The sequence below is a fragment of the Pocillopora damicornis genome, chromosome 8, assembly GCF_964200805.1.
Source record: "Pocillopora damicornis chromosome 8, jaPocDami1.2, whole genome shotgun sequence".
NCBI classification, from domain to species: Eukaryota; Metazoa; Cnidaria; class Anthozoa; order Scleractinia; family Pocilloporidae; genus Pocillopora; species Pocillopora damicornis.
This window is the reverse complement of record NC_142677.1, coordinates 4,565,526-4,635,852: the sequence shown is the minus strand read 5'-3', so window position 1 is coordinate 4,635,852 and position 70,327 is coordinate 4,565,526. Positions and strand designations below refer to the sequence as shown.

The window sequence follows — 70,327 nt, the reverse complement described above, 5'->3', positions numbered from 1 at the left end:
TGTCGGGCTGATTATAGCAAACCCCTCAAGCATAAATCAAAATCCTTTAAAATCTTGGTGCGGTTTTTCCTTTCCGTGTACATAACAAAAGCTACGCTGATCAGGTAAACGAAAACAATGAACTTGGTGTTACTCAAACATTTATATGGACTTGAAATTATTTCCGGTTCAAAGCAAGAACGTGCTCTGAACCTATTGGAAAAAAATATATCATTAACAAGGCAGGCTATCTTACAGTGAACTTCAGACGCGGTCTTAAGCACGCCACCTATATCCTGTGTTTTTCTGTGGTGCAAAGCAGAATACTTGTATAAACAGAATGTTTTCGCAGGTAAAATGTCTCGTTAATATTTGATGTTTGGCACAAACATCATGTGAGGGAAAGTAATTATTCATCGACTTTGTTCTATTTTTCCAATACCTCAATTTCGTTTGTTCTTTGTTCATAATTACCGGTCGCTCATCGATATTAATTTGATATTTGTTTCATATTGCCCGAGCTCTTCACTTGAACTAATATCTACAACCGAAATTAATTTGCTGTATTTCACCAAAAATTCAATCACGTATACTAACTTTTTCAAAAATGTTTCAATTTCAAATTACGTGTTACAAATCTTCTTCGTTTCGGAGAAAATGATCCTTGGTACCATTATAAATTTGGCCGTTCCAAAGTGCCGTCCAGAAAAACTAGTAATGGATAAAGATAATTCGAGAACTAATTATCCCGGCCGGTGGTATAATTAAAGTATTGTTAAAATTGCCTGTAAGTATTGCAAAGTATCAAAGAAGACCGACATAAAGTGAATCGTAAAGTTTTTTTGTTGTAAGAAACACAAGGATTCAATTTTACACTCTATAGAGCTGTCTTTGTAACAAGATGGCAATGTGTTCTTAAATTTTAAAATACGAAACGACTAGTTTTAAGTTGCAATTCTAATCTGGTCTAAATTCATCTAGAAGGTGAGCAGAACCCCACTAGAGGTTAGCCGAGGGAAGTTCGGTCATTACTTTTCAGTATTGCGCGACTTCATGCATTCACTGATATTTGTTTCACTTGAGGATGTAGCATGCATTTTATTTATTTGTATACACATACTTTTATATCACCAAAACATTAGCCGTATTGCATGAAGTGTTAAGTGACGCATTTCTACGGTTCTAAATTTGGTAGAATTTGCCATATTTAGACACCATTACATTGGCAAACATGCAACTGACACTCCTTTTCGAATCAATGGCGGACGAGTAAACAATTCTTACAATTTCTAAGCGACTTTGGACTATACAGATACCTAATATGTAATTACAAAGGAACATTCTCGCCTCCTAAACTTTGTTTCTTCTGCCTCCAAAATATCGCAAAAATAATTCTTTTGATATCAAAATGAAGAGTTATGAGTGACGCAAACGTCGATCGGTTCTCTTTTCGAAATATAGGATGCATGTCTTGATTTAGGTCTTCTGCGCAGCGCTCAACTGAAATACTTATTTTTCTACGTCGCAACGAAGTGAATTTACGTTATTTGTATCAGATGCTCTTGAGAGATGTCTGCGATATGAGTAATGCACTTAAGAATGCCGCAAAATCTTCAAACGAAACTGATAGCAACACGAAAACTGATTGAAAACATTCGCCTATAAATGTTCCAAAAAGAAAAAAAAGAAGAGAAATCAGAAACATCTTGACACAGGGTGGTTTCCGAAAACACTGATCCTGATGACTCGTTGATGACTTGAGTGGGTTTTCTGGGGCCAGCGATGATTGCGTTACCGAAAGGACAGAATAAATCTTATTCATAGGAATCTGAAGAAGTTGCTCAGTTGTTGCTTCATCGGAAACTCATCCTGATGGCAAAAAATTTAAAACTTCCTCCGGAGACGAAATTAAATGAGTTCTTTCTAACTACTTCCATGTATAGTTGAAGCAGAGGCTCTGTTTTATTTCTGGAATTTATGCGCTCTTAGGTTAGTCCAGCAAGAGCCAAATGTTCCAAAAAGGTTATGCCATCTCCTATGTCCTGTGTATTTCGTATTGATCTTAACGGCGTAATATCTGGCCACGATTTTTTTGTTTGTGTTTTGCACCGAACAAAACGATCGCTAATCGGATAGAAATGAATTAAAAAAACATGGCATGCTGTAATAAAAGAGGTGATAATCAAATAATTGAGGAAGGAGGAGATTCAAACACAACAGCTAACTTGAGAAATTTGCGCTCGTAATCTGAGAATTTCCTCAGAGTCAGATGGACAAATGTTGGCGTGGTAACTTTACAAGACGATTTTCAACTGCTAAATTTCTGTTCTTGTTACAAATCATGTTTTTTGCAGTTGTTTCTATAATTACTACTATGTCGCAATGTTTTTATGGAGTGTTAGGCAACGAAGGAAAACGATATTGCTACGATCTCGGAGTTAACGATGTGTGAATCCTTTCTATTGTCGGTGGAAATTTCCGATAATCGGTTGGTTTAAAACAATTTTTATTTTGTTTACTGTTGTTAATGCTATAGCAACTGACTCGTGGGTCGCATTCCACATGCAAAATATCAGAGACGGCGTTCCAAAAAAAACTGACTTGAAAGTTTTTTCTAGAGGACGAAAAAGACACGAAATTGCTTTTAAACTGTGTAGAATCGTTGATTATCTAGGTAAAATTTTATTTTCGTGTTTCACGAGCGAGTTGTAACACGCTCATTGAGGTAAAAGAGTTGTATTGTGTTAACGACATCGGCAATTGATGAGCTTATATTGTACACTTCGGGAGTTTGTCATGAAACAAAATTCGCCGGCTTGGGCGTTCCGAATATCTTGTTTGCACCCTTGAAATTACAAACAAATTAACAGATTTTTCCCTGCTCCCGTAGTACAATCAGAAACGGGGATGCTGTATCGTTTGTAAAGTTCGACATAAAGCTATAAGCTATCTTATATTAAAAGGAATCCTTTGAGTAGAACAGCTGTGAACCCGTGCGATATCTTCCGGAAAAGAAAATTGGGAAAAGAGTTTGATATTTCTCACAGAGGCTCAGGAAAGGGAAAAAAAGAAGGAAATTGCATAATCCTCACAATTTTTACATACCATTGAGGTTATATCTAAATCGTCCACCGCTAGAAAAAAAGGTGCATTGAGTGCGACTGATGATTCTGTAAATCTCTTTTAGAAAGAACCCAACAAAATTTTACTTTCATCACCGAAAACAATGCCCAATTTCCTAAATTAACAATCTTTTTGTTGCCTTAAATAATAATTCCATTTGCAGTTACATCTTCTTGACAACTAGGCCCTGAAAATTCTTTGCACTCTCATTGTTGAAATCACCCCCAATTTAGTGGATACCCTTACCAATGTTAAGAAAATTGATTGAAATCACTCAACTGAACTCCGCCAAAGTAATTTGCTAGGGAAGAATTTTACACCGACTCAAAACACGCAGACACGCCGGGTAACCAAGCGTCATGAAGTGGTTCAAATTGACAGTTTTACAGAATAAAACACCAGCAAAACAAACCTCTCGAAAGAAAGGAGGCTGACAGATGATTCAGCTAGAGTTTTTGTCCGGTATCTACGCTTAGACAAGATCATTGGCTGATAGCCGTGGGAAAGTTTGGATGTTTAACCGCGAATGAACAAGATTGTAAGTTCGGTTTAATAACTTTAGGAAACGGCTTCAGTCAAGGGGAAACTTAAATGAGGTGGGTGCTATTAATATCGCGCCATTTAGCACGGTTGAACACTTGCGCAAGAGATAATTTTACCACCCGTGACAAAAAAAAAATAAGACATTTGGTTGAGAACAAGAGGGAAAATTATTAACAATACAGTAAAACTATATATCTCGTTAAAAACCAACCCAACACTGCCAGGGCAATTGAAATAGGGATGATTGTAAAGCTCAGGGTTTATATCGTTCCATGATTTTAGTAACAGTGTATAGGTACTTCTGCTTACATTAAAATACTCCGCAATTAACTGCAATTGTCAAACGTGGCCTTGGCCTTGACGCAGCACGCTCAAAAATTTCTCGGCGAAGATTTACTTAGCTTAGTTTGGCGCAACGTTTACGAGCAAAATTCATGAAATGGGAATGGAAGATTTAACATATATACAGTAATGTGCATCTTTAATGACAGTTACTTTTTGGACTATAACACGATAAAGAGGGTACTGAATATCAACTGAGTAAATCAGAATCAATAAATCAAAATACCTATGTACATGCTATATTAAATTTTTTCTCTAACTCATCAAAATCCTGGAATAGTAAACATTGAATACACATAAAGGTGAATATACAAAGAGGTGCAATAATTAATGTAATTTTTATCATTTCGATTTTTTTGACGAGTACATACAAAACTCAGTGAACTTTATGAGAAACAAGTTATGAGAAAAATCAACCTTTGATATAAATGGCTGAAAAAGAGTAAAGTGGAATCGCGGAGGACTGTGCACTGATCAGCGATTTGCATTAAAACCAGAGCCTCTGGAATTTTCATGGGAGTGTGGGAGAGCCCTATTAACTGGGTGGGTGGGGGTGGTGGAGATAAAAGGGGCAAGTCTAATGCAACTGGGTCGTCTTGGTACGATTTGGAATATATGTTGACGTAAAAAAAAAAGCATCAGTAAACAAGATTAACAGTTTTTCAAAAAAATAATGTCAACTTTTTTCAAGTCTTCCGCGATCGCAGTTGGTCCAGATGCAATGTTATACTTCACAATTTGTTCCAGCGCCGCAGCACATTGCTCTCGATCTAAGTTTCGCCGCTCGACTTGAGAATACGTCTGCGAGAAGTAAAAATTAGTGCTTCTTTGCACCGAAGCTGGGAGCAGACAATCAAAACACTCTTGCACATCCTTCTTCAGTAACCAATCGGACGAAGAATTAATATCAATCCAGACTTAGTCACCCGAGTTTTCTAGCGCTTCAAACAGTTTGCTTGTATTTACTATGAATTCTCGTGAACCCCTCGAGATAATCAACTTCACCAAGTGACCTTATGATAACGTTAGATTTGGTCGAAGGCAGTCATCTGTAAAGACCTCCTAACCTCCTAGCATCTAATATTTCCTTTCGACATCACCTCCGAATCACACGTTAAGATCACGAGAACAAAAGTGATGATCACCAACTGAAAAAGTAAAAAAAAAAATTCTCTTTGTAACCCTCTTAAGAAATGGGTGTAATGGGTGAACTGTCACAATGACTTGGTCAGGAGTCGAACCCAGACTCTTCGCTCTCGAGTCAGGCGCGCCAACCACTATGCTTTCGATCGAAATTAAACCAACAAACGACACCTCACTCTGGCATGGATCATTTAATGATCAGGTGTTATTCAAATTCACCTACAGAGACTACAGACTGTCCTATGTGGACAATTAAATAAAACAACTTGGATCATTGTCAGTATCTGAGCAATTACACACCTACCCCTCCCCTAACCCAACATTAACCCTCACTTATTATCAGTTGACTCTTGTTGTTCGGGGAGGGGTAGGCGCGTAGTTGCTCAGATACTGACATTGATCTCAGTAATTGACAGCGACTGTGATATCACATCAATACAGATTAAATACTGTTAAATATACCCAAAGTACGATAAGGCCTTTCTCTCTTAAGAGACATGATAAAAAAATTAAAAAAAAGAACACTCAAGGTTTAAATAACAGGGGCTTTTCAAATCTTTCAATCCCAAGTGACTAGAAGGGAATTTCTCCCAACAATATTCGTTCATTTCACACTGAAAGGTATTGATAAAAAAAATAATATAAACTAGTGTTTCTTGTTTGATCTGACACCAGACTCTCTATACTAAAACAATAAAGTGTGACAAACAGTGTAGAGAATTGATATGTCGAGCTTAGAAATGAAGGGGTTGAAAAAAATCACCGATGAGGGAACATTTTCAAGAATAGAACACTAGGTAAATACATTAAATCGTATAAAACTAAACAAATCTTACTAAAAAAATTATCAATTTCTTGATTAGAAGCGTTTGAATGCCGTATTATTTGAATACCCGTATATTCTCCAGTAAGTGTTCCTTTGGAACGAATGAATAAGTTTGAATTATTGCAAGGTCTACAGCCCTCGAAAAATAGGCGAATGGGAAAGTTCTTTCACCACAAGTTGCCCCACCATACCCTGGACATAAGGAATGAAACAATCTTCATTTGTGCCTCTCCATGGAGGGGGAAGGCAATTAATACATAAAGGGGGGGGGGGAGGAGAGGAAAGGATGACGAAAGTTTTTGAGGAATTTTTGGGATGGAGTCATTTTCAATTTAGTGTCGAAAGTAAATCGATATTACTTTGGTTTTCCTTTACTTCATTCTGTGATTGGTCCACAAAACTCGCACCACTCTCCCAACCAATCAGATGCAAAACTAAAAACAATCGCGACTTTGTCATTCGCGTTTTCGCGCGCTTCAGGCAGTTTGCTTGTTTCAACTTGGAGTCCTCATTGGCTACTGATGACGTCAATCTTTTTTCTGATTAATAGCTGTGATAACTTTTGTTTTGGTTTTAAAACATTCAATTAAAACTGTTCTAATAACGGAATCGTATTTTGGATAACTCCATTTCTTCAGGTTTGGAGGATATCAAGTATTCGCCTCGAAAAGACTGTTGGAGCTGTATCCGTGTTCGTCTTAAACCCCCCTTCTTGGAATCATCATTACGGTGAGAAATTGTACATCTGAGATTTCTTCCAGAGTCCAGAAAAGTCTGCACGTTGCGAAAAACGACTTAAAAAAATAAAGTTGTAAACATATGAAATTGTGCGGTCACGGATACAGGTGCAAAGGAACTTTTACAGGCAGAACCGATGTGTGAAAAGCCGACTTTAGATTGTTACAGTACAATGAAAGAAAGGATCGACATTTCTCATGTCCTAAAGTCAAAAGCCAAGTGATCGCTATTCTCGAAAACATGCGTGACAAAACTTCTTTGCAGACAGGAAATGGTTCGTCACGCAATACTTCCCAAGAGAGTGGTTGAGTGACGTGGCTAGTCACACGAATGAAGACATCACAATATGAATGCAGTAAGCTCAACTTACAAATGAAATTTACGCCTCAAAGAGGCAATAACGCCCCAAAAATTATCACTTTTTCACGGCGTACGCCATATACCTCGAACGGAATTTTTAAAAACCAATCTACTTGATAAATTATATCAAAATCATGTTCAAATCACTGTGTAGACTTGATATGAGCAATTACGTAAATAAATATTCGCGTCTATCGCACTCACCACAAAATATCTATACCCAAACAATGTGCAATTCTTAAAAAAATAACGCAAAAATACACCTTGTAAACAAGTTATTCCCACACCGACTAGAAAAAGCCCATATTACGCGTACATGCGTATCACTATGCTACTCATCACGTGATAAAAGCAAAGACATACGATTGGCCAAACTGACCACTCTCAATACCACGTGACAACTAAAAAATTAAATATCTCACTCACTTTTCGCAACTTTGAGAGGCAACATTTTGACGAAAAGATTTCAGCGTTCGGCCACGGTTGGTGGAAGGGGAGTACATTGAACAGATTTTTTTCATAAATTAAAACCACTCTCACTTGAATAAATATTTCCATAAATTGGAAATCGCCAGAGAAAAGGGCTAACTTCTCCACCGAGATTACAAATTAATTAATAAATTATTAATGTATGAATAGCTACTCTGTTAAAACACGAACTGGTCAAGAAGGTTATTGTTGATCTCACTGCTTTCCACCAATGACATTCCGCTCTTTTAAACACTTCCAGGGAACTGCAAACCGGATCCCAGCTATTCCAGTATTACTCACTTTCAAAGAAAAAGAAATTGTTACATCTGGCTATGCGTGTTATCTTTGGATCTGCAAACGAGGGAAAAACTTTCTAAGGAATTATGGTAAATGTACAGGGAAGGTAAAATGATGATAATCTCACACCAAAGGAAACAGAAAAGTTACAAACAGATTATAAACTCTCAAATGTAAGTACGATTTTTTTTGACAACTTACGTCAACGCTAGCAATAGATAAATAAATAGACAAACAAACAGACAGACTGTCACGTTGGTTGACACGTAGGCAATTAAAGACACAAACAAGACAAAAAAGACAGACAGACTAATGGTCTGGTGGGCTGGAAAGAGGAGAGCCAAGTAAGCACGCGGAAAGCAAACACACAGACAGACAGACAGACAAACGGAAGACTAACTGACAGACAGACTAACAGACGAAAGGACCACCTGACAGACTGACAGCCAGCCAGACGGCTGGACAGACAGACCAACGGAAAAACAGACCACCGAAAGACAGACCAATTGACAGACAGACCAATTGACAGACAGACCAACTAACAGACGAAAGGACGAGCCAACAGGTTGTAGCCAAACAGCCAGACAGATGGAAAGACGATCGAGCAAACAGAAAGATATCGATACAAAGGAACTTAACAACGTCACACAGATCTCCAGTCGAAAGATCAACTAATAAAAACAGCATCATTACCTGTTGGATACTTTTTGCATGTAGCGAGCCTCTTGTCGTTTGTTTATTCTCTCTTCTCGTCGCCTCTGTGACGAACGTCTTCTTTCCCGATAACTTCTGAAAGTATTCTGTATAATGGCGGCTGCCAGTCGACTCTTCTTGAACCTTTCGTGTTCACGGTATGTACGGTACTGGCTCTGAATTATCCGAGCTGCGCGGGTCATTTTTTTGAACGCGATAAACTATTTTGCAAAAGGATAAAAGAGTGCGCTTAGTTGTCAACTGTGAACTAAGTTCACAATATCAGCGTATTTCATTGTTGTATTGTGGTTTCTTTGGGAGGCTCAACGTCTTACCCAGCAAAATTAGAGGGATCGAAAAGGGTCAGATCGTCCGACGCAAGTTGATTTCCCAGTCGATCAAAATAGTTCTCTTGCTACGCTTACGCACTGGTAAAGCACCAGAGGAACCACAATCCAATCCTAGGTAAACTGGTTTTCAGAATTTTCCTAGCTCTCCAGAAATCGCCATGACTTGGCTGCTAAAATTATTTTTTCCCACGCTTCTCAGCAGATAATTGTTTTGCTTTGCGTTTCTTGGGCTAACAAGGTTTTCCCGCGCTTGAGTGGTCAGTGGGTGCTGCCGGCTAGATCAGGTCAGTAAGTTTCATTTTTCTCCCGCCCTTGAAACCAGTTATGTAATCACCCTTCAACTACTCCCCCTTCGTCACAATTGACAAGGCAAGAGCACAGTCAAGCGCTTAATACGAAGAAGCCGTGCGCACTTAGGCCGAGAGTCAGCGGTTGGCGAATTTTTGACAAAAGTTGGGTAGCTTACCTCTTTATATCTACGATAATGGTGCTGAATCAGTATGGCAGCTTCTATTTCCTGCTCCTGTTGGTGGCGCCTTGTCTACAAAAAATCGACGTAAAAATCAGAGCTGTAAGGTTAATATGGAAAGCTAAGAGAACTAACCCAACCTTGTAATTTCTGTAGGCATTCTGGATGATCTTGGCTGCTTCGTAGAGTTCCCACTGCTCACGATCTGAAAGGACAATTGAAATTCACATTGCGAAATTACTTTCATCGACAAAACTCGAAATTAACTTTATTTAACCAATAGGAGACTCAACCATCATAGGGCATGAACGAACAATTGAATTTCAAGCGCCACAATTTTCTAAAATTTATTCAAGTGAGGGTGTGATTTGCTGACGACTTTTCTTTTTCTTTGACGCGACGAAACCCAACAGATTTCCTACCTGTTAATGTGAGATCCGAAAAATCTCTTTCCAACAGCTTACGAGAACTTGAAATGAACTCCTGAAATTCAGTCGTGTCTGGTCCAGAAGGAGAGGAATGGGGCGAGTTAAGAAAGACGGGAGAACCTGGGGAGAGGGAAGACTTGGAAGAGCATGGCGTCAAAGGGGAAGATTGGGAAGAGGCCGAGCTGAAGGTGCGCAGCCTGGCTGCCGGTCCCCAAGTCCCGGATGTAATGAGTTCTGAGTTTTCGTGTAACGGAGATAAATGAGCGGATATCCGGTGATTTAGCTCTGCCTCCTGTTCTGCCTCGTTTATCATCGAACGTATATGCACCAATGTTTTTGCCAGAGTCTTAGCTGGTTTTCTACTTAATTGAGGCTCCAATTTGTTTTCATCAACGACCATTGGCGAGTTTGCTCGGTCAACCATGTCAGCATCCACAGGAACTGGTAACAACGAGCAAGAATTAGGGGCCGGGACAGGAGTCAGTAGAGAGTCACACGATGAGGCCATTGGCGATGGGGTTCCGTCAGAATCACGGTCCATTCCGTGAACTGAACGACTGTAACGGAAAGGGATAAAAAATACAAGATTAGCCCAAAGAAAGAAATAAAGAAAGAAATAAAAAAGTGAACCATTTTGAAAAGCAGGAAAGACCAGCAAACTGAGCTCATCTAAACAGAAGGAAAAAAGATATTACAGCCAGTAAACCCACCTGAATGGAGAGGACATCAGATAGTCTTCAATCAGATCAACCACGTCTAAGAAGCCTCTATCCCTAGCTAGCTGCAAAGGCATACGACCTCGCGCATCGGGCTCTAATAAAGCCTTCGGTTCGGCCTCTAACAGCGGGTGGGCAGTGTCTGTCTGACCAAGAGCGCATGCCCAAGTCAGCGGAGTGCAAGCAAATTCGTCCTTCCTGAGCGGGTTCATTTCCTCTCTGACAAGCTGGCTTTCACTCTCACGCCATAACTTCAACAGTGTGCATATCAGCCGGTTAAAACCCAGCGCAGCGGATAAGTGTAGAAGAGTCATTCCTCTGAATGGCTTATCCCCTTTTGTTGGGGCGTTTATAGCAGAGCTTATGGTTCGGTGGAAAAATTCACAAGCGACGATGAGTCGATCTTCAAAAGTCGCGCATTGTTTTCCGTGTTGTGTGTCGTTTGCGGAATTGCTCGTCTGGTTCGAGTGGAATCTGGATTCTAATTTCTCAAGGCGGTCAAGTATAGCCAGCTTAAACCGGTCATTATCAGTGGCGAGCCACTCGTGACAGCTAGCTCCCACCACGGGTGAGTCACGCGCACGATACTCAAACACACAAGCGTTGCTGACGATAAAACCATTGCAAGCGACTTGCAAGGTGACCAGGCCTGGGTCGTGAGGAGGACAGAAGCATCGCAAAACACCAGACTGGTATAAAATCGCGGGCACGCTACAACCATCGAACAAGCAAGTGTACGAACCTTGCTCCATCCTCCACTCGCCAGTGATAAGTACTTTAGCCCCACCCTCGGGGTAAGACCATTCGGGGGAGAAATCGGTAATTCGCGCCGAGACTGGAACGACCCGATTCCCTACAGGCGTGGAGAAATTGTCAGCTGTGTTACCCGCGGGGAGTGCGCGCGAGGAATTATTATTTAAGTCACTTGTGGCCGGAGTGCTAGTTTGCTGGGCAAAACCATGAACAGGAGAAGGAATCAGGCAAACCTCATTTGCCGTTGGTTGAGCAACAGTACGATTAATGGAATCATCTGCCATGTTTACTTCACTACAAACTTGAATGCCATTGTGAGAGGTCTGAGTGCTTCCTTCACTTACAACTGCCCCGGATGATGATTCAAGCGTGTTCTCATTGACGTTAACGAAACATGACGTCACCACCGTGGATCGCACTGGACTAACAGGCTTCACAAATACATAAGACGTAGTAGATGACAGACCGGAAGTTGTCATTTGAGAGAAACAAGAGGTTTGTTCTTGGCTAGCGGAAGAGTATGGACTGGAAGAGAGCTGCGATGTAGTACAAGTACTAGAGGCATAACTCGACTTCGGGCTCCCAATGGAAGCTGTCAGACCATCACTACTTTGCTTGGGTGACGACGCGCTCATGCAGTCCGGAAAACAATCTGGAATCACATTGCTAAGATCACAGTCAAACATGTCGTCGAACGCAAGTGATTCCAAAGGCGACAAATTTGTCATGTCCACGGATACATCATTTCCACCAGATTGTGGCCCCCCCGGAAACGGTTCCTGGCCCTGTGGGGGTGCCCCTTCGTCACTTTTTGCTGAATCAGTCAAATGCTGTCGGGACTCTCGTTCCACAGGGAGTGGAACACGAAAAGGGCCGTCGAACAGCACATGCCCGGAATCTTGAATATTTTGCCCTGGAAGACCAGCACTCATGGAATCTGACCCAGAGAAACTGAGCCGGGCGCCAGCATCAGACATATAGCTGCCATAGTCGCTAGAGGGACTTGAACCTAACTCTGCAACGCGAGGATTCAAAACGATCGAATTCCACTGGATGCCAGCGCTGTGATTCGTCTCTCCTGAGAGCGGACTGATAGGGATCGCATTCGACATGTGATTTTCTGGAAGAAATTGGCAAGTTGATGTGGTCGGAACATTCGTTGCCCCACATCCTTTGTCTCCAAGAGAGTTTTGTACCTGGTACGATAATGTGGACATCGAAGGATGCGTTACCATAGGCACTACCGAAAGTATAGAAATGTCTCTTAAAGGCTGGTGCTGCGAAAAGCTTGAAGGACTGGTGACGAACACGTGACCATTACTTGGGGTGACGGCTGCCTGGCACGTAACGTCATCAACTGTGCCCGAATCATTCCCTTCATGGGACGTATTCTCTTCCAAAGATGGCGAACCCTCTCTGTGTCCTGTCACGGTCAAACGACCTTGGTTATTCTTAGTCACTTTGATCACTTTTATGTTCAGTTTTTCAGCCCGAGCTTTGGCTTGAAAACTCTTGTTTGGAGAAAAGGAGATTTTGTAAATCGCCTTGTTCCGTTTCCGCTGTCGTTTGCCTTTGGAAGACGAGTTCTCGCCTTCTTCTGAAGATGACGGTGATCCGGGGGGACTTTCCTCTGTTACCTAAAATCCAAAAGAAATTTAGAATATTTTGAATTATAACTGATTCAAGTCTTAGGAGAGTTTCACCAGTAGAAAAAAAATGTTGCGCTTTCATCCAAGCCAAGTGGCCAATCCCCCAACCTGAGCTTAACTACAGCTGTTCAGTAAGAGTATTGCTACCCCACTCCCCTCCTGGACGGGATTTTAATTCATGGCACTCCAACCCTCAGTATTTTGAAAAATTTTCCAGACAGTTCTCTAATACCTGTTGTCTATTGGTATAGTTCCTGGGAGGGGAGCAACTGTAAATTAAGACACTTTGCACAAGCATTCAATACAGAAACCTAGCCATGTCTCGAATCAGGACCTCTCGACCGCAAGTCCAGCACACTAAAACTTAGGCCACCGCCGCTTCCATAAATTTTAATCAATGTGTCGCGCTGAAAACCGTTTTCCTTTACTGACCGTAACCTCAGGCTTTACATCCGACGAAACTCCCGAATCTGGAAGACAACAAAGAAATTGTCATGTTAAGCATGTTTTGGCCGTGAACTCAAAACAATAATCCTTGTTGCTTTAGAATACTGGAGCGGACAAAGAGATGCTCTTTTTTTTGACCAGTATGCTTCCCAAGAAGATAGAAGTGTGTATGAATACATGTCATAAAATCTTTTTAAAAGTTTCATGGAGGTTATAAACATGGCATTCAGCAGAATCCCCATTTATTTCGCAGTGTTTTTGCTTGTTACATCAATTCAAGATGTAGCGAGGATGACATACACTGGATGTAAATTTTGGAATGCAAAACCGTCTTCCCAACATTACACCTTCTAACCCTTCACTCCTAACATCAGGATGCAAATTCTCCACACCGTTCTCTATACATTTCTTAAGGTGCTGACATGGAGAATTTGTCTAATAATAAAGAGCTTCTTCAGTTGGTGATCATTTCCTTTATTCTCATGACCTTGATGTGTGATTCTGGGGTGATATTGTACGGAGAAATTAGATGCTCGTCACTCTTAGGGGTCAAAGGGTTCAGGAACACCCTCACTACTTACAGATGGCTTCCAGCTGTTGTGAGATGTCATCACGGCTGTCAGGCGATGAGTACACAGAAACTGTGATGGGTTTGTTGCATTCTTCCACCAAATTCAAGTAATGAACCAGTACTATTTTTGGATTCTGAATAATACAAATCAAATATGATATTTAATTGAATTTTAGCAGTGATACATAAACCACTCCTTTGCCTGAATCTAAAACCTAAATCCCCTCTCTAATTTCCATCTACTTTCAAACATAATAGCTAAGAAAATATGTCAGACATAGTTTGATGCTACTCTGGTTTACAGATTTAATGAATGTAACCGAAGAAGTTACAATTCATAGACCCAACGCAACAAGAAGTCCTTTTATATGATCACTAATTAGCGGCCTTTTTTTTCCTATTTTTCTGACGAGGTGTCAATAGGCGTCAGGAAGCAAACCGCCATCGTCACGATTTAAAGGAGCGTGGGCGGAGTTAATATGCCAAGCCTCCAAACAAAGGCGCTGGTGGTAACGCCGATTAGTGGTGATAATTTTAGAATTATCCCACCCAATTGTATGGTTAGTTAGGCAAGTGTTTCGAAACGTTGGGTCTATGAATTGTAACTTCTTCAGTTACATTCATTAAATCTGTAAACCAGAGTAGCATCAAACTATGTCTGATTGTCTACCTGGTTGCCATGTGAACTTTAATATATAGGAAAATATGTTTTTAATATATAGGAAAATATGTTTTCAATACATTGCGGGTCTCTTACGACAAGAAAAACACTTAAAATAATCACTAGTTGGATAAGAATACTCCCATAAGGTTCTGTGTTAACTTTAGTTTCTTTAAATGTTATTTTTGAAAACCATGATGGTGCTGTTGTGATAGGCTTTACCCTCCCTTCCTTCCCCCACCACTCAGGTTGTATTCTTTACCTGACACCTTACAGCTGTAATTGTGATTGAGGCAGAAAACAGAGGATAAGAAACATGATAAAGAGCCTCATTGTCAGGGTTGGAAAAATATATGTAACCCTTCCAACCCAAAGGCATGGCACATAGGATGAAATTAGTGGCTTAGTATGGTAAGGAATGAAAATAGAAAGTAATTTCCTAGAAATCAAGATAGAAAAATTACGTAGCAACTGGAGAGTACCTGCAGCATCCAGTAGCAGCGACGATGAAATGTTGGTACCAAGGCAGAATGGGTGTATAGTACACTCAAACACTGTGAGGTAAAATACGCAAATTGATTAAATACTCCACCTTTTATTGCTAAACAACAAGTTAAAGGTTGCAGTTAAGGTCTTTCCTGTGTAATGGTCCAGTACAAGTGAAGTTTACCACAGAGTGCAAGGTACAAAGAGAGGATATTACATGTATTTATAACAAGTAAACCTCAGTTATTTCTGGAAACTTCCCTAAAAGTTGGTTGTAACAAATTTTACTTCTTGCTTGAGAGAGAAACTGTCGAGTAGCATGTCTAGCTCAAGAACATAACACACTGACCTTTCAATGACTTAACCAATGACTCCTCAATCTAAAGCAAATTAGCCACGTAACTACCATCTCTCTTGCCAAAAAGGGGGTTTTAGAGCAATTTTTGACCAAACAGTAAAAGTGATCTTGGATTTCTTTATTTCTGCTTTAGTTTGCAATGTCATTGGTCCAGAGGATTTGAGCCATCCTCTCAGCCAATCAGATGCAAAACTTGCGAGAGATTTTTGGCGTGTTTTACTGTATGTACATTTTTTGGTTAGTGCATATCTAAGCAGTACTGGAAAACCCAATGTGTGTTGGTCACCCAAGTTTTCCAGCATTATGGGTTCTTGTTGGCTCTTAAAAATATTTCCTCTCACTCACACTGGCCATTGTGATTTGTTTGGTTTTGGTTTCTCAACTCTCAGTTCAGAAGCACCTAAGTACATTCTTTCAACCCTTTACACCCTTACATCAGTATACATTTTCTCCGTTCTGTTCTCTGCTGATCATTTCCTTTTCTTCTCATGACCTCAATGTTTATTTTAGGGTTGATACTTAAAGGAGAAAATAGTTAATAATCATTCTTAGGGGTTTAGGGGTTAACCTCACTACAATGAATACCATTCATTTAAGGCGACAAAGTTACCTCAATTCCGTCGACCTTTAGTTTTGTGTGATCCTCCCTTATTGTATTTCCTGATCTTCTCTTTTTCCATGTATAACCATCCTTGCGATAATTCTTCACCTAGACAATACATCAAAAGATTAGTGACCAAGAAAAAAAACATCAGGCAGAGGAATCATAACAACATTCAGCTTTGTGCTGTTAGAAACCTTTGTTACAAGCATCTTGGTAAAACTCATTCACCATTCTGACCTTTACCTACACCTGAGTCTATTAAGATCAAAAATACAGAAAATAAAAAGTTGGACAACCCTATCAGTAAGAGCCAGTGGCCAAAAAATAAAAATAAAGCAAAAACAGCTAACTAGTCAACCATTTTTAGGCCAATACTTTCCCTTTATTTCACTCTAAGGGCTGTTAGAAAATAGAAAAAAATTACTGGTATTCAAAAGGCATTTAGGAGAAATTGGTACAGTAGCCATTTCCCAGTTTTCAGTGGAACTAAGAGCATAATTTATCTGGAAGAGATCAAGATAGGTGAAATGATTCCCCATTCAGAATATGCTTTAACGGACAACTCCAGGTTTCCCATCTTCTGTTCATTTTCTTATTTTTATTGTCTCTTGTGACAAAGAGATTGAGCTACAGCCAGTGCCACACAATGGTAAGGTTAAATTTGGTGCAGAAAAAAATTTTAATCTTTAATAATGGTATATTTTAAGGTAAGCGCGTATTTAATTTAACTACAAATGAAAATGTGCTCTGCTTTACCTTGCTTCGATCAAAGAGAAACATGGATCCATTTTCAGGCCTGTTAGGAAAAAAATATTATTTTCCCTTAATTATTCGAGTAAAATTTAAAACACTGCATTAAACATTTATACTCAATAATTTCCCTTAGGTGCAAAAATACATGTGGATAGTTTTCTTCAGACACAATGGATAGTCCCAGAAGCTCATAGTTTTCCTAAAGTAAAGCCTGTGAAAACTGTACACTTGGATGAACAGATAACATCAAAGCAAACATTGACCAGTCATCCACTAGGCAGAAAAAAATGTTTTCCTTCAGGGCCTGCCAGATGAATCATGCTGTTTAGACCCATATCTTTTGGTGTGCAATTAAATCATGTGTACATATGAAAATTAATTGCTTGTACAAAGTGGTCTAAAAACCAGTGTTTAGTTCCATACAATATTAATATGGATATCTCAATAACCTCATAACTCCCATGAGTGACCAAGACAGAATGTCTCCTTACAATATCAATACAATATTAACCAGATAAGTGATGAGAATAAAGAAAAATATCAACTTGGGAATAATTATTTGATCCGCTAAATTCTCTGAACTAGCATTATAAGAATTGTATGGTTGACAGTAAGGAGAATTACATATTTGATCTGGGAGTTAAAGGGTTAAACATCCAAACAGTCCAACAAAACAACAAACAGTTCCTGAGTAGGTCAGAAAAGATATGTTCTAACAGGTGACCTCAGTCTATGGAGTTGACCCATGCAAATAGAGATTATTTCATGGACAGGGCCAATGAAAAAAATTTTCATGCACAAGTTGTGATGCATAACAGAAATAAACAAGTGAGCACAGCAAATGAGTGAGAATTTTCCATGCATTGCATCAAGAGAATAAACTTTGTTCAAGTAGTTTCCATGGTATGATGTTTTTATTCCATACACACTGAAATTTTGTCTCACTGACCAACACTTTCAAAGATTGGAAGCCATTTCTTGCCCTCACCTACAAAGAACTATCATTCGTGTCTCTGATTGGATGAACAATTTACTTTCACAGTTGTTCATTCAGTATGTAAGAAATAAATATGGTTCTGAGGACAAGACTGAATGAAGAGTGACTCAGCCAGACTTCTTCAGTGACTATGCCTCTCAGAACTGCTCAGCTACAATATATCTATCCTTTTAAACTCCAACTGATTCACTTTACCTGTCAGGAACTGTTCTTGTCACCCAGGTTTCATGGTTGCTAAGGCTTGTTAACAAAGACAAAACCTCCTAAAATAGAAAACAAAAAATACGAGTAATTTCCTTGATGATAGTTAACAGTCCTAAAATACTGGTTTTTGTTTGTTGTGTTTACTTTCAAAATCCAAGCACAGATAGTTTGAATTTCAAACAATAAAATACCAGGAAACAAACCAGAGTGGATTGGTTTTTTAGCAAAGACCAGATACACAGTAAAGTTGATACTAAATTTTAACCCTTTAACTCATATGAGTGATTAGCATCTCATTTCTTCCCACCATATCACCCCTGAATCACACATTAGGAAATGTATATGAGTATACGAACAGAATGGAGAATATGCATACTGATGTTAGGGTGTAAAGGGTTAACATAAGGCTTCTGGTTGGTAGAGTGATTGGGACTTTCCAGAAACACATCCAAGGTGCCAGAACAGAATGTCGAAAATGTGAAAAAGCTGTACCATGCTTCCTTATTAAATCACAGTTTATCCACTTGATTTAATGGTTCTTTAAAACTCCCACTCACAACTCTTGGTTTATTCAAAAGAAGCACTCACTAAATGTCTCGTAGTAAGCATGTGGAACAGTACCATATATAGGTCGATAAAACATGTGCTACATACATGTTTGTTTGGTTATGTAGAGATTTATTCAAACAAATTCACTTATTAATGTCAATCAAGTTAAGAATAGCTAAAATATCAGACAGTTTCCAACAAGAACTCAAATTTAGGGAGATCTTAAAAAAAAGGATTGTCTATTGGTAAACATAAGTTTAAAATGAAAAAAAAAAAATAATAATCAAAGCCGCCGTTGAATACAGATTAAGATGTCTAGAAAGCTATATCTGCCAACTATTTATGATAGCAAGACCTAAAGTAGACAATTATAAGCAATAAACAAATGCTAAATATGCAGAATTGAAAAGGAAATTTTTGCATGACAAAGATCTAACTTAATTTACCGTGTTGTAAGAAGACTACAGAACAGTGCTAAATATAACTTTTCATTTCCTGTCTGCACACTGAAAGTTTCAATCAGATATTTTAAAACCCTAAGAGTCTTAGTTCAAAATATTGTTGCTGTGTAGAAGAAGTTTTGCTTTGTTAATTACAAACTCAAGAATTTGATGCATATAATACACATGATGCCACGATCAGAGTTCCACTAATAACACAGGTGTAGTTCAATATGGATAATGCAGGCACCTTTAGTACTCCCACAAGACAATAAGCCAATTAGAAAACCAAAAACAATAATAATACAAAAAAGATGCTTGCCAAGGTATTACCATTTATCTAAATGCTGTCTTGGCTTGGTCATTAGCTAATGTAACAACTCTAAAATCCATCTTTTTAAACAATCATAAATTTAAAACATGCCACATAGAACTTACAAAATAAGCTGATAAGACTAAAATTTGGAAATCTATTTAAGACTTTCATGAATAATAAATGTATGGTCTGGAAGGAAAACTTAATGAATTAAAATGCAAAAAGAATGTTGTCCAGCTTTGAGGCTTAAAACCACCAACACATCAGCTTAATTCCTTAGAAGAAAATAGGAAATCCATTTCTTGCCAGAAGATTTATTCTCACCAATAATAAATAACAATTCCACAAAGTTATTTTCAGGTTTGGCAAATTATTTTGCTCAAGTGGGTGGGTTAATGGATAAGAAAATGAGTGAGAGACGAGCAATAAAATATTCATTTCGCAAAAATTTTTGAATAGGAAAGGCCTACAGGCAATTCTTGCAACATTTTTCCTAGAAACGGTTGGAGACCACACTGCTGATTTTCCTAACAAACACAATTTGAAATTCGCTAAGGTGGAACGCAAAATAAACCGAAGTTGAGATTTTAAGCAGTCAATCATCAAACAAAATGTTTGTGTAGGTCGCCAGATAAAAACAAGTAGTTTTTCTAACGTACCACCACTGTGTACACCACCAAATTTTTATCTTGATATAAACGTTTCATGAGCTTTCCGAGCAATGTAGTACTAGATGGTTTATGAAAAAGACCAAGATCAGAGCCGATGAACCGCGAAAATGTTTGTTTAACTATCGTCTGAACGCGTGTTCGTTGAGGAAAGATACAGCTTAACTCAACATCTGGAGAAAATTGTTATCATCTCTGTAGGCAGGAAAAAGCGAACCAAATTTCAGAGCTCATTATTATTCTACACATTCTCATCTGTGTAAAACTATTACCTTAAGAATTAAACTATTGGAGAAGAGTAAATATTCGACGTGAAGCTACAGGGTTAACTGTCAAATGTCACGTATGGGCACTCGAGCTTTGAAATTATCCAATTCATAAAATAAGGGATAGTTTTATCGAAGTTTTTAGATCAAACACACTGATGGTAAATCGAAAGCGAAACACCATAAAAGCCCTGTTTCTAAAGATGTACAAAAAAAACTTTCAAGTCTCGTTGACATTGATTAAAGACCAGAGATGACATTTTAGTGAGATTGAATCGAACGAAGGCCTCAACTGAACGGAAACTAAGAGAATGAACGTCAAGCTACCTCGTTACTGTTCCATTTGTACTTGACCGCCGCGAAGTCATCAGCTTTCTTGATTTTCGCTAATTTGTCAGGAAGAGCGATTTCCGAGGTGTTTGACTGCTCTCTAAAGTCCTGTTCGGCTGTCATTCCAAGATTTCCAAGGAGATTTCACCGCCAAATTTATCGCCCGGCAAGAGAGCGCAACGATGTCATCGCTTCGCACACTGCAATCCAGTGGCCAATTTGTGCTCATGCTAGTTGATGGCCCTTCGAAATTAATCTGGCCAAGATTATTGGATGATAACTAAGAGTCATGGAGGAAATCACTTCTTCACTTTGCGGCGAATAACACACCTGCCTGCCGCCATCTCTGTTCCCCACTACAATGCAAGTGACGCTAGGTTGAGCCTGCGAGCAAAATTTCCCAAGGCTGCTCTTGACTAAAGAGTAGTTCAAATATCGCATTTCAAGTGTACTAAACTGTCCCACCCTTGCCACTCCTCCATTCATTAATAAATCCTATTTGCCCCCCTCCACCCCCCAAACCCCACGATCTAGGCATCAATTCTAGACCATTTCTATTTTTTTACTTCAGCTCTGATGGTAAAGTTTCCGCACAGCCCCATACTATTGTAAAACAAATCTGTTTTCCCAGAGGAAATGTATTGTTTTTGTCATTGTTTTCTCTGTTCAAGAACTGAATGCATAATGTAGGATGGGGCTGTGCGGAAATTTTACCGAAATGTTTTGAAATTGTAACGAAAAAATTCCTTCTTTGGTCACAACTGAGAAATTTTTCACCGGTTACGTGATGCTCCAAGTGGAGAATGAGATGAACGATTATAATATCAGTGGCGGATGTAGAGGAGGGGCCTGGGAGGCCCGGCCTGGACGCTTTATTTTGGATAAAAAATTAAAAAAAAAAAGAATTAGAGAAGGAAGAAAAGCCGGCAGTGCAGTCGACGAAAAACCGGCCTCCCCCCCCCCCCCTTAGCTCAAGGTCTGGATCTGCCACCAAATATGTTCCTAAATTGGTCCTCATCAGCAAAAAGACAGAGACTATCCCACAAAGTTCTTAAATTTTCCAATCTTGTTATCCTCCTCTTGTTATTATAAACAAAGTTATTCCTAGAATACTTAGTTTCAAAAATTATTCACCAAACATGGCCTTCAGGGTTTTAATCTCTCGATGGAAAGTAGGTTGAAACTTAAAGACAATCTTTTTTTTGGAAGCGGCAAGAAAACAGCAATTTGTTTGAGTGAAAATGGCAGATGTCAGATTTACATTCCCTGAACCTGTGCTGGAATGAATAAATATTTTCTAGGGCATTTATCAACAATTGTTGATAATTTTCTCTTACTGTCTTGAATTTTGTGACAACCACGTTATAAAAACAATGTAAAATCAAGCTCATAATTTCCTTTCTCCCTAAACATAAATGCACAAGGGGGTGGGGATAGTCAGTTCTATGGATTCGGTTGTTAAAGAGTAGCAGAAAAGTGAGCAAAAGAAGAGAAAAACTATGGGGGACTGGGAAGAGTGAAGGAAGGACTCTTTTCCATTGATGACATTCTGGCACATTAGACACAAATCACTGAGCAACAAAGAGCAGTTTCCTTCACAACAGCAGCAATATTGTGCACCTCTCAAGAGGTCAGAACCATGCAAAAATTTCAGTTAACCCATTACATCCTTAACATCACCATAAGACTTCTCGATACTGTCCTTTATACATTTCTTACAATACTTACAAGGAGAATTTGTCTAACAATCAAGAGCTTCTTGAGTTTGTGATCACTTCCTTTATCTTTATGATCTTAATGTTTGATCAAAGGGTAATGCTGTTGCGAGAATTTGGATGCTTATCACTCTTTGTGGAGAAAAGGGTTAAATTCAATTTTTAAGAATATGTTTAATGGGAGGGGAGTGTGTAAAAGAGTAATTTAAATTCACGGTGTAGACAGTCAATATGTTACTTTGTAGAACAAACGACAGTTTAGGTTGATCATCTCTCCCAATCTTATCCTTGTTATCTCTGGGAGCAAAAAAAAAAAAAAAACAAAAATACAAAGCAAAGACACAAATAAACAAAAAGTCATTACATAGTTTAAAAAAGTGTTTTATTTCAGAGATGTAAGGAAGGGAAAATCAATGCCACTAACCTGGTTGTACATTTACTATAATCTAAAACATTAAATTCTTGGAGGGTGTAAAATTATGAATGACGTGTCTGGGGACTTTCTGGAGTACATGGATGAAGCTTACAGTAAAGCAAATTTTTATTCATGTTCTATTTCTGCAAAATACCTGCAGAAATTTGAAATTACAACCACTGTAGTTAATTACTTAAATTTTAGGTCCAAGGTTTACTAGATGCTTTTTTTACTAGATATTCAAGGTTTAGTTAATTTATGATTTTCTTTGTTGCACTGTCACAATAACTACATTACTGGGTTAAATATGACAAAAATAAGGTACTGAAAAGTAAAGTCAGTTTTACGCAAAGGCTGCAATAATCATTACAGTACTTTTCTAGACTTAAAGAATTCCATGAGAGACATTTATAGGTCTGACATAATCCTGAAGGAGACCTGGGTAAAAAGTAATCCACTCCATGCACAAGAAAAACTTTCAAAAAAGCTACCATTTTGGTTGGGGAACTAGTCAAGGCCATTTTTTAATTTTTATTGAATAGAAGGGCTATAATCTGTGGAAACTGTGCAAAACAATTATATCACCCTACACAGACCAAAAGCAAAGATCAAAAAAGACCAAGCCTATAAGCATTATTACACAATACAGAGGTTCCCTTAAACAATTTTCTCTGTGATCCCACAGTGGGAGAACAAGTTTCATAGCTGTGAGTACAATTGCAATTTCAAATCAGTCATTCTTACATATTACCTTCCCCCTCCTCCCTCCCCCTTGCATGTATCTACCCTTCCCTCAGTATACTTCCTTCATCAAATTATGTCTTGACACTTTCCCTCCAAGGATGTCATTATTTATTCTCCTTTCTGTCTGCTATGTCATGTTTGTTCAAAGAATTTGTTGATGAATTAACTAATCATGCCTTCAATGATATTTTTCTTCATTCTCATTGTCTGCTTGATATTGTATTGATATCGTAGGGAGAAATTCTGTCTTGGTCACTTGTGGGAATTAAAAGGTTAACAAGTTTTGACCTAGAAGTTGTTCATCATTCAAGTCTCAGGCAAGATCAAAGTAACAAGTACTTTCTCCTTACAGTTTCAAGACAATGCCAAGCAAACAGCTGGATGTTGCCTCAATATCATGTGAAACTCTTTTCACTAATTTACAGGGTAATGCTCATCACCAAAAAGGGAGAATTTCCCATTGGATCTCTGGAGTTAAAGGTTGACCTTAGCATTACTCCAAACTACAATCACTTTTATTTCATTTTAAAACAGTTGGATGTAATTTTCAAACAGGATATATCTTAACTACTGGTCATTATGACATATGTACAGCAACTACTTAATAATGCTTTTATTAATTAAGGTAAAAAAAAAAAAGAACCTTGATCCTTAAGTCAGTAGTAAGAATAGTTTATATCAAATATGAGTTAAGGTTTTTTAGTAGGAGCACTAGTAGGGTTGCTTTTACCAGGATTGTTTGCTACCACCCAAACTGAAAAAAACAAAAGAAGTCAGAAAATAAAAAATATCATCATCAACTACCTTAAAAACTAATGCACCAATCCATTACAAGCTTAAGATTAAAGTAATTAGTTCCCTTATGTGAGCAGATGGCTTGGAAGAAAAGGTTCACAGGGTCTAGGTTTTAAAAGCTTGGTCAATGTGTAGAAATACATGTTGCTGATTTTGCCTGTGTTTCCCTGGCAATTCATTGGTATGTGTTGTACAACATACTTTGTGAACAGAGGCATGGATGACTTTACAACATCATGAATGAAGGTAACTTGTTCCCTAAGTACCCAAGATATGGCTCTTAAACTATTACTACAAACAGCACCTGGGATTTTTGTAAAACATCGTATATATTTTTTAAAAAATCTTTTAGGCTTTTAAGCAGTCATTGTATCGGAACCCAACAAAAATCATACAAATGACATTGGAATAATATACATTTAACCACCATAATGAAGAAACAAGGATGAAATCTTGATTGACTTACTGACAATGGCTGCAATGATTACAGCAATCACCACAATAAGAATTATCCACATCTGAAAGAATGAAATAAAAACAACACACTTAGCTATGGAAATCAGAAATGCATTCTATAACTTTGTCAAGCCTGATGTTTCCAATTGGTATCCACACTTTCTGGAAATTATCCAGCAAAAAGAGCATTAATACAAAAGCGACTTTTCAGTGCCTATCTTGTCATGTAATGATAATTGTAACCACAAAAATCTCAATGATATAGAGTACTTCACTACAGAGTGAAAGTGTCTTAGAGTGCCTCTACCCTTACTAAAGTAATTTAGACAAAATTAAGCTGTCAAATCATGGGAAGTGAATTGTGATTCCTGCTAGATTCCATTGGGCCAATTTGTGCAAAGGACCAAAGTAAGCAAAGATGACAAAGAATTCAAATGAAGGTCAAAGTATATTTGACAGATTTGTAAATTAAAGTGACTTTAGTAACAGTAGTCCCACTGTAAAGGTAGCTTCTGTATGATTGCTATGATCATGATCATTTGTGTCATTGGGGTGGGTTCTGAACTTCAATGAAGAAAAAAAAAAACTTCAGTATCAAAAGTACAATTGTATGACAACCCTTTCACTTCAAAGATCACATAGGTAATTCTCCTTGCTGTCTGCCATACACTTCTTATGATATTAGTATGGAGAATTTGATATTTGATCAACTAATAATCTCCTAATTAATATTTTTCTTTATTCCCATTACTTACAGTATCTTCTAGGTATTGTATTGATATTGTAAGGAGAAATTCTTTATTAATCACTTGTGGGAGTTCAATTGTTTACTTTACCTTGCAGTTCTGCCACCACATTTTTCGCTTCAACCTTGCTGCACTATGTTCAAATTGTGATGCTCCAGCTTGCAATTGATCTGATTAATATAAAAAAGTAAAACTGTCGAGCAGATATTTTTTAATTAATAAACATACCTGTAAGCCTTTTCCAAATTATAATTAGTACCAGATAAAAGACATGTACACTGTAATTGTTTGATGACCACTTTAAAAGATATCGTATGTGCACAAAAGGGATTCCCATTTCAACAAAATGTTCCACTTCAAATTCCTCAAATGTTTTGGCAGGTGCTCAATCACCCTAGGTAGCTCTGTTTATTCTTTAGAAAGGTGACTGATGAGCTTATCGAAGTACATTTTCAAACAATTTCAACTCCAAAAACCAAATTATGAAGGAAACTGTCAAAGAGATGAAGGATTTCAACCGACTCTTAAAGTCCCTTGTCTTTCAAAAACTGGTGTCAACAACCTTTCAAAGAGGCTTCAAGTTTTTTTTTTTTTTTTAACAGTAACATCCTACAGAACCCAAAGGGTAACTTGCATTCCTGCAAAAATTTGCAATACACTTGATTAAAAAAAATACATATATGCAACTGTGCCTGTTCTGAGAAATATTCATAAAGGGATCTACCTAATATTACAAATCACAAGAATGGTAAAGATGTGTTTTATTTCCTGTTTACTGAAGGAAGTATTTCCAATGCTATCACCAATTCTCAGCTGTCCTAAACTGACTAAAAGTAGAATGCTCTATAATTACCATATTGAGTACGAATTTGTGTAAAAATTACAAACATTTTTCGGTACTTGACAATGTAAAAACGGCACGTTAAGTTCTGGTATGTTAATTCTCATTTGTAAAGGAAAGAACACGAAACTTGTTTTCATGCCTTGACCAAGTAATTGATCAAGTATATTAGTACAACGCAAGATTGTTTGTTTATAGAATAATCGAAAACTGTGGCCACCGCAGTCAAACTTTGACAAGCAAACAATAATCTCTAGTATTCACAAAATTAATAAAATTACGACTGTTGCCACTTTGAGAGGCACGAAAAAGTTAACTTACGTCATTTGGATAACAATGACTGATTTCAATCTAAGATTATACTATTTAATATGGATCGCTCGTTACAATGAGTCATGAAAACATAGAATAGTTGATTTTAAGTTATTCAATATAGATTTTTCAACAAAATTTAAAAATTTTTCTTGATTATGTTTTACAGAGAAACAAGAGTTACGAAAAACTTGCTCGGTAAACAAGTTTAAACGCGCACAAATAATAACAGACCATGCTCCCTTCCCTACCTGCTCGAGAATCAAGTTCTGACAATTTAGCATCTCTCTCCAACACTTTGTCGACATTCACTTTCATGATGTCGACGACCTGATAGAAGTCAAAAGACAAATACGTCAAGCATTCAATTCGAGCTTCGATGGAATAACAACGTTAGAAAACGATAGAGGATAACTTGACGGAAGACTTAGGCAGTAAATGAATTTCCTACAACGTGAAAAATTCTTAAATGGGGCTGTTCCAACGAAACAGATCAGTATTAACACATTCAAAATGTTGAAATTACCTCATCCACTTGGGCTTGCGTTTGCTGTAACCTTTTGTTCGACCTGAAATTTGAAGAACCAAAAAGTTTTCACTTTGAGAGAAATAGAACTTGGCAAACAACTCCATTTGGGTTGTGTGATCTATTTCATACTCTTGTAACTGCCGCCAAATTTACGCAACCGATTTGTAACGAAAACATAAAGTACATTTGACGAATTTTGCCGCGAAGTGTAGGTTTTTTGTAACAAAAACAGATTATACTTACATTTTTCCAATTTGAAGTACGCAACCGAATCAAAATCAATGCAGCAAATGTATGTTAGAGCTAATCCAACTTCCCTTTTCCACCACTAGATATACTAGGCAGTGACGTCATCTGTACTGTGAACCGCAATTTAGTTTACAGCGGAGCTACCCGTTGTGCGAAAACGAGGTCACCGGTTCGAAGTTTTGCACGTGTGGGAACTTACATCAGACATCAGTTGAAAACCTATAAAAAATTTCCCCAAGTGGAGGAGATTGCGTACCTTCTTGATGTCCTGGTTATTTGGAGTTAACAAGCCTCCCCCACCTGGTGAGGGGCCTCCGTTGATCCCGGGTTCTCCGCCGGGAGGAGACGATAAAAGTGGAGGAGATGAAGGATCGAAGGATGAGAACTCAGAGAATGAAGGCTCCAAAGGTGCCCCTGTTTGGAGAAGCTTCGATCCGTCGGGTCTTGAAAGGGCTGCTAAAGCTGCAAGGGAACTCGAGAAATCACGTAAGTGTGTTGATCTGATGTCTGGAGATAACTTGTTGGCAATCTTTTTGGTACACAGTACAGTGACTCGTACTCGTGGCAGAAAAATAGCTGATGTTTTAGTTACGAATAAAGTTCTATGTGACTCAGGAGTGATATTGCATTACTCTTGAATCCCAACACGATAGTTATTTAAGATTCGATAAGTAAGATTGCTTCTGTCAGCGAGAGGTTTTATGTCAAATGTTTCACATTTATTTATCCATCGGTCTTAATCAACAAATTTTATCCCTATCCCCACCCCTGCCATGCCTCCACCCTTCACCCTCATAATTTCTGTATGATTTATGCAATGCAACAGCTCCCTCATAATAGCATAACTGGCATTTCAGCTGACTGATGTCACAATAAATTTCTATATTTGTAAGACTGTGGCACAATGGTTACAAGTCACCTATTTATATAGAGTAAGGGGATTAAAAACTGCAGTGACATCACAAAATCCACTTAAATGACCAAATGAGTAAATGGAAAATGTTCCAAGTCCAATTTAAGAATAGCTGATGGCATGACCACAAATATATCAACTCAGATATGTATATCACCAGTATCAATGAATTAAATGCATGTCCACTGAGGTCAAACAAAAGTTTTTGTTCATTGAATATAGTCTGCAGTGTTGTTGTCCTGTTAGAAAGCAAGGACCCGGAGCCTAGGCTTTAACAAAAGAGGTTTCCCTTTTGGTTTAAAATAATTTTTTACTATCTTAGATTTTTTTGGTAGAGGATGGTTGAGGAAGGAAAAACATTTCCACCAAGGGGAAGAATAAAAGACAAGGGAAGGGGAGGGTGAGGAAAGAATTTGTCTCCTCCCCTGGTCTGGAGAAAAAATCACAGACTTGTGATTCTAACTTGCCTTTATCGATTAGACCTTTGTATTGCAACCTTGAGCAGTGTTATAATAGGGCTCATTACAAGTGAAAATGAGAAAGAGTCTTCCCATAGGCATACAAGCATACCTGCCTGAAAAAGAAATATTTAGTGAAAAAGAGGCCTTTTGGAGAGGTAGGTGAGTTACTAATAAGAGACAATAGACTGATTCTATAATTGCACATTTTAGATCACTCGAAAGAGGCTCTTGAGATGGCAAGAGTTCAGGAAGCAACAAAGCAATTGGAGCAACAGCGTAAAATTAAGGTGAATAAATTTTATTGATACTTTATGTAGGGATCTGAGAAACATGATGAGTGTGCATTGTTTGTCTATTTTTCTTTTGGTCAAGTGGTGTTTTGACCCATTAACCCTTGACTCTCAAGATCTGATTCTAGCTGCTTTAAAGACATTTCCTCGTTATTTAGTCAGGGAAATATCTTGTTAGATCAAGATAACTTTTACCTGATAGATTTGAGTATTCTCATTACCTGTTTGCTTGACAATATATAGATATCGTGAGGAGAACTTACTTTTAATCCTCCATTGGACTTAAAGAGTGAAAGTTATCGAGTCCATTTATAGCTCTAGGGGTCTTGTTTACTAGGGTATATGGTAATTTTTGCACCTCAACACCCATCTTGGTTTTCTCATTTTTCATTATTTTTCCATATTAAGTATGTCCAAAACTTGAGGCAGCTGCAGATATTCATGTTGTAAACTTTGAAAAAGTGTCAGTTATATTAGAGGAAATGGTCTGATCAGTACCCCAACAAACCCCTCCCCCTCAGAAGGAGAGGCTCTCCTACCCCACCTGGCTAGGCTTGGGTAATCTCAACATTTTACTCAGAAATGATTAATATGTAAATTTTCCCTGCATTGCTGGTGCACTTCCTCATAAAGAATTGATGAGAAAAGGTAAATTTATCATTTATAGGTTGTTGGATCAATACAACACCAAATTCTCGATGCTGATCAGAGGAAATTTATAGAACATGGAAAGGAGATTTACAAATGAAATCTTGGGAGTTGAGGAGACTTGACCTGAGTAGCTTTCATTGATTTGCAGGAATATGAAGCAAGCATCCAACAGATACAAATGGACAAAGTGAGAGTGGAACAAGAGGAAAAGAGAAAAACCCTTGCAGCAGAAACTCAACAACATCAACAGGTTAGTAACAATGATTTAACCCCTGCCCAGTATCTCACCCAAACCCCTTCCTCCTGGACATCTCAAGCTCCTAACTAATATTAATAAAATCCCTGAAATCTTCAACCCTAAAAACCAAAACATCAGTATGCATAGATGTATTCTCCCTACTGTTCTGCACACATTTCCTAAGGTGCTGACAAGGAGAATTTGTTTGACAATCAAGAGTTTCAGTAGTTTGTGATCATTTCATTTATTCTCATGACCCTTAATGTGTTGATCAGGGGTGATATCATTAAGAGAAATTAGATGTCAATCACTTTTAGGGGACAAAGGGTTAACCCTCTTAGGCTAGTATCTCAAAACCCTCCTATGTTTTTGACATGATAACTTTTTTAATATCCCAATATTTACCATCTTTGCTACAGTTCAAGTTGATTTCAGCTCAACCCCTTTGAAGAAACTAATTATCTTTTATTTGCTTGTTCATCAGCGTGCTCAGTACCAAGACCAGCTAGCAAGGAAACGTTATGATGATCAACTTTCACAACAGGTAACATACATATAGGCCATCATTGAGGGTGAAGCAGGGGCTACCTTGACTGCAGGCCCCTTTACGTAGTTTTTCTAGTTTAAACTTTATATTCAGTATGTAACTGACAAGTTAACAAAGTTAATCAATAGGGTCTTGGAAAGTAATCTTGGTCAATTATTTTGTTTCTTGCTTTGATGACTTGTGTCACATTACAAATTACATGAACCCTTTTCAACCTAACACTTGTTTCTAAATTCTCCATACTCTTCTCTATTCAATTGGTTTGGTACTGACAAGGAGAATTTGTGTAACAATCAAAACTTCTTAGGTTGGTGATCATTTCCTGTATTCTCATGATCTTAATGACTGAATCAGCAGTATCACTGTAAGGAGAAAGTAGATGCTGGTTGCTCTTAACATTTATGGGATTAATTAATGGATACCAGGGAAGTAAGAAATACATTATTGTAAGTGATGCCATTTTTTGTAGATATTAACAATTTGAAAAATATTCTTTTAGCGTCGTATGAATGAAGAAAATTTAGCTAAACAGGAAGAGTCAGTGAAGAAACAAGAAGCCATGAAAAGAGGTACATAAGGCTGTCGTCATAAAATAAACATAGTTAATTTGCTTTGAAACCAAGATTAGACATTTCATTTGACGTTTTATCTTTGCAAACTTATCAGTTTAAAAATTTTTCTGGAATTCAAGCTTTAATCAAACAAAGTTTACTGTGGGCCAAGGCTCAAAATGTCAGCTTTGAAACTCTTTTCGGTGGCCAATTAACATTATCAAGTTGAATGCAGTTGATAAAACAAAAACTGCCTTTAAATAATCCCCACCAATGCAGCCCCACAGTTTTATGAAACTAACCCCCTTCATTAGCAATGCATTCATCACACAACCCACAATTTATTTTTTAAACTGAACTGATAATTATACCAGAATGGTTCGTGATAGTGGCCAACTCTAACAAGACTTTGGTTAAATAATAGTATGTTACTACAATCTATATTGATCATCTCATTACATCCCCTTTGCAGGCACAATTGAATATGAAGCCCAGATAAAACATGACAATGAAATGAAAAGACTGGAAGCAGAGCTCCGTGGCAAGTAAGTGATAAATCAGTTTTTCTAAATTTCTAAGAAAGCTATAATGTGTTCCTTCTAAATTACCAGCTTGGAGGGAGTGAGCTTGGGAGATGAAGATTATGGTGGGGCTCTGGAGTAGATAATTTTTTATTATCTGAAAGAAGAAAAAACTAAAATAAAGGGTTTGTTAAATTCTGTAAGCCTTTATGCCTTTGATGATACCTTTGTACCTCTCTTCCTTCCAGCATGCCTTCACCTGTCTCTGAAAATGTCCAATTCTGTCGCTTTTGTGGATGACATTTCCCCAAACCCTTTAACTCCTGTGGGTGACTAAGACAGAATTTCTCCTTACATTATCAACATGATATCAAGAAGACAAGTGATGAGAATAAACAAAAATATCAATTAGGGGATCAATAGTTGATCCACTATCATATTTCCCAAACTAACATCATAAGAATTTTATGGAAGACAGTAAGGAGAATTACTAATGAGATCTTGGGAATGGAAGTGTTAACCCTTTACACCCTAACATCAATATCCATATTCTCCACACTCTGCTCTATACATTTTCTTCAGTACTGACAAGGAGAATTTGTTGAACAATCAAAGACTCTCCAGGTGGCGATCATTTCCTTTGTTCTCATGATCTTAATGAATGATTCAGATATATTACTGTAAGGAGAAATTAGATGCTGGTCGCTCTCAGGGTTTAAAGGGGTTAGCACTTGCCTCGTTGGAACTGTCATCAGTGATCACCCAACATATCAATTGACATTATAACTGGGAGCCATCCAAATTTTTGTCAATCATTATAATTCATAATTTTGTTTAATTTTTTTGTGTTCTCTTTACAAAAATATGTACACAATTAAATGAATTGTGGATAAATTGATAAATTGATTGACTAATTAATGGCTGATTGATCTGCATACCCACTATTTTCAGAGCTAAAATAGAACGTGAGAACAAGGACATAAGAATGGAACAGATTAAACTCAAAGCTGCAGAGCAAAGAGAGACTGTTCTGCAATCAATCAAGTAAGTGCCGATTATGCTATTTGTCAGGGATTCTGGTTAAGAGAGAAAGTAAATTTAGAGTCCAGTCATCAAATAAAGAAGGATGTTATTCATTATGATACACATGTGGAACACAGAACAACTTTCTGCATATCCCGTAATTCCTCATGCAGAACACAGAATATGCAGCTTGGTTTCCTTGTAACTATGTTCCAGTGTTACAGGTAGTGACTTCTTTTTGTTTTGCAGGACAGCAGGTAGCATCCTTGGAGCAGGATTTGATGCATTCATCTCAGACTGGGATAAAATATCTGCCACAGTAAGACTAATGCCTTCATGTACACATTTGTGAATGACTTATGAAGTGGATTCAGTGGTGAACACCCCCAAAGGGACTCTCCTTGTCCACCATTTCTTGGTCAAATTTGAATAAGAAAGGTTGAGTTTTGATACAGCAGGAAAAACGAAAGAATCCAGAGAAAAGTTTTTCTGGCAAGGAGAAGAAATAATAATATCTTCTGCACTGATGTAACTCTGGATCTTTTAAATCACACTCTAAGGTGCAACAGAGGGAGGCAAACACTTTCACCACTTCCCTATCACTTGTTCCTTATGTATAGCTCTTAGTAGATCAGTGGAATTTCAGATGTCTGAGTCACTGTTATGTGTCTCTTTTTGCAGGCTGCAGGCCTCACCCTCCTTGCTCTTGGTGTTTACACAGCTAAATATGGCACAGGAGTCACAGCCAGGTGGGACATTCTGCACACTTTCCTTACAAACCCTTTCAACCCTACAAGTGACTAGAATCTAATTTCTCCTTACAATATCACCCCTATATCACATATTAAGGTTACAAGAATAAAGGAAATGATCGTCAAGTAAAGAAGCTCTTGATTGTTACACAAATTCTCTTTGTTTGCACATGACAAAATGTATAGAGAACAGTATGGAGAATATACTTACTGATGTTAGGGTATAAAGGTTTAAATCATGTCAACTACTAAACTCCTTTATTATTTTTTCTTTGCCTTTATAGATTCATTGAAGCTCGCTTAGGGAAACCAAGTCTTGTTCGTGACACATCAAGATTAAGTGTTTTTGGTACTTTGCGACACCCAGTTCAGGTACCAATAATAAAACTAGGACTTTCTACTTTTTTTTCCTCTTCTCCTTTGGTTTTTAGCTATGCCAGGGTGTGCTAACTCTTATAATTTGTTTACTTTCCAGACTGTTAGGAAAATGTTTGTAAATTATGAAGACTCATTGCAAGGAATTATTTTGAGGGTAAATAAACGTTACATTTGGTCAATGGCTGAACTTGTTGATAATTTGAAGGATTTGAAGTGCTCCCATCGTAAGCGATGGCAATCTTTCCCTTAATGAGTTTTTCAAATATTTTCTCGTTACAGCCCAGTCTTGAAAAGAGACTTCAAGAAGTAAGCAAAGCAACAGCGAATACAAAGAAAAACAAAGGACTGTACAGGAATCTACTGTTTTATGGTCCACCAGGGACTGGAAAAACGATGTTTGCAAAGGTGAGAAGACTAGCTTTCAGATCGTAATTAAAAATTTGGATAATTATGAAGAACAACTTCCTGAAAAGACCTGTCGGCCGACAGTCAGCCAACATTCGGCAGACAGACGGCCAGCCCTTTTTATAAGCGATTTAACGTTTACAGAGTAGCTTCATCTATTCCGCTCTTAGAAAAAAGTCATTTCGCTCTGACGTGAATTTTCAAAGTTTGCTTAAGCGGCTGCCTGAATCAGCTTCAAGTTTGAAAGAGTTTCTTTAGCTCGCCAGCACAGCGCAATAGTTTCTTTTCTGGACTGCCGTAAGCTTTGCTCCAATTCTCTTAAAGCTGCTGATACCAGGGTAAATTCTGGCGAGATTGTCGTTTTGGCCAGTAAAGCAACTCGACTTTTTCACATTATAACTGAAAATTCGAATATGAGCTCCGGAATTTAAATCCTGAATAAGCTATTGCTCCTAGAAATTGAAAGCGATTAAGCTAATTGTTTTAGAATAAATCCACTTGCCTTTCAAAACTTAACGACGGGACAAGCTCGAGTGTCTACTGGAAAATGATGTAGATACAACAAATTTTTGGGCAACTCAGTCAAGTCACCATCTATCTCTAAATAGAGAGCAAGTTGGTAGCCAATCAGAGTGTAGCATTTGTGACAGAACGCTTATACTTATTTGCACTTATCTTCCAGAGCCTTGCCAAGCATTCTGGGATGGATTATGGTATTATGACTGGTGGAGATATTGTTCCTATGGGAAAGGAAGGAGTGACAGCCATGCACAAGGCGTTTGACTGGGCCCAGACCTCTAGGAGAGGGTAAGAGGAACAGATGTGATTTGATGCTGTTATCATGGCAATTCTTCGTGATTTCATTTTTTCCGTTGTGCTTTTTTTTTTCTTTCAGTCTTCTTCTTTTTGTGGACGAGGCTGATGCTTTCTTACGCAAACGTAATCAGGTAAGAATGTTCTTGGTAATTGAGAAAACTGCTTATCACCAAGTCAATTAAACAGACGTTCAAGCAATTTTAAACTGAGGATCGAGATTTTTCCGGGATTGCATTGGTTTTGCCTTACTTCGCTCTGTGATTGGTCCAAATAACTTGCGCGACTCTCTCAACCAATAGGAAGCAAAACTGAAATCAATCACGACTTGGTCGCCCGTGTTTTCCTGCGCTTTAGGCGGTTTGCTTTTTTACTTTAAGTTCTCATTTGCTATTCTGGGTATCCTCCTTTTTAGCTGATAGGCCATTGTGGTTACTTTGGTTTGGTTTTACGCCACTCAATCCAAAAGCGCTCCATACCGAAACCAATAGTAATTTGGTCACCCGCATTTTTCCGCGCTTGGCGCGACTTAGTAGAAAGGTTTCTTTGACTATTTAGGAAAAGATGAGCGAGGACCTGAGAAGCACATTGAACGCTTTTCTTTACAGAACTGGTGAATCTTCACGCAAGTAAGCTCTTTCAAATTTTTTCAATTTAGTTGTCGTCGAGTCAGTTCACATTTTTGTTGATGTTTAAAAATAACTGCATGCAGTGAATTCCTCGAGTTTCTTTTGTTACATTCTTTTTATTACTGATTATTACATTTCTGCGATGATGGCCAGGTGTCACGACTGGATGATGTTTATTCTTTGTTCCTTTTTGTTTACTTGTTTGTTTGTTTTTTTCGTACAGGTTCATGTTAGTTCTTGCTAGTAACCAGCCTGACCAGTTTGACTGGGCCATCAATGACCGGTTAGACGAGATGATTGAGTTTGGTCTGCCAACTCTCGAGGAACGAGTACGTTTAGTCCGGCAGTATTTCGAGGAACACGTTTTAAAACCGGCCACAACAGGATCGCGAACAAGGTAAATTGCTAAGCAATTGGTAATTTTTGCAGTAGTTGTCAAGAGAGTGTCAGGAATAGTTCGGGGTTTTGTTAGTTTTGCTTCACTTAGTACCGTGATTGGTCTTGAGAACTCGCACCATTCTTTCGACCGATGATATGCAAAGTTGATACCAACCTGGACTTGGTCAATCGAGATTTGCCGCGCTACAGCTTGATGTTTGTTTTTTCTTTGAATTTCATCGGCTCCTCGTGGTATCTCCCTTCTTGTTAGCAGTCTTTACCACTTTGGTTTGGTTTCGCGACACTCAACCCTCAGAAAACGCTCAATTTTTTTCACAAGTAATGGCATTTGTCTTCACATTTATTTTCCTGCACAACACTTCCAGCCTCAGTTATCTCTTTGTTTGGCCGTTTACGTGTTTCCAGTCTATTTTCGTATAATTCTTGATTTGATTTTCTTCACTTATTAGTCGTATGAAAATTGCGAACTTCGACTTTAGCAAGAAATGCCAGCAAATTGCCGAAGTGACAGAAGGTCTCTCTGGAAGAGAAATATCAAAAATAGCGATTGCTTGGCAGGTAAGTTTTGAGGAAAACGCTGGTGAAATGGTTTTTATTCAAGTGTCAAAAATGAATCAGAATTTCTTTGGTTTTGTTCTACTTCGCTTTGTGATTAATTAGGACAACTTGAGTCACCTTTCAGCTCAACCAATCAGATGAAAAACTAAAAGCAGTCGTGATTACAAACGCGCCTTGGAGCAATCACCTGTGTTTACTCTGTGTAATCATTGGCCAATATAATCTTGATTTGCCTCGATTAATATTGACTGCAGCTTTCACGTCGTAATTAATTTTACTTTTATAACATGCAATTGAAGAACGCGCAAAATTGAACCAAGAAATTCGATGGTTTGATTTTGTTTACGTTCAAGACTGATATAGGATTTTCCTGTCATTCCAGGCCAGCGCTTATGGTTCGCCAGATGGTGTCCTCACAGAGGATATGATGGATGAAAGAGTGGAAGAAGCTGTACGACAACACAAGCAGAAAGTAGAATGGCATCAAGCGGAGCCATTAACCGAAACAACTACATCAACGACGACAACAGAGAAAAATAAAGCGTCCTCTCCGAAAAGAACTTAAATTTAACTTACATTGATGAAATGCTTTGGGACATCTTTTTGACAGACTGGAAGAAGAAGTTATAAGCGCAGAATTTCAGAATATTTATCGCCGGCGACTTTCCTCATGCTTCAAGTACCGGGGAGAAGGTTCAGTGATGGGTCTCTTGGGGTGTTTCAACAATTTATCAGAATCTTCCAATAAGACGATAATATAGAATGCTGTCTGTGTATAGACAGTGACGAAAATAACACCACAAACATTCCCTTTTCATTTTGATTTTTTTACTCTCGATACTTGGCCACCTGGACATAGTACCTCTTCAGAATACGCATTTGATTGGCGATCAGCAGTTAGCCTGCAAACAGGCACTCCTTATTTGTGCCAGACCTCTTGCACACCTCTCGCCCTCACTTTGCCCCAGGCCTTCGCGGGCGAAAAAACCCTTGCCGCAGCTATCAGCAATACCAACACAAGCTAAAGTCATCACACATTTCATTTGCAGCTCTCCTGAGCTAGAGCGACAACACAACATCGTTTGTCCTACAGATCACATATTTCTGCTCAAACGGACTTATTGCCGCACTTTGACGACTAAGCTTAATTTTGATGAAGTAATAAAATAAAAGTCGAAAATTTCTCATAATATTTCGACATGAATGATCTATGATTCTGTCTGGAATTGTCTTTGATTTCTAAAGGGTTTGCGGGTTTAAGCGCGTTAGCGAATACTTTTTTTTTTTTTTTTTTTTTTTTAATTTTTATTTTTAAATTACAAACACAATGCTTACAATACAATATGAAACACCACTTACACTAATTACAATGCTTATTTACATTACTCTACTTACAGTCACTAATAATTACACTACTTACAGTATCCAGCTCTATTAACAACACAATCTACTAATTATGCCATTACATACAAAAAGTACTATTTTCTTTTAACATTGCACAGTGACACATACCGGCGATGGCGACGCCCAGTTAATTCTCTAACAAAAATAAACTACAATAAACTAATAAACAAGGAAGAATATGAGATCTAAGTTTATGCATTGGTCTTCCATTCTTTTCCTTAAAAAAAAGGGCAAACACAAAATTATATGAGAAATTCCCATCTAATTTGAAAATCGCGAAGCTTTCTGTTTCTTATAGCAATTATTTTTTCAACTTGTTTTTTAACTTCAACCTTGTGCAAAAACAATCTAAATATTGGAGAGGTGTTATTTTTTCTACATTCCCAAATAGTCAATTTCCCTAAAATTATCAAATAATTTAACAGATCATTCCTCTGAAGTAAGCCAACCATAATATCTTTTAAAGACAAAATTAAATATTCGCCACTAAGATCAAACCACCAGACTGTAAATACGTTCCAAAAAGCTTGCACAAAGGAGCAGTTAAAGAAGAGGTGGTACAGATCTTCCGTATAGGTTCCACAAAAAGAACACTTGTCCGAATCACTTAACCCTATTTTGAACAATTTATCGTTTGTAAACAAAATGAAATTCAATACTCTGTATTGAAACGACCAAACATACGTTTCGCTCGCAACAAGATAAGGAATAGAGAAAACTTCCTGCGCATTTGAAAGCTCAAAATCCGCTGTCAACTTTTTAAAGCCATTCGGGATTCTCGCTTTACTTGTTATCATCGTAGAATAAAACTGTTTACACTTTGCAGTATATGCATTAAAAGATTTAGACTTATAATCAAAATTCATAGGATCGAGATTACCCGCTGTGGGGATGGGGCAGGAGCTTTTTGATTTCATATTAATAATAGAAGATCTCAAGGCTGTCCAAGTCAGGAAATTAGTGTTAAGTCCTTTTTGCTTAAAGAATTCATAAGAACGCACATTGTCAACATCGAACTGTAAATCATTCAAATAAGTTATGCCCTTGTCAAAGTATGTTTTATAAAAAACAGGTTTATTATTAATTCGTATATCCTTATTATTCCAAATTACATTTTGAGAATAATTCACATCAAAAAAGGAGCATCTAAAATCCGCCCACCATCTTAGAAGCTGTAAGTAAAACTTACTAAGACTTAAGTCAAGATCATTTACATCATAGTTACATCTAAAAAGAAAACATCCTCCGTATTTTTTTAAGTTGTATTTGAGATAAGAAATCCAGGGCCCTTCCTTCTCATCTATGAGACGCGGAATCCAGGACAATCTTAAGGCTTTAATATGTAGCTCAAGGTCTGTGAGATTCAGTCCACCATTCTCTAAAGTATTTATCACAGAAAGCCTTGTGACTTTATCAGGGCCTTTCCACAAAAAATTTGTAGATCATTTTCTCCATCTGTTTAATAATTTCGGGTGGGGTTTCTATTATTGAGGAAACATATAATAATTTTGGGATTAGGAAAGATTTAATTATTGTTACTTTGCCAAATAGGGAGAGACCTCTGAGTTTCCATAAATTAATCATTTTTTGAACTTCATTTAATCTATCCTGGAAATTTTGTTTTATAACTTGTTCTTGATCACAGGAGAAGTGAATACCTAGGGTCTTAACACCTGTACACCACTCAAGGTCCAGAGGTGTTTCTAAAGAATTTTTGTTTTTTCCAACCCACATAGCTTTGGTTTTAGAAAGGTTCATTTTTAAGCCAGAACATTTTTCGAAGTCATTAAGGATTTGTATTACTTTTTCGACTGATGAAATATTTGCTAGAGTAGCTGTCATGTCGTCGGCGTACAACAGAGACCTAGTTTCATCTTCCCCGATTTTTATGCCTTCCATATTCTCATTTGTTCTTATAGATATCGCCATAATTTCAATGGCAATTAAAAATAAATAAGGCGACAGAGGGTCTCCCTGCCTAACACCCCTTTCTAGTTGAAAAGGAGAAGAGAAAAAACCATTATTAAGAACACAACCTGAGAGGTTATTGTAAAACGTTTGAATCCACTTCATGAAGGAGGGTCCGAAATTAAAACACTCTAATGCTTTATAAAGAAATTCATGTTCTATGGAGTCAAAAGCTTCTTCAAAATCAATAAACAGTAAAACACCTGGTAACTGTAGTGATTCAGTATGAGCGATAATGTCTAAGATTGAACGAGCTGTTTCCCCAATAAACCTACCCTTCATAAAACCGGATTGATTTGCATGGATTACAGAGGGAAGAACATTTTTTATTCTATTTGCGATGACCTTAGTTGCGATTTTTGAGTCGACATTAATCAACGAGATTGGTCTCCAATTTTCCAAAAACATCCTGTCCCTTCCTTTTTTGTCGATCAAGGTGATGATCGCCTGCTTTTGAGAATTTTGAGAAATTCTCCCATTCATCAATTCTCGTCATGAAGGAGGGCGGATGTGTGATTCTGAGCTCCCGAGTTATTGGACTTGTACTCCTCTTGTGTCTTGTTCATACCTCGAGGAAAGGTAAACATGACTACTCTTTTACAAATGAGTACTTTGGTCTACGTTTCCCGCACTCTACGTCGGTTAAAGTGGCAAACTGGGATTCGAGACTCTGCATAATAGAAAATACAAAATGGCGGGCACACGTGCATGTCACTATTAGAGTGAAACGAGCAAACGTTACTACAGCCTATTATGCCAATTCAACCTCGACCTTTAGACCTGTTATACAACTGTTACATGATGTTGAACTTAACCCTGGACCAGCAAACAGCTCTATTAGAAACAAGTCTGAAAAGTCAAATGGCAATGTGAAGATTGCACATCTTAACGTTCGCTCGCTTAAATGCCGTGAGCATTTCGTTCTTGTAAAGGAAACGGTACTGGAAAACAAGTTTGACATATTTACCGTATCCGAAACATGGCTCAACAGTTCAGTTACGGATTTGGAAATAGAAATTCCTGGCTATGTTATCTACCGTATCGACCGACAAGCGAAGATTGGCGGTGGAGTATGTGCTTATGTCTCACGAAATTACAGGACGGAGTACTTGAGCGATATATCTCTTATCACGGCCTCTGGCTTTCACCAACTGTGGCTAAAAATCCACGTCAGGAACATGAAGTCTTTCATTGTCTGTACAACCTATAGACCACCGGACGCATCGTTATCTTGTTTCGATTCAGATCTCACAGAGAACTTTATTTATGCCTCGTCGTTCAATGTTCCAATTTATTTATTGGGAGATTTGAACTGCAGACTTGAGAATAGCAACGATCCTGGAGCTAATGTCCTTGTTAATTTCTGCCGTTCCTATAACTTGTCAATACTGATCAACACGCCAACACGAGTTACAGAGACTTCGAAATCAATTCTAGATGTTATCCTTGCATCGGACACAAGACAAGTTCAAACGGCTACGGTTATGGAAAGCTCGATTAGCGACCATGACTTGGTTTATGTCACCTTAAAATTGAAGAAAGCGCGCGCCAAACCCGTCTATATTACAACCAGAAGTTTTAAACACTACAGTCCTGTTGATTTTAGCAACGACGTATCACTGGCACCGTGGTCCATAGTCGATGTTTTCGACGATGTCGAGGACAAACTTTATGCACTTGATTCGCTATTTACTGAGATACTCGACCGCCATGCCCCAGTTAAAACCTTCAAAGCACGCTGTAAACCAAATCTATGCGTAACAGACAACATCCGGGGATTGATGAAGACCAGGGATGATTGGCGTAAGAAAGCAAAGAAAACAAATGATCCGCTATCTTGGACTGCCTACAGATATTTCAGACAGGAAGTAAAGAGGGAAATCAGAATTGCTGAACAGGAATTTGTGGCCCAACAAATCCAGAGGAATCCAAATAACACCAATAATATCTGGAAAGCAATTCGCCAGTGCATCCCCTGCAAATCTACATCTCAGCGAACATACAGTAAGAGCGACAAAGCTGTTGCAGACGAATTTAATCAGTTTTTCGTATCTGTTGGTCAGAGCACTGTTGACAAAATTACGTCCCTGGCTAATGAATGCAACCTAACACTAAATCAGAATTATTTTGTACCGAGACAATACGCTCTCTCTGACCAGTTCACACTGAGTACCATTGATTATAAACAAATAGAACGTATAATAGCAGCGATGCCTTCAAACAAAGCCCCAGGGATAGACAAAATCCCGATTCGTGTCATCAAGGATTGTCTTAATCCAATTGTACACCCAATAACGTCTATCGTTAATGCATCCTTTCAAAACTGTGTTTTTCCATCAAAATGGAAGACAGCTGTGGTTACACCAATCCCAAAAGAGGGCGACCAGGAACAGGCAAACAATAATAGACCCATCTCACTTACACCAGTCTTATCAAAGGTTTGCGAAAGGGTAGTACATAATCAGCTCACCTCGTATCTGCAATCGAATGACACCCTATCAAAGAGCCAAAGCGGTAACAAGAGATGGCATTCGTGTGAAACGTCTGTGATTGAAACAACTGACACAATTCTTAACGCGATTGACAAAAAGAAGTTAACGGCAGTTGTTCTATTAGATATGAGCAAAGCTTTCGATAGCGTCAATCACGACACGTTAATTTTAAAATTGCAAGACGTCGGAATTTCCAGAGACGCTCTCCAATGGTTTCGTAGTTACCTAAGCAACAGGACACAAGTAGTACGAATCCATTCAACGCTATCTGAGCCTTTGTCCGTGACCAACGGCGTCCCTCAAGGAAGTATCTTAGGCCCACTACTATTTAGCATATATACGAACGATCTTCCATCGATCCCACAGAAATGCAGCACTCAGAGTTATGTAGATGATAAGAAACTCATCACTTCCTTCGAACTTAAAGACAACCTGGATGCAATTGCTGATTTGGAAGACGACTTGTTTAAAATAGGGGAATGGTGTTCCAACAACCAATTGTTACTTAACCCTGGCAAAACCAAGCTGATGATATTTGGCAGCAGGCAGATGCGTGCAAAATTGCAATTTCGCTCCCTTTCCATTATGGGTGAGGACATCGTCCCCGCAGACACCGCCAAAGACCTTGGTGTGATTTTAGATTCTAATTTAACTTACGATGAACACATAATTAAGACCGCTTCCTCGTGCATGTCCCGCCTCGGCCAAATAAACCGTGTCAAGCATGTTTTCGACAAACGTACACTTTTGATGATTATTAATTCCTTAGTTTTCAGCAGGTTATTTTATTGTTCCAATGTTTGGTCAAATACCTCAAAATGTAATGTTGACAAGTTACAGGCGGTGCAGAACTTCGCATGCCGCATTGTTAGCGGTGCGCGTAAATTTGACCACGTTACACCAATTCGCAAGGAACTAAATTGGCTTACAGTTCAAAGCCAGCTTTACTACCGGAACGCTACTACGGCCTTCAGATGCATGACTGGTCAGGCTCCAGATTACCTCTCATCAAAATTCATAAAGCGCGCCGAGGTTAGTCGACGTAGCACCAGAAATTCGCAGCTTTTGCAAATTCCATTCTTTAGAACAGCTAGCGGTCAGAGAACATTTTTCTATAGAACTGTAAACTTATGGAACTCTTTGGATAATTCCTTAAAACTGTGCAACTCCGTTAAGGTTTTTAAAAAACGTTTAAGGACCAAATTACTCACAGAGTTGTAATTTTATATATTTGTATTCTTTCATTTTTCTTTTAGAACATTCAGATTTTAAAACATTTTTAACTGTAAATAGGATTTTTAATTGTAATAGGATTATTTTTATAACATTGTCTTTGAAAAGCCCCCTTGGGGAAAGTCAATAAAGTATGTTGTTGTTGTTGTTAATTTGACATTTGCCCTAGCTCAAAACAATGATTAAAAACTTCAGTCATTAATTCACCAACAGAATTCCAGAAAATTTTATAAAATTCAAAAGGAATTCCATCATTTCCAGGCGTCTTCCCCGTGTCAAAGGTATCAAGTGCTTTAACACATTCCTCTATGGTTATTTGACCCTCGCAGCTTAATCTTTCCTCTTGCGATAGTCGTGGAATATTCGAATTTCCAAGAAAGTGATGTAATGAGTCAGATTGGTCTACCTTCGTTAGCGAATACTTGAGTGCGGCCGCATATCGGCTAATTTAGCAGAGGCACGAGGTGATTTCTCCGTCATTAATGTCCAATTGCAAGGGGTAAAACTGTACATTGGTAAGGCAGGTAATTTAGTGTTAACAACTGGGTTGAAAACGTGAATTAGCTACCGTAAAGGATAAAAAAGCTGACGTTTCGAGCGTTAGCCCTTCGTCAGAGCGATGGCGATACCCCGAAGGGCTAACGCTCGAAACCGATTCTTATGGTTTTTCCTTGTGCTAGGATGTGCTAACTCTTCTGATTTGTTTGCTACCCAGACTGTTAGGAAAATGTTTGTAAATTATGAAGACTCGTCGCAAAGAATTATTTTGAGGGTAAGTACACGTGACATTTAGTTAATGGCTGAAATTGTTGATTATTTGAAAGATTTGAAGTGCTCCCATCGTAAGCGATAGCAATCTTACCCTTAATGTGTTTGTCAAATATTTTCTCGTTACAGCCCAGTCTTGAAAAAAGACTCCAAGAAATTACCTAAGCATCAGCGATTACAAAGAAAAATAAAGGACTGTACAGGAATCTACTGCTTTATGGTCCACCAGGGAGTGGCATTGGTTTTGCCTTACTTCGCTGTGTGATTGGTCCAAATAACTTGTGCCACTCTCTCAAGCAATGAAAAGCAAAACTAAAATCAATCACGACTTGGTCGCCCGGGTTTTCCGCGCTTTAGGCGGTTTACTATTTTAACTTTAAGTTCTCATCAGCTATTCAGGGTATTCTCCTTTTTGGCTGATGGGCCGTTGTGATTACTTTGGTTTGGTTTTACGTCACTAAATTCAAAAGCGCTCCATACCGAAACAAATTGTAATTTGGTCACCCGCATTTTTCAGTGCTTGGCGCGACTCAGTAAAAAGGTTTCTTTGACTCTTTAGGAAAAGATGAGTGAGGACCTGAGAAGCACATTGAACGCTTTTCTCTACAGAACTGGTGAATCTTCACGAAAGTAAGCTCTTTCAAATTTTGTTCGATTTAGTCGTCCTCAAGTCATTTCACATCTCTTTGTTGATGTTTGAAAATAGCTGCCTGCAAGGAATTCCTCCAGTTACTTTTGTTACATATTTTTTTTAATAATAATTACATTTCTGCGATGATGGTCAGGTGTCACGACTGAATGATATTTATTCTTTCTTCCTTTTTGTTTACTTGTTTGTTTTTTTTTTCGTACAGGTTCATGTTAGTTCTCGCTAGTAACCAACCAGACCAGTTTGACAGGGCGATCAGTGACCGGTTAGACGAGATGATTGAGTTTAGTCTGCCAAGTCTCGAGGAACGAGTGCGTTTAATCCAGCAGTATTTCAAGGAACACGTTTTGAAACCGGCCACAACAGGATCGCGAACAAGGTAAATTGCTGAGCAACTGGTCATTTTTCCAGCAGTTGTCAAGAGAATGTCAGAATTAGGTCGAGGTTTTGTTAGTTTTGCTTCACTAAGTACCGTGATTGGTCTTGAGAACTCGCGCCATTTTTTCTACTAATGACATGCAAAATTGATACCAACCGCGAGTTGGTCTCTTGAGACTTTTTGAGCTGCAATCTAATGTTTATTTTTATTTTGAATTTCATCGGCTCCTTGTGGTATCTCCCTTCTCATTAGCATTTTTTTCTACTTTGGTTTGGTTTCGCGACACTCAACGGTCAGAACACGCTCAAATTTTTGCTCATGTAGTGGCATTTGTCTTTACAACACTTCCTGTCGCTGTGATCTCTTTGGTAGGCCGTTTTCGTGTTTTCCAGTTTATTTTCGTATAATTCTTGATTTGATTTTCTTCACTCATTAGTCGTATGAAAATTGCGAACTTCGACTTAAGCAAGAAATGCCACCAAATTGCCGAAGTGACAGAAGGTCTCTCTGGAAGAGAAATATCAAAAATAGCGATTGCTTGGCAGGTAAGTTTTGAGGGAATCGCCTGTGAAATGGTTTTCATTGCCCTACTTCGCTTTGTAATTGGCTAAGACAACTCGAGTCATCTTTCAGTCAGCCAATCAGATGAAAAAACTAAAAGTAGTCGTGATTACAAACGCGCCCTTGAGCAATCACGGGTGTTCACTCTGAGGTATCATTGGCCAATATAATCTTGATTTGCCTCGATTAATATTGACTGCAGCTTTCACTGCTTTCACTGCTTTCACTTTTTTTTTTAAATAGTTTTACTTTTGTAGCACTCCATTGAAGAGCGCGCAAAATTGAACCAAGAAATTTGATGTTTCGATTTTGTTTACGTTCACAACTGATTAAGGTTTTTTCTGTCTTTCCAGGCCAGCGCTTATGGTTCACCGGATGGTGTCCTCACAGAGGATATGATGGATGAAAGAGTGGACGAAGCTGTACGACAACACAAGCAGAAAGTAGAATGGCATCAAGCGGAGCCATTAACTGAAACAACTGCGTCAGTGACCACAACAGAGAAAAATACAGCGTCTTCTCCGAAAAGAACTTAAATTTAACTTATGTCGATGAAATGCTTTGGGACATCTTTTTGACAGAGTGGAAGAAGAAGAAGTAATAATTGCAAAATATCTGAATATTTTTGTCGGCGACTTCCCTTATGCTTCAAGTGCCGGGGAGAAGGTTCAGTGATGGGTTTCTTGGGGTGTTTCAACAATTTATCGCTGAGGATCTTCTTAGAAGACGATTATAGAGAATGATGTGTGTGTATAGACAGCGACGAAAATGTAATTTGTGTAAATTAGAATTGATATAAATATTTATTTTTCTAGCATGGAGCGGTGAACTGAGTTTTAGTGTAGCGCGCGTGGGACCGCGGCAAGGAGGGTTTGAAATAGTGACCGGTTAGTTATACCTGTAATTATATGGTCGGCCTCGCCGCGTCACCTTGCTTTGTTTAGTTTAGTTTAGTTTTCACTTACTCCCTTAGCCTTAATCTCGTTACCATCCGCGCAACTCCTTTCCCAAATGAAGAATCTAGTCTCGGCGTCTATTTCTGACTTAAAAAGGTCAAGTGATTCTAACGCTGCGGAGCAGATGTCCGAAATTAAGAGATTAAAGCGTGATGCATCGCCGTCTTTTAAAAAGAAAAGTAACGAAGATTAGTATAAAGCAAACAAAGCTGTACTAGAAGCGGTTGAAGATACCCCTGCTGCAGTAGAGCGCAAAGATTTGGCCAAGGCTAAGGAAGCGCTTGATAGAGGTATGTCTTTGTTAAAAGATAGGCAAAAAATGATCCTCTTGTCATAACTCACCGTTTGGGTGGAAAACCGTCTTGAGGATAAGCATCATGACCTAGCGCACGACGAAGAAGACGAGAAGAACATATACAGAGCGGAGATTCGGGTGGCCAGGGCTTAGAAGCGTTTCGCTACGCATAGTTTTGGCCAACAACGTCGCGCATCAGCACTGCCGATCGCACGGAATTCGCAGCTTGCAGTCGCTCAGTCTCCGAATACATTTACTCGATTTAATCCACAACCTTCGGCGAATAAATCTCCCAGTGTCTATTTTTCTTGCGGTAAAACAGGCTACTAGAGAGCTGCCTGTCCTAATAATTCGTTCGCAGACGATCTCCCGAATGCCACGGTGACTAGCGCGGAGTGATGCCTAAAAGCAAGACGTAGAATTCGAAGCTTTGCCACCGTTGGAATCTGAGATCCCTTTTCCAGAGGATTTAACGTTGACTTATGGGCTCAAATCGAGCCATGTTCCTATTTCGGTTTGAGGTAGATGGCGTAAATCACTCCAGTTTTGGAAAGATCTTGACGAATCTCGCTTCTTTCCTGACACAATTTAGCTCGGCTACAGATTACCGCTGCTTCAAATTCCTCCACTTCTTTTTTTGCAAAGAACAATGAGTCAGCAATTCAAGAATCCGCTTTTGTTGAGAGTGCCATTAATGAACTTCTAAGTCTGGAATGTATTTTAGAAGTACACGCGACTCCAGTGGTGATGAACCCATTATCCGTTTCCATTCAGAACTCAGGAAAGAAAAAAAAAAAAGCGCTTGATTTTGGATCTCCGTCACGTTGATCAGTACCTCTTTAAGTGCAAGTTTAGATGCAAAGATGTTTTCAGTTGCAAGGGGGTGTTGAACCCTGGAAATTTTGTTTTCTTTTGATTTCAAATTTGGCAACCATCATGTTGAGGTTTTTCCGCACCACAGGCAGTATTTTTCGTTTTCTCGGACATTTTCATTCGAATTCACCAGATATTTTCAATTTGAAGTCTCGCTTTTCGGCCTTAGCTCCGCGCCCTATTTGTTACTGGGATACCTGTGGTAGCCCAGTCATAAAATGCCTTTGTTTTTTGTCGTCTTTTTTTTTGCCTCCGCCACAAAATGGAAAAATTGCGCAATAGTACCCAGTGGTCATTGGGCCCTTAACACAATCACAACTGTGATCCAATGAGGTGTTCACATGCTGATCACGCGTGTTATCTTGATGATGATTGACGTTGTCATGCACAGACAGGGCCGGGTCACATGACGAACCACAAGATTTTTGCTTATAAACCTCTTTTGTCAGTCGTTTTGTATTTCAACGTGTTTGGACTACGATCACCTGGAGCATTATAGCATTATGGCGCCAACGCTCAAAATACTTACAGACGCATACACAAGTCGTATTGTTCGCGGCCAATCCACACTAAAAGATGTTATTGAGCGGTAATTTTGGAACGGATAGAGTCGCGAGCGCTTGAAAACCATGAAAGCCTTGAATGCCTTGTATGCCTTGTATGTCTTGTATGTCTTGTATGCCTTGTATGCCAAGTATGCCAATGTCTTAGTTGAAAAACGTACACCTATCTTAAAAAGCAAAATCTGAAATCTGAAACCAAACTGCATATACTCTAGCAGGTAATTTAGTGTTAACAACTGGGTTGAAAACGTAAATTAGCCATCGTAAAGGGTAAAAAAGCTGACGTTTCGAGCGTTAGCCCTTCGTCAGAGCGATTAGAGGAATTGTGGGTTTACACTTTACACCTTACACTTTAATCTTCCTTATCATTCTAAACAGCATATGGCAGTTTGCGGCCTTTCCTTACATCTAGGCAGTTCGGAAAGCCGTAAAACACTAGAACAAAAATTTATATTCCAAATCGGCACCCTTAATCCCCACGGAATCAACGAGCGCTTTTCATTCAACTAATTTATTCCTGTTTTCTCGTCACCACATTCCCACCAATGGCGTAGCTCCACTTTCTACATTTAAATCCACACACAACCTACAATTCCTCTAATCGCTCTGACGAAGGGCTAACGCTCGAAACGTCAGCTTTTTTACCCTTTACGGTGGCTAATTTACGTTTTCAACCCAGTTGTTAACACTAAATTACCTGCTATACTCTCCCACCGACGCAGCACCACAGTTTCTTTAGAAACTTACCCCTTTATTCATTTGCATATACTCTATGGAGTCTATTGAACAACACTACTACCGTGAGACTGAAGAACAAAACTCTAATGGATGCAAACTGCTTGTGAAGAAAGACGCCGTGTTGGATCCACTTGATACCAGGGAACGTAGCTACGATAACAGTGCGAATGGTATTAATTTCACGATCAGAGAGGTGAATCTTATGTTTGTTTTCATTGTAGTTGTATGGATATTCTTTTTTAATAAATACATGATCCAAAATCCTGTGTTTTTTGTGTATAATGTTATTATTTTAAATATTGTTTACGCAATTGTCTTGTCACAGACAGCCCAAGCTCACGCCTCGAGAAAAAGCCAAGATTAATTCATGAACGCGTCACACGTTGTGTGACTCGGTGTTAAGTTACGAGAGGAAACGTTGAAAATTTGAACACGTTATAAGGAATAGTATAGGGAACGAAATATGGTCGATTTACAACGATAAATATTTCGAAATATGAACATTTTTCTCTCAAAATCAATAAATTTACTCATACCATGTGTATCCGTCGTAATTTCTGGCGATTTCTGCCGTTTAAAGCTTGCTTTACCATCACTGTTATCCACGTCATCAACTTTTATTACGTTGATAAAATCTGTACAGACATCACACCAACCAACTCGCGCACAAAGTAAGAAGACTATATTGAAGGCTTGAAATTTTATTACGATCGATTTTCATCAAGAAATGGGCCAGGAATTTTCCACAATAGTGCAAATAATCGTGAAGGATGATTGTGGAAAAGCGATTGCGTGACGCTCGGTAAGCTGTAAGATGACATGTTATTATATACCAGACGTAAAAACTCTTCAGATTCTCAGTCTGCATTTTGTACCTACTCTGTAGTCCGCAGTCTATATTTTGTATCCGGTCGGCAGTCTGCTGTTTGCATTTTGTTCTAATAGGTATCCGTGGCACCAATGCAGTTTATTTTTGGTTACATTTATTCGCACAACACACATAATCTACTACAAAATGCCTGTGTGTGAGGTAATTCGACATTTTCGTTCTTTTCCGTGTTAATACTCTTTTTTCCTTTTTTGAGAATGAAGACCACTTACAATGTTTCAAGTAATCCACACACCCTACGAAAAAAAACTCTTGCATGTATAGCATGCCTATGTTTTGAAATAGGTGTATGCCCTTGTTCAGACTTGAGCTCACTATTTCAGTTTACTGGTCCGACACCCATAGTATCACTACACTTGATCCCAAAGGTCCAGTACCATCCAGGTATCCCAGTTACCCTGCTCACAGGGTCTAGTTTACTAAACTTTTTAAGCCTGTAGTTAAGAAATGGAGAACGGAGGGCAAATCCATAGTCTTTTATCTTGACGACAGCTTGGGTTCTGCTGCCAATTATGTTGACTAAATTCACCAGTTTGGTGGTTCACGCCGATGTGTTGAAGTCCGGTTTTATTCCTAATGAAGAAAAATCCATTTGGGATCCAGCCCAAAATATCATCTGGCCCGGAACTGTTATTAACACCTCAGAATGCCTTATGTCCGCGACGGATAGCAGAATTCAATCTCTGACAGAGGATCTATTATTTCTTTTGGAGTCGAAGGACTCCCTTTTTCAGGTTCGGAAGCTCGCCAGTGTGTGTGGTAAAATTATTTCGCTCTGGAACAGCGTCGGGAGCCTAACTAGGCTCATGGTCAGAAATACCTTTGCTGTTGTTAAATCTGTCACAAATTGGAATTCTCTTGTCTCTCTAACGCCTGAATACATAAATGAATTAAACTTTTGGAAAGACAATCTTGCTACCATCAACGGTGTGCCTTTGTGGCCCGTGAAGCGCAAACCAACGCAAATTGTATACTTAGATGCGTCTAATTCAGCCTGCGGAAGTTATTCAGTTCGAGGACAAAATCTTTCACAAGAATTGGTCAGATTTTGAGAGCTCTCATGGTTCCGCATTTCGTGAGCTTCTTGCCGTTTCACTGTCTTTACAAGCTTTTGAATAGACTCCCTCGAGGCGCAGATTGTTGCCTGGTACACAGATAATCAGAACGTTGCCCGCATCGTGAACATTGGTCCTGACGTTCCAGCTTTACAGAAAATAGCTCTTGATATCCATCGATGTTGTCTCATTAGAGCCATCAGTATTGATCAGTATTATTTCGTGCTCCTGCACGTTTTTATGACTACTATGCTTTGGAAACACGGGCTAGAGGCCCTTGAGATGCACCCTCGGTGGGTCTGCTTGTTGCATTCAGTTACAATTAAAAGTTGTTGATTTTTGTTTTACAGTACAGGCTAAAGGCCCTTGAGATGCACCCTCACTGGGTCTGCTTGTTGTATTCAGCTAGATTTAAAAGTTGTTGATTTTTAAAGAAAGATGTTTTTCGTCTTGTCACGAGCGTGGGACAAAGAAAAAATTCTGAATCCCCACGAGGAATAGAACCTCAGACCTTCGGATTCCGCGCACCGATGCTCTACCACTGAGCCACAGAGACTTCGCGGTGAGCGAGGTCTATTACGAAGTTCATACGACACGCGTCCTGCATACTGCTAGGGTCAGCAATGTTGATAGCGTAATGTTTTTAGATAGAAATAGGAGAGATGGTAAGTTTTGAGCTCGGTAAAGAAATAGAGAAATAAATTTTTTTTCGTCTTGTCACGAGCGTGGGACAAAGAAAAGATTCTAAGTCCCCACTGAGGAATCGAATCTCAGACCTTCGGATTTCGCTCTCAGATGCTCTAACCACTGAGCCACAAAGACTCCACGGTGAGCGAGGTCTATTGTGAAGTTCATAGGACACGCATCCTGCATACCGCTAGTATCAGCAATGTTGATAGCGCAATGTTTGCAGACGACCACCTCTCTTATTTCTATCTCGTTGATTTTTGTTTTACAGTACGGGCAAGAACCCATTGAGATGCACTCTTGAGGGGTCTACCGTTTTGCAGCTTTATAAGCTTACAATTAAGGGTCCACGTTAATAATTTTTCGGTATGTATATACAAGGACTTGGAGGCCTGGTATGATCCGGCTTTAGTATGTCCTTGTTTATATTTATTATCATATGTTGTCGCATGTGCCCTTTTTGTTGTTTCTCGTTTTCTTTTATATTGTCTGGTGTATTCTCCCTAGATATTTTTGATACATATTTCTGGTCCTCGTGTCTACCAGTCTCACGTGAAGTTGCCTTGGTGATGGAGAGATTGAAATTCACTGCCCTAGCCTCCAGGGCGTCCGGAACCTCGATTAATTACACCAGGGTTTTCAACAGATGGAGATCTTTTGCTGCAGACGTCTTAGATATCTTCTCCTCTGGGTTTTGGTCTTCGGGAAGCTCCGACGGCTGTCAAGTCAACCAGCTGAAGCAAACGCCCTAGCTTACGGTTCTTGCTCCGAGGGCGTACGGTACATCGGAAAACTATTTGAGGGCGTTCAAAAGATGGGCAGAGTTCACCAAGGGCGTATTGGGCGTTCCCACTTTTCCTGTCGGTCCCATGGATTGTGCCCTCTACCTGCAGTTTCTTCTACAGTCATTTAACTCGGCGTCCGCCATCAACTGCGCTTTTTACGCTTAAGTGGCTGCATCAGGTTGCAGGAGTAGCTTCTCCTGCCCTACAACCCCACCGTTATCTCCGAGAAGGAGGGAGCTCTTCGTTTGTTAGCCAACTAGCCTCTCATAGGAAAGAACCCCTCGAGGTGAACCATCTCAAGTAACTTGCTGAAAAGACTGACTTTTGCAATCTTTTGCAATTAAGAAGCTTAGTTATGTTCGACCTCGCCTTTCTCGGCCTTTTTAGAAGTTCAGAATTATGTTAAAGACTCGCTATCTAGCGGGCTTGAAGTCTTTAAATCTCTGTCTCTCTGAGCTTAAGCCCTTTCTTTTACTATCTAGCATGGGCCTGACTGACCGACGCACCCATGCCCCCAAGTGTTGTTTTGTGCGTTCGGTGGTGTAGTGGAGGAAAAATATGTACTTTGTGTAAATTAGAATTGACATAAATTATTATTTTGCCGGCAACTAGCGGTGAACTGGGTTCTAGAGTAGCGCGCGTGGGACCGCGGTTAGGGGGGTTTGAAATAGCGACCGGTTAGTTATGCGTGTCATTCTACGGTCAGCCTCGCCGCGTCATCTTGCTTTGGTTAGTTTAGTTTTCACTCACTCTATTAGCCTTAATCTCGTTACTATCCTAGTGGTCCCTATCGTTCTTAGCTATTTTATGTAACATCTCGTTTTTTGCTCATATTCATGTTAGTATGCTTTAATTTATTAGTTTTGCCTTATAACCCCGAAGGCGACGCAATGGCATAGGTTGGGGTTACACGGTCCCTATTTTTCCAATAGTTGGTTTTTTCGGGTTTACGTGTCCGGCCGTGGCGTGTTCTTAGAGTTACTGTAAAAGTGGAGTTTTTTTCACGTGAGTTACTAAGGTGTATCATGAGCCTGGCTGACCGATGCGCCCATTCCTCCAAATGTTGTTTTGTGCGTTCGGTTGTTTAGTGGAGGCAAAATTTCACTTTTCATTTAGATTTTTTCGCTCTCGACATTTGGCCACCTGGACACACTACTTCTTCAGAACACGTGTTTTGATTGGTGGTCAGCAGTTAGCCTGCGAACATGAACAGGCACTCGTTATTAGTGCCAGACCTGTTGCACACCCCTCGGCGGCTCACTTTGCCCCGGGCCTTCGCGGGCGAAGAAACGCCCTTGCCGCAACAATCACGAGATACGAACACTAGCTTAAGTCATTGCACATTTCATTTGCAGCTCTCCTGAGCGAGAGCGACGACTCAAAATTGTTTGTCTAACAGATCACAAATTTATGCTCACACGGACTTATTGCCGCCCTTTGACAACTGAGCTTAATATTAATAATTCTGATGAAGTAATTAAATAAAAGTCGTCGAAAATTTCTCACAACATTTCAACATGAATGATATATGATTCTGTTTGGAATCGTCTTTGATTTCTAAAAGGTTTAAGTGCGTTAGCGAATATTTGAGTACAGCCTCATATCGGCTAACCTAACAGAAGCACAAGGTGATTTCTCGGTTATTGGTGTGCAATTGTAAGGGGTAAAACCGGTAATCTTGCTTGTGGGTCATGTCCAACAGGAAGCACGAAATGCGCTGAAACATCCACCTAAATTATCCCATTTGAGATCGAATCTTCCGACACTTAACGGAACCAACGAAACAAACAGACGGAACAGTAAAAAAATCAGACGAAACCTTTAGTAATGGATGGAGCCTTCCGAAATAAGGTGGAGCCGTCCGAGATCAAACGTCATCGTTAGAAATTAGGCGTAACCATCTTTGCCTGAACTCTTGTTGAAAACAGAACGACACAAAATAGGGCAAAAACTAAAAGCATCATACAATTAAAACGGAAAGAATGCATTTCTGGATCTGTCAGGGGGTGATGTTGATCATCGTGGAGTGTCACGCGATCTAAAATGAGGCGTTTGTGAAATCGTCAAAGAATAAGGCTCGATCCCAGGTTACTGATCCAACAACAGAGGTAACGGAGAGAGAGAGAGACCTGGCAATGAGGTAGTGTAAACTGTAATGCGTCATGTCGGAACTCTGCACAACTATGACGTCGGTTCAGGATAAGATGTAACTAGGCGACGGGGCTGTCACCAATATTGATATAAAGATGACAAACAAAGAATGTTTTCCTTTCATCTTTGCAAAATCACAAGAAGCGTTTCGAAAATTTGAAATCTAGCTCGATTAGTCTTTTGATAAAAGCATTAATTTTGGTTTTAGATGAGTCCTTAGCATGACGGTTTGTTTGAATGAAGTTGCAATGTAGTCAGGAACAAAGAAATGTCGGCATTGAAAACTAATTAAAAAATAATTATGTCTTTCAGGTTATTTTGAAGTATTTTACGTTGTTGGTTAATTATTAAACAACTTCCTCATTTATGTTTAGTTTAAAACATGTTCTTTAATTAATGTAGAACCCTTGTAAGAATTAATCTAATAGTTGAGGCTTCTTTTTCCGGTTGCATTTATTTTCGTTTACGCCAGAGCTGTGAAAATTCTTTGCTACAAAATGGGATACATATTTTAAACCGAAATTTCAATGAACACGTTTCAGAGTAGCATCATTATCCTGAAAGTTTTTTCATAGTTGTATGTCTTGTTAATATTCTGAACACATACCGAGAGATTTTTTTGCTGATTTCTAATCCACAAGTTTACTTAAGCCTCACAAAGGATCCGCATTGAACGCGTCGGGAGCGTTTGGTAAATAAATAGCGTTCTTAGGCATTGTTTCGCGATTTTTTCTTTGTTTATTTGAGCAGACTTAACAGCTAATTTGCTCATGTTTATACATATTTTAATACGTGCGAATAAACAGAGTTTGAAGTACGCTAGGAGTGAGGGAATCTGACAAGTTCTCTCTGAAATCATCACAATGTTTATTATTACGACACAGAAGCGGCCTAAGCTGACTTGCTTGTCTCAATGACCAGAATTAACAATATGTGTAACCGATGTGAAACGAAACAAGCGCCAAGTATCTGCTGAGTACAGGTAAAGTTGATTTATTTTGTAAACAGGAGTTAAATTTTACCTTGATTACAGTAAGGTCAGTAAAAACATGGAGCAACGAAACTTGAGTTAGCTTCCAAAATTTCTTTTTTGTAAAGTTCGGTTGCAAAACATCGAGGAAGGTTTGACTTTGAACAATACAATGTTTAATAACCTTCCTATTTTACTAAAGGATCAAACATATTCGCAAAACTTTGTAACTCAATCAATAGCTTTATTTAAGTATCATTGATATATAGCCGAGGATAAATCCTTACTAGCTTTGATTTTTACAGCCCAAGTGATGGCTTACAACGCAACATGTGAAAGAAAGTTTCCATTTGCGTTCAGCGCCTTTCATTTGCACATAAGGAGAATCTATCAAAAGATAAAACGCGAAATTTCTTACTGAGCGTGTCTCAAGGATTGTCGTAATGTTGTGTTGAAAACCTTTCCTTGTGCACTATCTAAGACCTTTACTCTCAAAAGATTTGGATTACGTGTATCTTCTTACATCAACAACAAGTGCAAGGGACTTCGATGCGAATCTAAGCAAATTTTTCTGCCTTGTAAGGTTTACGGAAAACAGTAATTCAAATAAGAATATTTTCGCTTGGAGTCTTCGCAGTTACAAGACCACAAAACCGAACGAACTGACAGACAAAAGAAAAAAGGGGGTAAGATTCTAGAGAAACTGTGGTGCTGCGTCGATGGGAGAGTATAACAGGGTAATTTAGTGTATCAGTTGAGTTGATAACGTAAATTGCCACCGTAAAGAGTTTAAAGGCCGACGTTTCGAGCGTTAGCCCTTCGTTCAATCGCTCTGAGGAAGGGCGAAAGCTTGAAACGTCAGCCTTTAAAATCTTTACGGTGGACAATTTACGTTATCAACTCAGTTGATGACACTATATTACCCGCCTGTGGACTGACAGACAGTCAGACAAAGAGACAGATACACAGCAGATAAAAAGATACACAAGCCAAACTTGTGGTCAGACAAAGTAAACATATAGCAGTTTCTTTTTGATCCAAAGTGTCAACAATCAAAGAAAACCTGCCTCATAAAGAAAGCCGCCTTAAAAACGCGCCGCCTTAAAGAAGTACCGCAGTTTGAGGTAAAACTATCGATGAACGCCGCTCTCGAATAACCATCCGTATTAGTAAGCATGTTTGGGCTTTGCTCTGCACTTATTTCTATATTCCAATTGTTTTAGTGATTTTGTTGTTGCTAAAACTGATATTTGAATTTCCAGTCTAAAAATCGCTCTTTGGACTTCAAGGTTTGTGGCGAGTTCGCCCATTTGCAAGTTCGCTGCCTTTCACCTTTGCAAGTTCGCCTCTTAACTTAAGACAAGTTCGTCTCCAGCTTCACTAGTTCGCCCCCCAAATCTTTCAACTCGTTTTTCTACCGCAAAAAGTATCCATTTCCTGTCAAAACCATGATTGTTTTACAACCAACATGCTACTTCCACAACGCAACCAAAAAAACAAGGTTTGCTTCAAGAGTGAACATAAGTGGTTTCAAACCTCTGGTTCTCTGTTAATTCTTTTCTGGTGACACGAATTACTTTCCATGTTGTTTATGAATCTATAGAAAATACAACTGACACTGTTTAAAAACTTATAACACCACAAGGATGGAGGCGAACTTAAGTTTTACTCTAGGAGGCGAGCCGGCAAAGGTGATTGGGGGCGGACGTGCAATGGGGTGATAATCAATGTTTTCTTTTATCACGCAATATCTTTATATTTTTGTAGGTTTTGACGACTTCTCCGTTCTATCCCCATGGGGAACGGCATTAGGAAATATTTTGCCTTTCGAGTTCGTCCCCAACCCTCTGATTTGCAGCCAGTCGATGCAAATGCATGGATTCTTGAGGAAGTGGGACGAGGCAAAGCAGGAAAACATCGCCGACCAAAATTCGGTGATATGATTGGCTCCATTTACATCTTAACAGCGCTTATTGGGAATTTAAATTCCCCATACACGAAGCTCAGTCGTGCAGGGCTGTTGCTATGGATACTGAGTATGGCAGTGAACTTCACATATGACGGTTATGAGTCACTTGCTAAATATGGCTACCCATGGATGGGTGTGCGCGGTTTGCTCTTGATCACTTGTTGTGTTTGTACGTGGTTTACTATTCGGCGTACGATTCCGTGGTTGGAGAAGGGACTGGGGGAGCTGGAAAGGGATAAGCGTTACAGGAAGGCGTTACGTGACATGAAAGTCATCACAAAGGTGAGTCTCCGAGATAGCTGTCTCACATTTTGTGGCTTGGATAGATTAGATGAACGGCACTCGTCAGCGCGTTCACGAGGGTAGGAACTTAACATCAGTGGTAGCATCTGAGGAGGGGAAATTTGACAACGAAAGTTAGGAATGCAGGGCGTGAGGAGCGGGGGGAGGGGGGGAGGAGAGAGTCTTATACAAAATACCATGATAAGAAAGAAATCGTAGTGGAGATTTAAACGCTGATGAGGGAGAACAAGGGGCGTTGTTGGACTTGTGGTGACCTGACTAATGCCCCATTCACACCAAAGCTTAAACATGTTTAAAAGTTGTTTTGTTAAACACAGTTTAATTTTTTTTTTTTCTTCATAGAAACTATTTAACCGAATATTTTTGACTTGAATGTAGCACATTGGAAATGCAAGTTAGTAAGTACTTGAATCCAATGGAAAATCAAGTTTTTCAGTTCTCTGTTTATAATTTTCATTCAATGAAAACCAGTTTAACAAAACATGTTTTGCTGGTGTGAACGGGGTATTAGTGTGCTGGATTCCGGGTCGAGAGGCCTGGACTCGAGACTTAAAAGTTGCACAGTCACTTCCCTCACGGGAGTGTAAAATGATTGACAGACTATCAGGTATGCCCGGTGAAAATTCGAAAAGCTGGCGGGTAACTTACATCGACATCCCATTCAGGTCTACAGGATGGGCTCTAACTAAATGAGTCCCTCGGTTCGATTTCAGACTTTACTTTTCACCGAACAAATAAACCTTAGATTTTAAGAATACTCTGCTTTTCCAAGGAGAATCATCTTCTCCACAAATTGACTGACGCATAGGAATTTTCAACCCTCAGATGTTTACTTTCAGCAATGGATTTATGATTTTATCTCCACGGTCTAGAAACTTCCTTATGTCCTGGGCGTGTTTGCTGTAATTAGTGGATCTGTTCAGTTTGGAATAATGCAGAGAGACAAGGCAACCCACGTGACCTTTGGAAAGTCATCTGACCTTCAAACCACCTTCATATTCCACATGTTAAGGTTCCTGAGTGGTGTGCACATGTTCTACGCCTTAGCTCTTTTTTGGAGCATCCCCATGTGTGTTATGCTGATGGTGGGGTATTCAATGATTGAATATCAAGGTAAGTTATGGGATATCTGGCTGTTAAGCGTAGAGCGCACGATTTCCTTTGCCTCCCCCCCGAAGTACACGTCCATTATGAACAAGCTTCAACTTCTGCTGAGTTTTACAACTCTCTTGCTCTAGGAGAAACTTGCAATTGAGTCTAAAAGTAGTTTTGGATTGTGCTGTCTTTGTTTCTCTTCGCTCCGTACACGCATTATCCTTTGTTTGACAATATTTGCGACTTGGTAAAGCACAAAAAGTAGGAACTCTGCGTTTACTGCGCCTCAGTCCCAGAGCTAGGCGCGGCGTACTAACATCAACTGAATTTTGCAGTTTCACTGCATTGTTTTTTTACTCGCGCGACGGACTTTGCCGAAAAACACGCTGGGACTGCTGGTAGTCTATTTTTCCCACGAACGAGGTCACTTGCATGTCTTTACTTTGTTTTGTATTTCCCTTCTGGAGCAGGTGAGTTTTATTCTGATAAAAGAAGGTGATTCCAGTGGTTTCTGTGTACCAACTCTTAATCAAAAACTGCTATAAAACAGTTTCTAAGGGATTGCCTCAAGTTGTTGTAACTTGCACTATCTTGCGTTCATGGCACGAGCGTTTGCGCTTAGCTGTGATTGGTTGCACGTTTTCTCGTCAATTCGACTGTTGGTATTCATTTTTTTTTAAATGTATGATGGTTTTAATGATCTCCTGCGCTAATTATCAAACCATTGCTTGCTTTAATTCGTTATTGGTTACACTACTTCTACTTTACTCCTGAAATTAAAAACTTGGAAGGAAAACTTGAGACAGTCTTTCTGTCGTGAAAATTTCCTTTAAAGCAAGTGCAGATCTGAGTGGCCATATTCAAACCAAATACGCTTACACCTTTTTCAATATTTTTATCTCGACAGACTTCTCTTGCATACAACTTAAACTCAGGGAAAAGCGACTGACGCTGAGACAGGCCATAGAGGGTTACAACGAAAGAGTGCAGTTTGTAAAGTTATCATCTTCAGCTTGTGTGGTAAGTAAGTTAAGCGATATTTCAGAGTTTGTAGTAATTATACTACTCTTTCGAGTGGTATACCGTTAAATATCCCACGAGTTACTGGAATTTCTCGTGAAACATGATCCCTTAGATGGGTAAATAAAACAAGAAAATATTAGTGATAATTAAGGCATTAATGACATACCAAAAAAGGTGTGCAGACTTCACGTTAAATATCTTTGAACTGGCTCACTATTTTATACGACCTTGAAACATTTTCAAAACTGTTTTCAAGCGCTTATAAATAATAATTTACGACATAAAACTCAAAGGATGCGTCATAGAGTTATGATAGTCGAATGCTCGAAAAGACCAGTTACTGAGCTCCAGTAAAGAAGACCGCAGCACTCGATGGGGAGTGCGAGAAAGTCGAATTTACAACGGCCTTCCCGTTATCTAATTAGCTGTATATTCTAAAGAATTTTGTGAAACAGAGCAGGGAGGATCATTGTCTTGAGTTATCTTGAGTTGGTGTCGCTCAAAGGAAACTCTATCGAATCAAGAGTTTTGATCCATTGTCATATTATCTAGTGCTGGTTACTGCAATCTTTTACCTTCTCCATTCATCACCCTTCTGTTGTTAAATTTATTGAAAACACTACTAATTTTCTGATAGAAGTACGACTCCATCTTTTTTTTTTCTTTCTTTTTTTTTTTCAGGTAATACTGTGCATGTTGATTGCGTATACTTTTGTTTCTTTGGCTGTCAACGCATACGTCTTTCTGTTCCGAAACCGAACGCTGTTCTTGTATATCGTCCACGCCCTACTACCTCTTGTGCTCGCAGCCTACCCACTAAGCACCGCGTCATGGGTCACCAAGCAATATCATTGGTTAGTATACCAAAGATGAGTCGCTCAACTCGAAGAAATGATCGGTTTCTATCTCCTCAATATATTATCGAGCAAATAGTGACGAGGATTGACAAAACAATCTGCTAGATGGAGAAAATCCATGGGGAAGAAATTATTGATTATTTGAGATGAAATTATTCGTAGAAGATAATTTTACGGCCATAATCATATTTTTTATATTTCTTTTTAGGCATCTGGTAGCAGTTGTGAAGGCGTGGGTCGAGTGTAGGGATTCTGACTCTGACTCAGAAGACGAACGGCTTCTGAGCATCACAAACGAGCATGGCACCAGTAGATTACCTTCTAAATACAGTGAATCGCAGGCTCCTACTCTTAGGATTCACATGCCTGATACGGGCCATGTGATCGTGAATTCAGCTTATGACAACATAGACAGACTTCAAAATGTACTTACTGGATCAGCACTATTCCTTGGCAAACTTCAGCACAGAAAAAAAAACCCAAAGTTTAATTTTGAAAAGTATATCTCATATCTTGATAAAGTTTCGAGGAATGTTGGCTTCTCGATCGGTGTGGTCCCGGTGACCTGGGAACTAGTGTCGACTTTGTTTTTCTTCCTCATCTCGCTGATTGCTCTGTTTGTACAGGAATCCATATTTGGAAAAGCGAAGAGCACGATAACGATTTGAAATTATTTGAATTTATCATTTGTGCCAGCAGAACTTTCTAGAAATGATAATATTTATCTTAATAACAATATTGATGATGACGACGATAACAATGATAATAATAATGAAGGAAAAATGACCAAAAAATAAGGAAAAAATAAAAATAAATTCATAAATATTTTCTTATTGTTTTAAGAAGGGCTGATGTAAAAAAAAACTTCCCGGAATGAGGTCGAAAATTTTGTGCATGTCCTAGCTCAGCTAAGGCGGCCGTCTTTTGCAAAAGAGCACTATGAAGTCGACAATAATTGAAAATTTTAGCAAATGAAACACCAAAGTTATTTTCTCATTCTTTTAGGAAAAGGAATATTCTAATTCAATGACCCAATAAAAAATCTGATTGTCCTCTCTGCCATTTTTTATAATCTGTATTTGTTCTCTTATTTTGACCACGAGATGTTCTGGTAAGTAAAGTGGCATGCCTCATTATTCCTCGTCGTTAACAAATTGTCCAATCAAAAACGCTTTTTATTGTATCAGTCAACCAATCAGGGCGCCTTTTCTTGTGGCTCTTCATGCACAGTAGATCCATATTCAATGACTTACTTGTTTCCCGCTGCAGCCGCTCTCTTGCCTCGATAATTTTCTGACTGAGGGAATCTTCGAGTTTCAAGTTTTAAAGTAACACGTTCAGTTGAGAGGTAACTTTATTTTCTGCGCTTAAAAAGTTAGTTTAAAACTTTGTTTAGCGATTGGCGTTATGTATGGCTTCATGTAACGGCGGACTTAAGTTCAAAAGTACCAAAGGCTAACTTTTGTTACGTTTTTAGACCGCCTTTATCGTCTATTTATGGCATGATTACCAAATAACAAAGGTCTGTGCTCAATTTAAAGTCTCGAGAGCGACGCAATTACAAGATTTAGACGAAAGAAATTTCGTTTCTAAGGTTTGTTTACCGCAAAAACTAAAACTACATACGAAGTTGGTTTCGGTTCAGTGATGGTCTGATATTCGAGAAGAATTAATCTCTGACGGATCTTTAATGGAATATTTGCGAGCTATTTAATGAAACACTTCATGGTGAAGAATAAAAGTCATGTTTCGAACACCAAAAGTACATCATCTTTTGAAAAAAGATGGAACGTCTTGCTTCCTGATTGCGACATTTATCATACAGAGTATTGCGTGACCCCGACATCCGGTAAAATTGCTCCAAAAACACGCTATTTTGGGTGCAATATTGCTTCTCTTTCTCAAAATGGTGTTTCTTTCTTAAATTTACCACCAGAAACAAGTTGAAAAATATGTTTCCTACTATCGATAAAAAACTGGAGAGATTTTGTCGCGATTTAAGCACGGCTTTTTCACACTTTCCTACGTGGGTTTGATGCAATAAATTTTTAAAAGCGTGACCGGCCGGGAAACTACTGCATCGAGGGAAACTGAGCTTGTTCGACAGCATACGCTTGGAATAATAATTGTACTGCCAAATTTGAACACAGGAACAAATTTTCCGCATTTTGATATATAATTCGTAAGGTTTGGCACTGATTACGGCAGGGGAAAATGACTTCGAAATTCTTCCATGTTGTTTTCTTTGTTGTGTTTGCGTGTTGCACGACGGTGACCACAGTAGGTGATCATTTTGGAGGTCAAAATGACGATTCAAACGCAAATTTCAGCCAGCAGAATAGACCTTCGTATACTTACGAGATCAACAAGTAAGTGCTCTTATAAAATATTTATTTTTATTTGTTATCGAGCGTTCAATCGTAAAAATTTCCGAAATACTAAATAATATTGCCCTTTTCTGTCTTTTCTTCTCACAGTTATTTAGTTCACATCAGTTCGAAAGAAAACGAAAATGATATTAAAGGAAACGGGCATTCGAGGTTTCGTTGTTAATAGTCGAATTATCACTACAATCAGGAAAAAAAATTGGACGTTAAAAGGAAGATCGATTCTGCCAGAAAGGAGGGAGGTGCGTGCATGAGGAGGCTATGAAGTGACAAAAAGACTTAAAATTGAAGAAAAGCTGCAACAAGCCCTTGCCAGATCAGAAAAGTCCTGTGGGCATTACAAGAACTTAAGTGTATTATGGCTTGGCTAGCTAATTAGATATGCATAATATTAGAAAATGCAATTTAGCATGGTTCGGTTTAACCAAGACGCCTAAAACCTGCATTACTAGTATAGAAATATCGTCATTAGCAATAAGACATCAGGTCACGTGACCTCTAATAAGCAAATCTAAAATGAGGTAAGTAAAACAAAAAGCAACGTTCCTTTTTGTATTTTTTAAAGGCTTTCAAGGATTTTTTTTTGAAGTCTGCCTTTTAAGAATGTATAAGTCATATGCAAATCAGAAAATAAGAAATAAAGAGGTCACGTGACTATGGAATTGGTTAAATCCCTCACAGCAGAAGTAGAATTTTCAACCTTAAAAGGCGGGAGAGTCATTTACGCAGTCTTTGTAGCATGTCTCAAAAACACTTTGGGATTGAAGTTTGCAAATTTACCCCGTTTGAGGAAACGTGTTTTGTGACGTCACCGAAAAAGAAATGTCACATCACATTTGAAATCACGAGGAACCTGTTTTTTCTTTGGAGAAAACTTTATAGACTTTATAGATCAATTTGATGAATCGTTGCGAGCATCAAACCAATTAAAATAGCATTTTACAAATTATGTATATTTAATTGGGTTGCCAAGCCGTAATACAGAAGAGATTTAAAACTTTGGTCAGGAAAGTTACTAAAATGAACAAGAAAAATTCAAAAGGAACGCAAAGAATAAACGTTTCGGTGAATACTCACAAAGGCACCAGGCTAAAATTAAAACATAACGTAAGGAACAGTGCTATTGGACGCTTGCTTTCAGAGCTGGAAAATCATAATACCCAATTTTCAATTTTCATTGCATTGCAGACGTTAAACAACATGGTTGCCATTATTTTGATGAGAAATTGAGTGTAAATGACGAGATTTTTCAAGTTACACGCATAATTAATTGCGTATGGATTATCATGATTTCTGAGCTGAGACAAACACGAACTAAAATATCTCGAAGCAGATTAATCCAATGGAAACAAAATTTGGAGTGGAGGCTTAATTCCTTTGCGACAGTGGCAGATTCCTCTCAACTTGATCGCCTCAGCACCCCCTTAAATTCTATATATTCCATGAATTCCACAATCATCAGCACAATTCTTATATTATTATCGGAATCTATTAAGAATTCTGTGCAATCTCTAAAAATAACCAAGATCTCTTCATATGTAAAAATTTGTGACTGAATGAGTTTGAATCTTTAGACGAGCAATCGTGCGCGCAAAATGCTGTCCTCGCATATGTATCATTCACCATAACAAACGCGAAGTAAGAATTTACATTTTATATTTTAGTTATTTGTTTATTTATCTAGCAGGAAATTTCGAGTTAGAGTTTATTCGTAAATAAATATACAGTAACTCCTACTGATAGAGAGTAATTGCAGAGACTGGTTTCTAAAATCTCTGGAAATAAAAAGATTTTTTTTAATATTAAAGTGGAGAAAGTTTGCATTGTACTTTTTATCCTGATAGAGCGTCACAGGCCGTTAAAAGTCGGTAACTAATACTAAGACAAAACTATAGTGAATCGTAAGAAAATAAGATTAACGAATATCTTTACTGAACCTTGGCTCAATTTGCTTGTTTTCCAATGGGAACAATAAAAATTACCTACCCTTTTTATAACATGTAACATTTTCAGACGTTCATCTACATAATAATACAGCAAGTACTATGTTATGAATACCCGTTTTGTTTGCTCTTGCGACGGCTGTATGTTCCCATCTGTGGATTAAGATTTGTTTTCTCAAGAGGCTGAAATATTTTATAATATTTTGATGAAGCATTAATCTCCTTCCTGAAATGAATTACTGAACAAGCATTACCTTACAAATTTGTGTAAAATATTAGCGGAACACAATAGACATATTTCCATGTCACGATTTTCAAAACGTAGCCCAGGCTCGCTGACCCTCTGTAAATATGCAAATAATTAGGGAACCAGTATCGCCGTGCGATGCACCGGAAGAAAGGTGGTCGCATGAAGATGGCTGTCTCATAGTAGGTTGGTTCCAGCACTTAAAGTTAACAGATATTAGAACACGACAAGAAAATATTTAGAACCTCTTGGAACACGACTGATTATAATTTTATCACTTATTGTTATGTAGGTAACTCTAAATCAGTTCAATTGAGATACATCCATTCTGTTTATGAACCCACCCATGGTCTGCACACATGGCTACCACACCGGACCCAGACGAGGTGCTTCGTTCCACGGATGGAAAAGATAAATTCCAACGAATATCGCGTCTGCTAATTAGTGGAGGTACTACACTACTTAGGGAGGTGTTTGATCAGATTTGCCCACCAGTTCATCTTCCTTTAAAATTAAAAGATGCAACTACAAAGAAGCAGCTTAAAGCGGCAAAGCTCACAATGCCACAGCGAAACTGCCTGTACCCCTCCCCGGGGACGTATGGTGAGTCAAAAGATTTCGATATTACTCTGCTCTTCGCTTTGCTAAGGACAATATGCAACCTCCCCCGTCCAAGCAAGGGCTGGGATATTCTACCAGCTCCCGCCGATCACAGTTTAGTTGCAGAATTGGCAAGAATTAAGCATTACAGGAACACGGTGTATGGCCATGTAAACGGAAACATGGAGATTACAGATGACAAATTTCTACAGCTTTGGAAGGACATCGGCCAGGCTCTGATAGGTGTCGCAGCATACCTTGGCTCACCAAGAAAATGCGACTGGCAGACGAAAATTGAAAAGTTATTGAAGGATCCCCTTACTGCTGAAGATGAAAGAAACGTACAGGAACTGCAAGAATGGTATAAAAAGGATGAAGACATCAAAAAATCCTTAGATCAATTGGTAGATACAACCCAAAAAGGGAAAGACAGTATAGAAAGGATGGAAAAAAACGTTGAGGAGATCAAAAAATACTTGAGTGAATTGTATGAGCTTAGGCCAAATTCTTGCGAGAATTGTACTTGTACTGGTAAGTTTTTAAGATTCGTTATAATTTATCTCTTGGGTGTTTCTTTTTTCTTGAATTGGGACTACAGGAACTGAGAAGTCTTACGATTCCTCGACAGAAATATATGTAGAAAATAGATAAAGATGTCCTACCAAGAGTGGTCGTTTAATAAATAATTTATTCTACAGTTTTTTTAATTATCGAAGAATATATCATGGGCTTTTTTTCAGTTTCATTATAACAATGTTTTTGTTTTTCACATGCTTCCAATTAACAGATGCAGCTATACTTCCGGTGAAGTTGAGTTGTGAGATCTACGCACACTCAGATCAACAAGGGGACCTTTGCGGAATGTCAGTAAATGGAGATGCCTCGCGTGCTACTGCACAGGAGGTATTGAATCAAATTGCGAAAAGTTATTTGCAGATAGTTGAATCATCCACGAAAAAAGAGTGCAATGAATTTATGGAGTATCTAACGAGGATGGGGAAGGTGTTAGTTGTAGACGTCATAAAAGGGAGCTTGATGATCAAAGTCGGATGCCGATCTGTGCAGATATTGAGTGACTTGTATATAGACTTTTTAACAGGTCATTTAAATGCACTGGCACGAGAACACCTTGTGACAGAGAGGGTTCTTACCAAGTTTGCCCTCATGGAAGCAAAACTCACTACAAACATTTCAGAGAACGAGTACAGAAATTGTCGAAAGCAATTAAAGGTATATGCAGGTGAGTGTGGGTTATGATATTAAACGACTTCAGCTCCAGCTTTCCAAAAAATTAATGCTGATTCAGCTGATTTATTTTGGGTTCGCTTTATCCTTGATATACTCGAGTTAGCGCGAAAGAAAGGAAACACCTTGATTCCGATAAGCACGAGGTTTTCTAGTATCTAACTACGTACTTTTTTCAGGTTTATAAAGGTTCCAGCCCATTGCAACTTCGATCGCTCCCACCTTACTCAGTTTGCCCCATATATTTCAACTTGCAAAGGTGGTAGGGGCGAACTTGTAATGAGACGAAACCTCCAGATACCCTTTGTTGTAGTTAAAGAAACAGTATACTTCAGAAACCGTATGATTTTTATCTCTATCATTAAAAACATTTCAATTTTTTACACTAAGTAAATTTTGAGATTACCAAGAGTAACCTGAACTTCCCAAAATTGTCTTCAAATATAGTAAAATTTAACTGCCATAGTGGACGCCGCCAGTCAAAATTTTGCTCAACAACCATGCCGGATAACTTGTGACCTAACAAAGTCTCGGCGGTTCTGGGGGGTCGCTATGTTCCCTTAAGTGTCTTCAACATGGCAGTCTCCGTAGTCGAAGTTTCGAGCAAATTTTCAAGAATTATTTTGATTCCATGTTAGTGGGCCAAGCGGTTAATTCTAACCGTTCCTGTTCATTTGGGGCCATAATACTTCGAGCAATTCGAAGCTGCAACATTTCCACGGGCAACCCCCCGACCTTTTGAGAATTGGTTTGTTCAATTCCCGTCTCCCGGAAATTGTGTTCAAATTCAAATGCTGCCCGTGCCGGATTAAATGGTCAATTTTTTGATAACAGGCAAAATCAGCGTCCGTGAATTCTGCTCATTCGCCAAGCTTGAAAACTTGAACATTGTAGAACTTTTCTTCTGAGCCATTCGCTGGTGAAAGTGTACTCTTTAAACACCTCTATATAAAAAGATACAACAAGTGTATCCCGCTAGAAAGACTTTAAACTTCCAGTTCCAGTTCCCCACCCCACCAGGGAAGGTTCAAATTTCCCTTCCCTCGAGCCCGGACGACAGACCAATGCCCGTGGGTTGCCCAGAGGGGATTTTGAAACTTCGAATTGATCGACGTACAAATGAACCGTATTTACGAGTGGGTTTAACTACTTATTCAAGTTACACTGTTTTGGATCCTTCAGAGTTTGGATATTATTAAAAAAAACTTGAACTCAACAGTATCTGCAAAAATCATCTTTTTTTCCTTACAGTCCTTGAGCCGAAAGTTCTTGACCTAAAGAACCGTCGAGATAAACTCCAGGAGAAGTTCCTCGAATGGGTTAAAGTTAGAAAAAAAATCAGAAGTTCACTTGAAAGACCGCTCCAAGATCGTAGAATGTACTCCTGCAGTACTTTTCATTGGCTTGTGGCCTTAGTCGCTGTAGGATTAATGGCAGCAATCAGCACTTTTGACGTGTTAGCCGCCGACGAAGACATTGGCTTAGGTGTAGTGATATGCACAGGCTTGTGGGTATGCTTAGGGTTGGCCTTAAGCGCAACCATAGCCTCAAAACCAGGTTCTAATAAGGAAAATGATCTTGGAGATGACAAAAACGCCTTACAAAAAGTTTCGTCAGATGCCCGTCTCCTCGGGAAATGTGTGGCTAGCCTTTCTATTTGTTGCCGCAACCACACGGAGCAAGTGCTAACGAGCAAAGTTATGGCAAAGGAATTCCCATTTTTAATTGACATTCTACGAGAATCAGGGTCAGAATTTCACCGTGAATCGAAGTCGATGCTACAAGCGCTGATCAAAAGAGAGTTAAACATTCATTCTAAGGAATTTCAATCTTTACTGACCACCAACAGGGAAATCCTACAGGAGCTGCATGAAGGACCAAGTCAGGATGAGATTCAGGAAATGATCGTGGATTTTATCAAAGTAGAATTCGATAAAAATCGTCTTAAATTTCATCAAACAAGTCCTTTTATTTCCCACTTCCATTAAGACCGGCAACTCATGAAGCTCGTTAGGAATTGTCAAGTTTACAGACGCTAAGTCGTTCTGGTCTGGTTCTAGTTTACGCGCTCAATTAAAGAGGCCTGTAAAATATCGCATCGAGCACCGTGCTAAACAGAGTAAGACGCATAAATTATGAGTGATTATGCAATCGGAACCATGTGGTTACTCAGTATTTGCCACGCAAGATACGGCTTCGTCGAACTGCGTCAGCCTTTAGTTTCAATTTTCAGCAATCATCAAGAGTGACTTTTGACCATAAGATAGACTGCGGCAGGGATATCATAGCACCTAGTTGTTGCGTACGATAATAGAGTAGAAATCCGCCTGGCTTAATAACAATTGACCGTTTTTGTTTCTTTTGCGCCACTGCTTCAGAAAATATTCATTTCCTTAGTTGACTGCAATTTCGTACTCTCATTTCCAAAATGTAATCGGTTTTGGGTTAGTAAAATTTTCCAATTCCTGAATTATTTCAGTGACGGTAGAACTTTAAGAATGCCAGGTTGTGAAAATGGTAAAAATAAAGGGAAGATAAATTGAATGCGTCGTACCCATTTGTACCACGATGCAATCACACAGCAGTGGTAGTGTGATTAAAGAAAAAAATTAAAACATTTAACGTTGATCAGTCGTAAGTAAGTTACGCTTACGATTTCTCGCGTGTGTTGTCGCAGTTTTAGTCGCATTTTTTAGTGGCATTTAATCGCACTTTCTTCTTAACAGTCCCTATAAAAAGATATCAGAATTTTTCTCTCGAAAAAAGCAAGAGACAATGTAG

The 70,327-nt window shown here is 38.8% G+C and overlaps 6 protein-coding genes, 1 long non-coding RNA gene and 1 pseudogene across 10 annotated transcripts; 6 read left to right on the top strand and 2 right to left on the bottom strand.

Annotated features, from left to right (window-relative positions):
* Positions 1–5,306: 5,306 nt before the first annotated feature.
* LOC113685922 (calmodulin-binding transcription activator 1) lies at positions 5,307–20,933 on the bottom strand. The gene is made up of 13 exons (XM_027203506.2): positions 20,528–20,933; positions 17,953–18,020; positions 16,764–16,803; positions 16,014–16,112; positions 15,042–15,113; positions 13,909–14,032; positions 13,313–13,350; positions 10,473–12,868; positions 9,757–10,319; positions 9,475–9,539; positions 9,332–9,406; positions 8,516–8,736; positions 5,307–7,876 (listed from the first exon to the last, which is right to left on the bottom strand). The coding sequence occupies exons 1-13, from the start codon at positions 20,651–20,653 to the stop codon at positions 7,846–7,848; spliced, it is 3,918 nt and encodes a 1,305-aa protein (XP_027059307.2). The 5' UTR covers positions 20,654–20,933; the 3' UTR covers positions 5,307–7,845.
* Positions 20,934–22,768: 1,835 nt separating this feature from the next.
* On the bottom strand, positions 22,769–27,445 carry LOC113685921 (vesicle-associated membrane protein 3). The gene is made up of 6 exons (XM_027203505.2): positions 27,327–27,445; positions 27,081–27,123; positions 26,806–26,884; positions 25,492–25,571; positions 24,666–24,717; positions 22,769–24,158 (listed from the first exon to the last, which is right to left on the bottom strand). Coding segments are annotated over exons 1-6 (321 nt in total). The 5' UTR covers positions 27,329–27,445; the 3' UTR covers positions 22,769–24,093.
* A 28-nt stretch (positions 27,446–27,473) lies between these two features.
* LOC113685920 (ATPase family AAA domain-containing protein 3) lies at positions 27,474–46,495 on the top strand. Of its 3 annotated transcripts, none has more exons than XM_089214339.1 (18): positions 27,474–27,818; positions 28,917–28,993; positions 29,796–29,897; positions 30,370–30,429; positions 30,932–31,001; positions 31,456–31,528; positions 32,456–32,548; positions 32,777–32,846; positions 33,209–33,276; positions 33,564–33,651; positions 33,755–33,811; positions 33,937–34,062; positions 34,745–34,869; positions 34,958–35,009; positions 44,886–44,956; positions 45,181–45,354; positions 45,791–45,899; positions 46,269–46,495. In XM_089214339.1, the coding sequence occupies exons 1-18, from the start codon at positions 27,596–27,598 to the stop codon at positions 46,449–46,451; spliced, it is 1,821 nt and encodes a 606-aa protein (XP_089070465.1). In that variant the 5' UTR covers positions 27,474–27,595; the 3' UTR covers positions 46,452–46,495. The 3 variants fall into 3 exon arrangements, with proteins under 3 accessions (XP_089070465.1, XP_089070464.1, XP_027059305.2); XM_089214338.1 differs by lacking the exon at positions 44,886–44,956 and adding an exon at positions 35,434–35,504; XM_027203504.2 differs by lacking the exons at positions 44,886–44,956; positions 45,181–45,354; positions 45,791–45,899; positions 46,269–46,495 and adding exons at positions 35,434–35,504; positions 35,728–35,901; positions 36,353–36,461; positions 36,844–37,675.
* LOC149041066 (uncharacterized) lies at positions 44,237–44,562 on the top strand. The gene is made up of 2 exons (XR_016179370.1): positions 44,237–44,330; positions 44,456–44,562. It is a non-coding gene; the product is annotated as an uncharacterized LOC149041066 (long non-coding RNA).
* A 425-nt stretch (positions 46,496–46,920) lies between the features above and the next one.
* Positions 46,921–47,565, top strand: LOC149041065 (uncharacterized; annotated as a pseudogene).
* Positions 47,566–55,318: 7,753 nt separating this feature from the next.
* Positions 55,319–61,947, top strand: LOC113686198 (uncharacterized). Of its 2 annotated transcripts, XM_089214336.1 has the most exons (7): positions 55,719–55,889; positions 56,921–57,046; positions 57,645–58,128; positions 59,022–59,262; positions 60,152–60,264; positions 60,949–61,121; positions 61,333–61,947. In XM_089214336.1, exons 3-7 carry the CDS (start codon positions 57,673–57,675, stop codon positions 61,790–61,792), a joined length of 1,443 nt encoding a protein of 480 aa, XP_089070462.1. In that variant the 5' UTR covers positions 55,719–55,889; positions 56,921–57,046; positions 57,645–57,672; the 3' UTR covers positions 61,793–61,947. The 2 variants fall into 2 exon arrangements, with proteins under 2 accessions (XP_089070461.1, XP_089070462.1); XM_089214335.1 differs by lacking the exon at positions 56,921–57,046 and having other exon boundaries at positions 55,319–55,889.
* Positions 61,948–65,997: 4,050 nt separating this feature from the next.
* Positions 65,998–66,906, top strand: LOC149041064 (uncharacterized). Its single transcript, XM_089214684.1, has one exon. It carries the CDS (start codon positions 66,061–66,063, stop codon positions 66,904–66,906), a length of 846 nt encoding a protein of 281 aa, XP_089070810.1. The 5' UTR covers positions 65,998–66,060.
* A 188-nt stretch (positions 66,907–67,094) lies between these two features.
* LOC113686195 (uncharacterized) lies at positions 67,095–70,090 on the top strand. The gene is made up of 2 exons (XM_089214334.1): positions 67,095–67,541; positions 68,798–70,090. The coding sequence occupies exons 1-2, from the start codon at positions 67,163–67,165 to the stop codon at positions 69,532–69,534; spliced, it is 1,116 nt and encodes a 371-aa protein (XP_089070460.1). The 5' UTR covers positions 67,095–67,162; the 3' UTR covers positions 69,535–70,090.
* The last annotated feature ends 237 nt before the right edge of the window (positions 70,091–70,327 follow it).

Bases quoted from the DNA above. Each gene is read 5' to 3' on its own strand.
- LOC113685922 (XM_027203506.2), bottom strand. From the start codon at position 20,653: ATGACAGCCGAACAGGACTTTAGAGAGCAGTCAAACACCTCGGAAATC. The intron at 16,804-17,952 runs GTAAAGTGAATC...TTTTCCTAACAG, and splicing joins ACAAGAACAGTTCCTGACAG to GCCTGAAAATGGATCCATGT. The intron at 9,407-9,474 runs GTTGGGTTAGTT...GATTTTTTGTAG, and splicing joins ATGCCTACAGAAATTACAAG to ACAAGGCGCCACCAACAGGA.
- LOC113685921 (XM_027203505.2), bottom strand. The intron at 25,572-26,805 runs GTAGGGAAGGGA...TATATTAATCAG, and splicing joins AGAACTTGATTCTCGAGCAG to ATCAATTGCAAGCTGGAGCA. The intron at 24,718-25,491 runs GTAAAGTAAACA...TCATTCTTTCAG, and splicing joins TGTGGTGGCAGAACTGCAAG to ATGTGGATAATTCTTATTGT.
- LOC113685920 (XM_089214339.1), top strand. From the start codon at position 27,596: ATGTCCTGGTTATTTGGAGTTAACAAGCCTCCCCCACCTGGTGAGGGG. The intron at 30,430-30,931 runs GTAACATACATA...ATATTCTTTTAG, and splicing joins ATGATCAACTTTCACAACAG to CGTCGTATGAATGAAGAAAA. The intron at 45,355-45,790 runs GTAAATTGCTGA...TTCACTCATTAG, and splicing joins ACAACAGGATCGCGAACAAG to TCGTATGAAAATTGCGAACT.
- LOC113686198 (XM_089214335.1), top strand. From the start codon at position 57,673: ATGGGGAACGGCATTAGGAAATATTTTGCCTTTCGAGTTCGTCCCCAA. The intron at 60,265-60,948 runs GTAAGTAAGTTA...TTTTTTTTTCAG, and splicing joins TATCATCTTCAGCTTGTGTG to GTAATACTGTGCATGTTGAT. The intron at 61,122-61,332 runs GTTAGTATACCA...ATTTCTTTTTAG, and splicing joins GTCACCAAGCAATATCATTG to GCATCTGGTAGCAGTTGTGA.
- LOC149041064 (XM_089214684.1), top strand. From the start codon at position 66,061: ATGGCTACCACACCGGACCCAGACGAGGTGCTTCGTTCCACGGATGGA.
- LOC113686195 (XM_089214334.1), top strand. From the start codon at position 67,163: ATGTCAGTAAATGGAGATGCCTCGCGTGCTACTGCACAGGAGGTATTG. The intron at 67,542-68,797 runs GTGAGTGTGGGT...TTTTCCTTACAG, and splicing joins GCAATTAAAGGTATATGCAG to TCCTTGAGCCGAAAGTTCTT.